The sequence below is a fragment of the Lactuca sativa genome, chromosome 5, assembly GCF_002870075.4.
Source record: "Lactuca sativa cultivar Salinas chromosome 5, Lsat_Salinas_v11, whole genome shotgun sequence".
NCBI classification, from domain to species: Eukaryota; Viridiplantae; Streptophyta; class Magnoliopsida; order Asterales; family Asteraceae; genus Lactuca; species Lactuca sativa.
Window position 1 is genome coordinate 357,225,917 of NC_056627.2, and position 72,089 is coordinate 357,298,005.

The 72,089-nt window shown below is 38.6% G+C and overlaps 3 protein-coding genes across 8 annotated transcripts; 1 reads left to right on the top strand and 2 right to left on the bottom strand.

Annotated features, from left to right (window-relative positions):
- Nucleotides 1-2,031: 2,031 nt before the first annotated feature.
- Nucleotides 2,032-7,126, bottom strand: LOC111912556 (receptor-like serine/threonine-protein kinase ALE2). Of its 2 annotated transcripts, none has more exons than XM_023908293.3 (8): nucleotides 6,697-7,126; nucleotides 4,930-5,025; nucleotides 4,715-4,846; nucleotides 4,265-4,633; nucleotides 3,924-4,163; nucleotides 3,395-3,787; nucleotides 3,059-3,299; nucleotides 2,032-2,939 (listed from the first exon to the last, which is right to left on the bottom strand). In XM_023908293.3, exons 1-8 carry the CDS (start codon nucleotides 6,764-6,766, stop codon nucleotides 2,261-2,263), a joined length of 2,220 nt encoding a protein of 739 aa, XP_023764061.1. In that variant the 5' UTR covers nucleotides 6,767-7,126; the 3' UTR covers nucleotides 2,032-2,260. The 2 variants fall into 2 exon arrangements, with proteins under 2 accessions (XP_023764061.1, XP_023764060.1); XM_023908292.3 differs by having other exon boundaries at nucleotides 4,265-4,645.
- Nucleotides 7,127-23,793: 16,667 nt separating this feature from the next.
- LOC111912555 (uncharacterized) lies at nucleotides 23,794-28,242 on the top strand. Of its 5 annotated transcripts, XM_023908291.3 has the most exons (15): nucleotides 23,797-24,117; nucleotides 24,703-24,867; nucleotides 24,969-25,085; nucleotides 25,172-25,256; nucleotides 25,341-25,449; nucleotides 25,554-25,621; nucleotides 25,702-25,827; nucleotides 25,914-26,734; nucleotides 26,828-27,034; nucleotides 27,133-27,193; nucleotides 27,281-27,394; nucleotides 27,477-27,590; nucleotides 27,672-27,752; nucleotides 27,888-27,957; nucleotides 28,055-28,242. In XM_023908291.3, the coding sequence occupies exons 1-14, from the start codon at nucleotides 24,044-24,046 to the stop codon at nucleotides 27,912-27,914; spliced, it is 2,169 nt and encodes a 722-aa protein (XP_023764059.1). In that variant the 5' UTR covers nucleotides 23,797-24,043; the 3' UTR covers nucleotides 27,915-27,957; nucleotides 28,055-28,242. The 5 variants fall into 5 exon arrangements, 3 of the variants coding, with proteins under 3 accessions (XP_042751481.1, XP_023764058.1, XP_023764059.1); XM_042895547.2 differs by having other exon boundaries at nucleotides 23,794-24,117; nucleotides 24,709-24,867; nucleotides 25,172-25,449; XR_006183847.2 differs by having other exon boundaries at nucleotides 23,795-24,117; nucleotides 25,172-25,449; nucleotides 27,672-27,802.
- A 7,095-nt stretch (nucleotides 28,243-35,337) lies between these two features.
- Nucleotides 35,338-38,214, bottom strand: LOC111912554 (uncharacterized). Its single transcript, XM_023908289.3, has 3 exons — nucleotides 37,606-38,214; nucleotides 36,798-36,884; nucleotides 35,338-36,722 (listed from the first exon to the last, which is right to left on the bottom strand). Exons 1-3 carry the CDS (start codon nucleotides 37,963-37,965, stop codon nucleotides 35,583-35,585), a joined length of 1,587 nt encoding a protein of 528 aa, XP_023764057.1. The 5' UTR covers nucleotides 37,966-38,214; the 3' UTR covers nucleotides 35,338-35,582.
- Between the last annotated feature and the right edge of the window lie 33,875 nt (nucleotides 38,215-72,089).

Sequence of the window (72,089 nt, forward strand, 5' to 3'; positions counted from 1 at the left end):
TATATCCATACGTTTTTATGAATGCATGTATGGACGTTTTTTTATAAAATCGTAAGTAAAAATATGTTACATTTTAACGAGAGTAATCATAACGAAAGTTGTGTTAGACTAAAAAAAACAAACATGTGGATATAAAGATCGTTAAAATCTGATATCGTATGAAGTTACGATGTTCAAAACAGAAGACTTATGCAACCAAACGTCGAGATCGCGATAGACATAAGCATCAATAACTTCAAACACCTCATCAATGATTGCCCATATAAAATGTCAGTATAAGTACTGAATGAATACAAAAACAAAAATGATTTATTTTGAAACAAAAAAATATTAAGGACTAAATGTATACAAAAATATTAAGGACTAGATGTGTACAAAATGAGAAATATATTACTCTATTAAGTCATTTTTTTCGGATAACCTGAAATAACCGGTCATAAGAACTGAATTTGTACAATTTAACAAGTTGAAGGGATAATTGTGAAAAAAAAAATTCAATGACCAAATATAACAGATCAAAAATATAAGGAAAAAATGACTCTTGAGGGTAATTAACTTTTGCGTTTGTACTCATTTGGTCCCCTTTTTTTTTTTGTATTCAATATACCATCGAACTTGTTGTTGGTGTTTACCATAACCCTTTTGAACGGCTTTTGACCTGTGATAGCCGGTCAAAGGGTTATGGTGAACACAAACAACAAGTTCGATGGTATATTGAGTACAAAAAAAAAAAAAGGAAAGGGACCAAATGAGAACAAACGCAACAGTTGGTTACCCTCCTGATTTATTTTCCCTTTACTCATTTACAACAAATCCCACATCATCTCCTACTGATATTAATGACTTTATGAGATTCATTCTTCCTTCTCTTCAAAACATAACCTACGAAAGGACATTATTCATGCTTGTACAACTTTGTAATGCACTTGAATATTTATTAAGGGAATCTTGACTAAGCAGACGCATTTCATGACTACATTTACATTTTCAATCAAATGATTTATCATATCATGGATTCTAGACAAGTCTACAAACGAGTGGAATCACAAGTGTTATGATTTTTGAGTTTACTTAGCTTTAAGATCGAACTCATGGGATAAGATACAACATCAATATGTACAATATTATGGTGATGTGTCTACAAAAGCAGCATGATATTGTACATATTGATGTTGTATCTTATCCCATGAGTTCGATCTAAAAGCTAAGTAAACTCAAAAATCACAACACTTGTGATTCCACTCGTTTGTAGACTTGTTTAGAATTCATGATACGATAAATCATTTGATTGCAAATGTAAATGTAGTTATGAAATGCACCTACTTAGTCAAAATTCCCCTAATAAATATTCAAGTGCATTATAAAGTTGTACATGTATGAATAATGTCCTTTCGTGAGTTATGTTTTGAAAAGAAGGAAGAATGAATTTCATAAAGTCATTAATATCAGTAGGAGATGATGTGGGATTTGTTGTAAATGAGTAAAGGGAAAATGAATCAAGAGGGTAACCAACTGTTGCTTTTGTTCTCATTTGGTCCCTTATCTTTTTTTTTGTACTCAATATACCATCAAACTTGTTGTTTGTGTTCACCATAACCCTTTGACCGACTATCACAGGTCAAAAGCCGGTCAAAAGGGTTATGGTAAACACCAACAACAAGTTCGATGGTATATTGAAAAAAAAAGGACCAAATGAGTACAAACGCAAAAGTTAATTACCCTCCAGAGTCATTTTCCCAAAAATATATTACCTTTTTTAAGTTATCATCCCTTAAATGTAAAGTGAGATAGTGGCTGCTTTACGTAAAATAAACAAAAAATGAATGAAATAATACGTAAAATAGACAAACATTAAAATATGTTATTATTTTGCGGAAAACCAGATTGTTAGAAATAAAATAATAATCATTAAAATGTATGCTAATTATTGTGTGCATCGCATTTCGCGTTTAACCTTTAAAAAAAAATGATGTACACTACACCCATGATTAAAACCCAAAATTTGTTCCCTAAAGATAGTAAAAATTCAAATACCTTAACCCATGCAGTATCCCATATTATATTCTTAGAAACCAAAGATGTGAATAATTATATTGTTCGGGGACCAAAAATGTAGTTCACCCCAAAAAAAATCCAGCTTTTTTCAATTAGGTCCCTCAGCTGTTTTCCTACATAATTAACTAAAACCCGGTCCGACTCCAATCTATCACGAAAACCCGAGTTTCCTTTTGACATATTCCGGTTCTGTACATTTAAAAAACTAAATAGAGCCTTGACTCCAGAAAGGCTTACCCCCAATACCCCCACCATGTTCACTCATACTCCCTTTTAATCTATTATAAAACCCGGGTTTCTTCTTAACCGTCCTTAGCGGGCCGGACCTATTTCCAAGACCGCCATTGAAAACCAACCGGTTTTCAACCTCGTCAAATGGACCGGAGGCGGAGCTATAATCCATCGTTAATATGGGAGAATCGTTACCGTACATGAGATGTGTGGAACCGCCGGCGTTCCACCAGCTGCCATCGGAAACGGTGCGGTCGGCTTTGAATTCGGATTCGACGGCGGAGGCAGAGGAGTCTCGTTGAGTAGTGGTGTCGTCTTTGTCGTTGTATATGAGTTTTAGGGCTTGAACGACTTCGCCCATAAAAGGTCGTTGAGCCACCTGTGGGTGCACACACATGGAAGCGATTGCAGCCACTTTTGCCATGTCGTTGAAGTCGTAGGTCCCGGCTAAGTTCCCGTCGATTAACCGGAGCAGACCTTCTTGGGTTGTGAGAAGTGGGCGGGCCCACGTGACGAGGTTTTCTTCACCCGGAGGTTGTGACATGTCGACCGGTTTTCTTCCCGAAATAAGCTCCAGCAGCACCACCCCGTAACTGTACACGTCGCTTTTCACTAGTAGATGCCCCGTCATCGCGTACTCGGGAGCCACATAACTGTGATGTGAAAGAAAAATCAAATATTTTTATTTTAAATTTAAATTATAAACCAAACCCCCCCTTCAAAAAAAAAAAAAAAAAAAAAAAAGGTTGAAAAGACGAATATAATAATATACCCGAAAGTTCCCATGACACGGGTTGAAATGTGATGACTCCCTTCTGTAGCTTCCCTTGCTAACCCGAAATCCGATACCTTAGGGGTAAAATCGTCTTCTAGCAAAACGTTGCTGGCTTTGAAATCACGGTGGATGACACGTGGGTTAGAATCTTCATGAAGATAAGCCAACCCTCTTGCTGCACCCAGAGCGATCTTTAATCGCGCATCCCAATCAAGAGGTCCCGTTTGCTTATCCACACCTGAAACACCAATACCAATCAAAATACAAATTTTATGATAAAAAGAAACGAGTGAAAGTATGTTGCTATTTCTAGCATTAAGATTTAAAACAAACCATGCAAATGAGATTCAACGCTGCCATTGGGAACAAGCTCATAGACCAAACAGCGAGCGCATCCTTGAATGCATATACCAATGAGTTTAACAAGATTACGGTGATGCAAACGGCTTAACATCTCAACTTCTGCAATGAACTCACGATCTCCATTCTGGTTAATATCTCTGTTCAACAATTTTACAGCAACCTGAGCTCCATCTTCCATGATCCCAAGATAAACACATCCAAAACCACCTTCACCCAAAACTCTTAATGAGCTGAATTTCTCGGTTGCCTTTTCCAGCTCAGCTAATGAAAACGTCTTAACGGAAAGAACACAAGTAGGCATGGCGGAAACAACAGATACTGATATGGAACTTGTTGGATTACTTGCTAACAATGCTCCAAGTCCTACAAGTACAACACAAATCATTCATACATTTATTTCTATATAACTTGAAACACTAAACTAGCACCAAAATACACAATTCAATTGTTTTTTTTTTTTTTAAATTGAATGGAAGGCCATCCCAAGGTTGAAGCTTACCACATGTCTTGTTATTTGAGGATGTAAAAGCACTGGATGAATTACATAGCTTTCTGTACTTGATGATAACACAAATTGCAGCACAGCAAACAATCAAGAGCACTGCTGCAGACAACGCAATTACAAAAATGGTTTTCCGGTTTATTGTCTGACTTTTGCGAACAAAATTTGCGGTTATTGGGAAATCTTGCGTCCCGGGACCTCCACTTGGTTCGATCTGTAATGGCGAAGTAGGAAGCCCTGATTGTGTGACATGACATCTCATATTTTAGAACCCAAATTGGTGATAATAATTGATAACAGAACAAAAATAAATGGAAGTATAATATATTATACCTTACCTGGATAAATAATATATACCACTTGATAATCTCCGAAAAGGGTTTTATTCAATGAGAGTTTTTTCTTCCAAAATCTCTCGTATGTGAAAGCAGCAGTGACGTTATCGAATCGCTGTCCCAATGGCACCAAGTTTACATCAATGACTGATTGTCCTTGGTTTTCACTATCTGCACTGGCACCTGTTATCACCACTTGGCTTTGTGTTAGGTACATGCCTGATGCAATCTCAATCTCTAGCTCGTTCACAACAGGGAAGACAGCATACACAGACACTTGTAAAAGCAGTCTCACTTTCATTGGTAAAACACAACCACAAGGTGAACCAATAGGAGTCGAAGTCAGTGGTTCCAAACATGTTAGGCCACAACCTGCATAATCATCTTTATTTTAAATTTTTAATAATAAGATTGTTATTGAGTCTAGAAGGTAGATAAAAGATACTTATATACCTGGTCCGGAGGATGGAGATGGGGAGACTGCATGAGTTCTTATCCCATGGGGATGATGATGGCCGCCATGGGGGTGGTGGCGGTGGTGGTGATGTGGCGGCAAGCTGCTACCAGTAGGACCAGAAACAAGACCTAAATAGAAAGATGCTTTATGAGAAAATGCTAAAGATTTGAAACTTGCAAGAGCTTACAATGTGGTTATAAGAATTAAGGACCTTGAATTGTTGGAGAAGAAGCAGGAACAATCGAAGGCTCAAAAAAAGGTTTCGGGTGATGTGTATTTGGTGGATCCCTCATTGACATAAGTCTCGCTGCAAATAAAAAGAAAAATATGGCAATTTAATGCAAGGTATATTGATCCAGCAATGTGGCTATCTTTTGGTAAGTATAAGTGTATTTATTGATCGGGTTTCATATTAGATTAGTATTTAGTGGACCCCACAACACATTCTCGACTCCGTTATGGAAAGAAATAAATACCAAAAACATTAGGTTGATCTTAAGCCCTTGCATGCATATCGATGTAGACTTTTTTTTTTTACCTTAGGCTTCTTTGAAATCCATGCAGAACGACATGCAAAGGAAACCCGTTAACGTACAGAATGTTCAATCATGATATAAACCTATCTCATACTTGACTGACAACCCCCTGATTTCTTTAAAACATCACATCACTAATAATCCCTGATCTCTTTTTACAATTATAGTAAGGGTATTCAAAAGAAAAGCCACCAAAATTGCTTCTAACATACAAGGTTAATGTTCATCACAAGGAGCAAGCACTGCGTATATAATCTTCCATTTTACGTCATGATAATAATTAATAATCACAACATCAATAATCTCAATACGGTGTCAATAGAAATTTTGTGACAAAAAGGCAACTTCACATTGTTGTTTTAGTTTGTACTTTGTAGTTTACATCAGCAAAGTAAAAGCATAACTGGCGTAACTTTTCTCAGTTACTTGGAGAGACTGAAACGGAATAACTGCATGAGCAATGTGTCAAATACCAAAGCAGAATTCTTTCTTGTTATAGATTTTTAAAATGCGACTTAAGTTCACCTTTCGGATAGTCTTTGGGAACCTTGATGGTAGTCTTTTGATCTATTAGAGAGCTATTTACTTAAGGTAGAATACCATGCAGTAAGAAATAAGAATCTCCATGTTATTCCTTTTCCTCATTTGTAAACAGGATGCATTGGTATGCTACTGCTTTTATTCCATAAATGATTCGTAGTATACTACTTGATAATATGATGCAACTTAGCTTCACTTTTATACAAAGTTAAGATATAGATTGGATGTTCGACAACCATCTCTAAATGGTAATGACTACAATCAAGCATATACACATAAGCAAGAAAAGGTTTTGCTTAGCGTAATTATTACTTTTTATCACATATTCCCCAAACAATAAAACAGTTTTAAGGCAACTTCATTATTGTCTGAAACCAAAAGTAGTTCTTCCACAGTGAAGCTGCGAACATCACCATGTAGATTTGTCAAGGTTAGGAATCTCCAAGCTTTTGTTGAGTGCTACACAGAAGAGCGCACTTCTATGCAGATGAATTGGGACATTTATCACTACTGATTTTGGCACAATTAGTGCGGTGTAATCTAATTAATAACAAGAACTACGTACAGGGTACATTGCTAACAAATTCATATCAATTTTTGCATCTTAAAAATACTTAGGTTTGACATAAAAATTCGAACCATAACTTTTTCGATTTTCAAGAAAGGAGTATTATATAATTTTATATCAAACAGTTTCCCCAAAGCGTGCAGCACGAACACAAATCATAACGCACTAACAAAACCCTAATTTCACTCCCAGTTCATCAATTAACTGTTGACGCACACAAATTACCGTCAGTGTTTACACATACCTTTATCAATTAACAATTATTGTTCCCTTGTATGTACGACTAAACCCTAAAATGGTTAAAGAAATAAAATTGAACTAGTATGGTCCATACCGTAAGTGGCAGCTGTAGAATCGAACGGGAGAAGATGGAAACTAAACAACAGCACCAGAATAGCGAGCATTTTGGGAGCGAATTCATAAACATCATTGTCGGAACGTCAGTGCTTGAATAAACAATGCTACATTGAACGCCAATCTAGGCTTTCTCCGTTGAATTAATTTCCACCGACAAAACCCTCCGTCAATTCTATTCTTCGATAGTGAATGAACCATTGGTGTGCATCAAACGCAAACACAGCTATCAGGTACGACAATGCAGATCCATAGAATGAGGCGAAGATCAGAAGCGAATGTCAGGACAGGACGTTTAGAGAGATAGATAGAAGATTATGGTTAGATCTTGATAGAGAACGAAGCGAAAGGTTTCAAGAGAGTGAGACAGCGACATGAACTTACGACTAGGGCCGAACCGGAAGTTGAGCATATGAGTATGTTCAGTAAGATTTTTCGTTTGTTTTTTAGTATCCGCATGATAGACGTCATTCATAGTTTTTTTTTTTTCATAAAGGTTTCTACTGTTTTATCAAATAATAATAATAATAATAATAATAATAACTTAAACAATAAATTACATAATGGTCCATAGATAATTTATATCTTTGGTCTTTAATTTAGTTCATATAATCAATGCTTATAAACTCATTACCAATGTTTCATACTTTTTTACTCCTTTTATAAGCCATTACCACAACATAATCATTCTTCTTCTTTCTCTCTCATCTTCTCTCTTTTCACCGAGACCTGTAGCACCTCTCCCTTTCTTGTCACATAGCTCTCACATCGCAACCAAGGGGGTGTTTGGCTTAGCTTTTCACAGCCCAAAAATTCTTTTTGGAAAAGTTACAAAAAGTCAGGATTTCCTGACTTTTCCAAAAAGTTTATTTTACTTATATAAAAACTCCAAAAGTAGCTTTTAAAACTAGTTTTGTCAAACATTTTTTGTTTTTTTTTCTTTTCCAAAAAAGACTTTTGGACTGTAAAAAGCTAAGCCAAACACCCCCCAAAGTTTGTAACATCCTAAATTCAAGGCTAGACATTTCTTTCTAAATTAGCTAAGTAAATAGTTATTTAAATAGTAAATAAATAGATAAATCAATCAACAAATAAAATAAACTAAAATAAATAAATTAAATTAGTTCATTATAATTTTTAGAAGAATAAATGTTGAAATTATAACCTTTGAAAGTTATGGACTAAAAACGCATAAAGGCAAAAGTGTGTTTGACAAAGAATTGACTCACTTAAGTGTTAGTTAGACCAATAAATTCATGAACTATAAAAGAAAGGGATAATGACTTAAAAGGATAATATATTATTTGATTTGTACACATTTAGTCATTAACTTTTCTTTTCGTCCACATTTACCCATTCAACTTGTTAAATTGTACACATTTAGTCCTTATGACCGGCTACTCCAGGTTAGCCGGTAAAAAGGACTTAATAGGATAATATATTTCTCACTATGTACACATTTAGTCCTTAATATTTTTGTACACATTTAGTCCTTAATATTTTTTTTGTTGCAAAATAAGTCATTTTTGTTTTTGTACTCATTAAGTACTTATGAATGATTTCTTTAGGTTTTTCTTGCGACATCTTACGTCGGATAGCCATATGGTGGTGGGATAGGTTAAGGTAGTCCTGCTATATGTTGTAGGACAAGATACCTGATGTGGGTCGGCTGTAAGTCGTAGCCACAGAGGCTTGAGAAGTGGTTGGGTTAAGGCGACATGCCAACAAACCCTGACGATTCCAGTCCGATGACTGATTGGACCTGTTACATGTTGGCATGCCAGTCCAATGACTGATTAGGCCAATGTATTCTAATATGGTGAGTGTGGGTTTGTTATGCATGATAATACGTTTGTTGTATCGGGTATTATGGAGTAAACTCACTAATCTTTGTGCTTACCCAGTTGTTTATGTTTTCAGGTTCTATCGTTGATCGTGGGAAGACGAAGGCATAACTGTACACACTCATCAATAGTGTTGAGGATTCCGTGTTTCTTATATTACTCTGATTTTCAATAAATGTATTTTTGAATAAAAGTTTTTTCTTAATAATAGATTTATAATTAGGGACTTTTGCCATATTTAAAAATGATATTTTTTTGTTGTGAAAATGAGACATTACACATAAATATCAACAACCCCACACACTTCATCAATGATTGTCCCATATTCATAAGTACTGAATGACTACAAAAACAAAAATGACTTATTTTGAAACAAAAAAATATTAAGGACTAAATGTGTACAAAAATATTAAGGACTAAATATGTACAAAATGAGAAATATATTACCTTATTAAGTCATTTTTCCTGGCTAACCTGGAGTAACCGGTCATAAGGACTGAATGTGTATAGTTTAACAGGTTGAAGGGATAAATGTGGACGAAAAAAAAACTCAGTGACCAAATGTGTACAAATCAAAAAATATACTACACTTTTAAGTCATTATCCCTAAAAGAAATGACTAATTGTGTAAACTCTATAAGTTGAGTGGAACAATTATGTAAAATGGTGTTGTGTTGGCAAAAACATATAAACTGATGGTAGGATTTGAAAACTTGGCAAATAAGATGCACCTACACATTCATTCCTTCATCTCTCATATGTCACATATCATAAATAACGTGTCACATATTCATTCCTTCATCTCTCATATGTCACATATTATAAATAATGTCGACAGTAACAACATTTGGTAAGAGAAAAATATTAGCAATATTGGTTAGAGATGAATCATATGGATCTAATTTGTTAATTAGTTGAGTCTTTAATTAAATAAATAAAATTTGTATATCTATAAGGGCTTATGTGTAAGAATCTGATATTTAGATAATTACCAAAGATAAAAATAATTACTTAGTGACCAAGTAATTATCCCATAGGGTTTAAATCTTTTCCTCATAGAGAGAGGCACATATATCATGAATTACGTGCTTATCCCAGTTTTGAAAACTCTCCAAACTTAGTGACATACTTCTATCTACCCTAATGTTTTTCATCCTACGTGTCTTATAATTACGCAAAATATAGCAATCAAATTTGCGTTGTGTCGTGGTGGTTCTGGTGCTCCAAAGTTGTCGATTTGTGTATTAGGTGCGACTACATTAAAAGGATTTTACTTTGGGTCCTACCACGTTAATCAACAAGAATAAAGAAAGAAAACACTATGAATGTATAATTTTTTATTCCCCATATGGTTGCTTTTTTTTGTTTAGATTGGTTGAACGTGGATTCGTTTATTAGGTTTATGAGTTATTGTTTTGTTATATCATTGTTTATATTGTGCGCCTTTGTGGCCAAAGATCTGATGGGTCTTGAGCATAACAACATTCTTATGTGTTCATGCAACCATAATTGCTTTGTATCTAAGTTTTTCTCTAGTTATACATGCACATAGAAGTTCCAAAGCAATAACCCTAATAATAGCATATAATTTCAGAAATTCAATATGAAACAAGGGTTTGATGAATACCTTTCTTGTTATCTTATAATAACAAGTAATCCAATGATGATCTAGACTCTTGAAAGCTTGAGTGCCTCACGTGTCGCACCTCTAATGGAATAACAAACACCAAAAGCAATGGACGAGTGTGCGTGTGAGAGAGAGAGGGAGAGAGAGAAAGAAAGAGAGAGCATAATTTCGGCTGGGGTTACACCTTGTGAAGTAGTGGCCGAAATTGAGAGATCTAGAGGTCTTTAAATACTTGTGGTTGCTAGGGTTTCCAGGTGGGAACCCTAATCCTTGCTTAGGCTCCAAGCAACCCATGAACCTACCTTTTAGAAGGCCATGGACGAATTCTATAGGGCCTTCTATAGATTTTGTCCCAACCCCCTTCAAAGGGAGTCCATCAGCCCAATATTGCAACTATCAATGATTTGCAATATCAGTCCCCACACTTTTAATCAATTCCTTTAATCCCAAAATTAATACTAAATTAATTTCTGATTAAATACTAATTAAATAACATGATTTCTAATTAATATATTATTCTTATAGTATATTAATAAGTCATCAAATAACCTCTCTCTCCAAAGTCATCATGTCAAGTTGCTATGGTGAAGACAACCCAAAATGACCATGTTACTATCAGATCAAGTACATACCAATTATAGTTATGGGTTTAGACACCTAATCCAATAGTTCCCACTTGGATAAGTCTAATAACTAAAATTTCAAATATGACTTTAGAATCAGATTAGCAATCGTAGCTTTCAAAAGTCGTTGTCGAACTCTTACCTAGTCAATGACGCGTCCTTTAGATAAGGGACCATATAATCCTCCATTCTGCAATATATCATGTGGACAAAGACATGGAACATAATCATTCTCAATGTTCAACAGTTTGTTTCCCAATTTTTGATTTGTCTGACAATGAATTTAATTGAACACATCAATTTAGTCCTGACCGGGCCCGACACATAAGTCAACACAAAATCATCGAGGGGCCCAAGATATCGCTTTTCCCGTTAAGGCAAAAGGAACATATAAACTTTGACTTATATGTTTGTAATATTTACTCATCAAATCGTACACAACAACACATTTTAACATCAAGTTACTGATGCGTTTACGCATTATCAATGCACAATCAACTCGTAAACAATAACTTATATATCTCGGTTTAAAGATTATACTATATTATCGTCTCACAATTACTCATGATAAATTTCATGAAGTAATTCAAATGAGAGTGGGTTTGATCCCATACTCAAATCCTATTTCAGGAGTACTCACGAACGTTGTAGCAAACATTTGCTATGTCTAAGCACTTAGACAATCTACAAACCAATTCATGGCAGTCTTGCCTCATTACTTACTTCCAAAGTATGACCGAATGTGGATAATTTGATTAATCCAATTATTTTGGAAGTAAAACATGCAAAAGTGAAACAATAGTAAACAATTGACACAAGATAGTAAACAATACTTATATATAAATCCTATTATATAATCACCAGATGTCAATTACATTTACCTATTACAAGTTTCTAAACATCTATCTAATCACTAAAATTAACATCGTCCTTCAGACCAATGCTCCTTGCATGTTGAACGTGCTTGATCCTACTTATACCCTTTGTGAGGGGATCCACAAGATTTTCTTCTGACGATGCCCTCTTGACCAAATAGATGGTGATCTGATTTTCTTATTCAAGTAGATGGATTTGGTCAAATTTTAAGATAATGGCTAATTATATGATTAATTAATTATTTAAAATTTGATTTGGATAATTTTGGAAAATTTTCAAATTGCACCCTCAAGTTTTAGAATTTAAAATTTAAATTAAAAGTTTAATTTTTGAAATATTAAAATTCTAAAACCCTAGTATTTAAAAAGGTTTAAAATACAACCCTTATACTATTATAATATTAAAAGATTAATACTTATATGCATGTATAATATGAGTTAGTCTTACCATTAGTAAGCCTCATTCACGAAGTCGGTCTATAAGGGGGTATAAGGAAACTGTCTATAAAATGGCAGTTGAATGGGTGTCCACTCTCACCCACCGCTTCCTTGATTGGTGGAGGGTCGTTAGCCGAACGGGTAGGATGGGACATTAATTCTGTCATTAATAAGTATAATGAAAATTATAAAGTAACTAAATGTTTTATAAAATTCTCAATCTTAGTTACTTAAGTAAAATGTGAATTTAATGTTAATCCATGATATTGCACATTACACCTTGTCAAGTCGTTAGTGGAGCGTATGTGGTTAGCCGACACACTAACTTGGACTAACAAGGGTGACAATGGGTAGCTCGTAAATTATCATAGATCAATGGAGCGTGTGTGGCTAACCGGCACATTGATTAGGTGGTAAATGACATCGAGAGTACCAAACTAATTTGTATGGTTATTCACACCTTGTTTGTGATTCTCTGTATCCCAGTCACAAACTTGAAGGGAATAATCGAGATTAAACATGTCATTCAAAAGTTCAATGAATCTCAAAATAATCTATGAATTTCATTTCATTTAAAACCTAATTCTTTATTTTGTTTTTTGTGGTGGAATTGGTAATTCGTCATTTACATACTGTCAAATAATTTACAATTGGATTACGACATCCCTTTCCCGAATTATGAATTATTGTGTTGGGTCCTAGCCTTAATATATCATTTGGGTGTTATATTAAGGATTCCTTATCCAATCAAAACTTTGTCTTTCTTCTTTTTTAGATGTCTGGACCAAACAACTCTTCTGGCTCAACCTCCAACAACAACTCAAACAACTCCTTTTCTCTCCTGAACATTTGTGTGAGGATTACGTTTGATGGTTCCAACTTCAATGATTGGATATGGACATTCGTATGGCCTTGCGCTATGAGGACAAAGAATATGTCCTTGATAAACCGTTGAACGAGATCGATGAATCAAAAGCTACTCCCGAAGAAATAGTTAAGTATGGGGTTCACTACAAGGATGCCACTAAGGTGTCATGTATTATGGTAGCCACCATGACTCCTGAGCTGCAGCGGTTATACGAGGACTACTGGCCCTACGAGATGTGCAAGGACTTGATGGAAAAGTATCATCAAAGAGCACAAGGACTTGCTTGAATCACAAAGACATCAAGCACACTGAACTACTGCATCAGACCGAATTCTGGAACTACTGCTAACTAAACGGGTCGGCATTTTGGTCGTAGACCCATTCCTAATGGAAGGAAGACTCACCTCGTAACGCTGACTGTTGAGATGCTAAATCTGAAACTGGTTGACTGTTGCTCCGGAACTCCCCGACTACAAATCCCATAAACACTAAATCAGATACTGATAACTGTTCTCAGGGTAAAATGACTATTCTACCCCTGGTCAAAGCCAACTTCCTGGTCAAAGTCAACTTTCAGTTGAACGAACTCGTCGAGTTGGGTCGCCAACTCGCCGAGTCCCTAACACCTTTTCTAATCCTCTACTTGCTTCAATTCGTCGAGCTTGGCAACAACTCGACGAATTCTCCTTCCATACTAACGTCCAATCTAACTTCACCCGACTCACCGAGTTGTATGAACAACTCGTCGAGTTCTCCTTCATCATATGAACACGTCCAGTTTGTGACTCGCCGACTTGTATGAACAACTTGTCGAGTCTGTTCTTGAGACAAGAATATTGCCTTGGACTCGCCGAGTCATGGCTTGGACTCGCCAAGTGTAACGCTCACAGATCCGTGCTAGTCAGTTTAGAGATAATTGTAACGCCCGCAAATCCGGGCTAGTCAAATTAGAGGCAATAGGGGTCGAAAACGACTTTTCGACAAAAGATTATTTAGAATAAATAATCTTAACCAAGTTGAAGAATATGTCACAAGGTTTCCGTACATATAAAGAACGTCGAAATCCGAGTTATAACGAAGAAGTTATGACCCGTCGAAGTTTCGCAGCGGAACCGGCACGGCACGGCACCGGGAAGCGTAAATAGTGAATTTACGATAGAGCAATATTTAGCCTTAGCGCTCTAAACGAAAGTCGTAGAATATGTTAAACTAAGAACATCGATAAAAAGAACGCCCAAATCTGACTTCGCATGAAGAAGTTGTGATTTTTCGAAGTTTTGGATGAGCAGTGTACAACCCAAAATTCGAATATTAGATTGAGTGACTTTTAGCTGACACGACCTAAACGAGAATTGAAGATCTCGATAAGAGTAGCGTAACGAGAAAAAGATGGGCGAAAACGGACATCGGATGAAGAAGTTATGAGGATTTAATGGACCAATCCTGTCCCGACCTGTTAATAATATAAAATTTAAAATCAAGTCAAAATTAGCCGACGAAGTCTAAACGAAAGTTGTAGAGTACGTTCCAACCTTCGCGTGGATATAAAGAACGTCGAAAACGGAGCTCGTATGCGAAAGTTATGATTTTTAGAAGTCGAGAAGGAAAATTGTGAAACTGAGATGACGTGGCAACATCCGGACCCTCCATCGCTGATCACACCTCGCTTCGGATCATGCCACGAAGCCTTCGCATTACGCCCCGCGTACCTTCGGTCTTATCCGGGTCCTATCCGAGTGCGAGCCAGTTGGAACACGCCTGGCAACCTTATCCGAACTACGCCCAGCGTAGTTGAGTGGTACGCGCTGCGAAGGGTCTCCGATTTTTCACTCATTTTTCAACTCCTTCTCTCTCTACTTTCTCTCACTGCCCCTCTAACCCCCCCTAAACCCTAGATAAGGCCCCTAGCACCCTAAGGAAGCCTCGAGGCTCCCGGAGTCCCGAGAAAAAGAGCCTTTCGATTTCGAAACGCTGCTCCAAATAAGTTTCGGTTTTCGATAAAATTCGTTGTAAGTGTGCTACGCTTACGCAATTTTTAATATAGCTTTCAAATAATTATAGGAATGTTATTAGGTCCTTAAAATAATTATTTAGACTATTATTATGAGTTATATTGAGTGTTATTAACGCTTATATAATAATAATAATAATAGTCAGACTAATTAATTTGTCGCGGTTATCGTTAGACTAAACCCTAGTGGTATTGGTACTAGGTTTTATCGAAGGAAATTGTTTTGAGAGTATCGAAGCGCTGTCTGAGTGCTGAGTCATCACCTTTCAAGTGAGTGCATGGTCCCTTTCATCTTACACACAAATATGAAATATTTTACATAAATTACGTGCTATGCATGCATATTATCTGAATACTTGTTGTCTATGTTGGATGAATGATTTTATACATGTTTTAAATGATTTAAACTGTATATTTATATCTACTAATATATTGGGATAAAACATGGGTAGACGAAATAGTTGGTGTGTGATGAAATAAAATAATGAGAGATAGGAGATGATAATTAGGTGAGGATAGATAGGTGATGATGAATCGGTGATGTAGGATACTACAACCTTGTCCGACAATTTGGAGATGTAGTCATCTACCAGAGTATAGATGGCGACCACGGATTATTATAGACAACCCTGTGGAAACACCAGCAGGCTCATAACCTGTAGGTGATGAATTACGAGTTCAGGCGATGTTGTAACTACGTATTCATGCGATGATACTCTAACCCCTTACTATAAATTACGAGTTCAGGCGATGTTGTAACTACGTATTCATGCGATGATACTCTAACCCCTTACTATGAATTACGAGTTCAGGCGATGTTGTAACTAAGTATTCATGCGATGATACCCTAACCCTTGTTGGGCACGTATTGAGGGAGTAATCCCTGAATTAATACTGTCTATGCGATGTAGGCGATGATCCTTAGGGAGAGTCCTTAGGAACAAACATATAAGGAAATGCAATGTAAGGAGATGAGAGGTAAATATGATGTAGGAGATGACCCTTAGGATAAATCCTTAGGGAAGGTACTTAGGAATAAAGAAGATAATGGGGATGAGTAATTGGGTTAATTGTTTGATGATTGAACATAATAATTATATTATTGTGGGTTGAAAACCCTATGTACTCACCAGGTTTCCCAACCTGACCCACTCCAGTTTATTTATATCACAGGTGTTGATATGAAGTCACATTACACTGAGAGATTTAAAGAGATGTAGATCACTAGTGTAAATAAATGTAAGTTCTGTTTATGCTTATGTTTCTGTATTAACGATGACATCCCAAACGTTTTAAAATAAATAAAATACGTTTTTTCGAAAATGTTTTAATAACGTATTTATCATGTTTTTCTGGGAACAAATTCCGCAACATTTTTATTAAAAAGAAGTACTCTGATTTTTATAAAGCATAAACAAAATCGGTATTTTCTGGTCGTGAAAATTGGGATGTCACAATAATAGGGGTCGAAAATGATTTTTTGACAAAATATTATTTAGAATAAATAATATTAACCAAGTTGTAGAATATGTCTCAAGGGTTTCGTACATATAAAGAACGCCGAAATCCGAGTTATAACGAAGAAGTTATGACCCGTCAAAGTTTCGCGACGGAACCGACACGACACCGGGAAGCGTAAATAGTGAATTTACGATGGAGAAATATTCAGCCTTAGCGATCTAAACGAAAGTCGTAGAATTCATTAAACCGAGAGTGTCCACAAAAAGAATGTCAAAATCTGACTTCGTATAAGGAAGTTATGATTTTTCGAAGTTTCAGCTTAACAATGTACAACCCGAAATCCGAACATTAGATCGAGCGGTTTTTAGCCGACATAACCTAAACGAGAATAGAAGATCTCATTAAAAGTAGCATAACGATAAAAAGATTGACGAAAACGAACATCGGATGAAGAAATTATGAAATTTTAACGGACAAATCCTATAACGGCTTGTTAATAATATAACTTTTAAAATAAAGTCAAAATTAGCCAACGGAGTCTAAACGAAAGCTGTTGAGTACGTTCCCGCCTTCACGTGGATATAAAGAACGTCGAAATCGTAAGCAAAAGTTATGAATTTTAAAAGTTGGGAAAGAAAAATGTGAAACTGCGAGGGGGGTGATGACGTGGCTCGATCAGGGTCGTTGCTTGCTGGTCACGGTCTGGTCTTCGGATTCGGACACCCGACCTTGCTACGCCTCACGTACGAGAGGAACTCCCCGCGTCCGAGTACATCGCACGTCAGAAGAGGGTTACGCCTAGCGGTCTTCGGTTGAGCGGTTCTGGAGCATGCCACGATGACCCATCCGAGGAGCGTCACCTGCTGTTATTATCCAAGCCTACGCCCCGCGTAGCCAAGGGCTACGTCCAGCGTAGTTCGAGGCCTCGTAGGCTATAAAAAGGCAGCAAAGACAGTCGACTTCTTCACTCATTTCTCACATCTTTCGCTCACTACTTTCTCTCTCTAACCCATTTTACCCCCCCCCCCAAACCCTAGGAAACCTCCCTAGCACCCGAAGGAATCCCCGAGGCTCCCGGAGTCCCGAGAAAAAGGGTCTTTCGGTTTCGAAACGCTGCTCCGAGCAAAGCCCGATTTTCTTTAAAATTCGTTGTAAGTGAGCTACGCCTACGCTATTTTTAATATAGCTTTTATTTAATTATAGTAACGTTATTAGGAACTTATAATAATTATTTGAGCTATTATTATGAGTTATATAGTGTTGTTTTACGCATATATAATAATAATAACAGTCAGACTATTAAATTAGTCTCGGTAAATACTGAACTAAACCCTAGTGGTAATGATACTAGGTTTTGTCGAGGGAAATTGTTTTAAGAGTAACGAAGTGCTATCCGAGTACCGAGTCACCACTGTATCAGGTGAGTGCATAGTTACTTTCATCTTACACATAGATATGAAGTATTTTATATAAATTACGTGCTATGTGTGCATATTATCTGAGTACTTGTTGTCTATGCTAGATGAACGATTTTATACACGTTTTAAATGATTTAAATTGTATATGTATTTTATATCTACCAAAATGTTGGGGTAAAACATGGGTAGATGTAATAGATGAAATATGAGTTGGATGATGAGGTGAGAGGTGAAATAGACCATGAGATGAGGGTGAGGGGTGGACGATGTGAGAAGCCTTATACCCAAATGCTGGCCCCGTTATCTAGCAGAGTATAGATGACAACCACAGACTATTCTAGACAGTCCATTGGAACACTAGCATGCTCGCAACCTATAGGTGTTGTGAACGATGTGTTCACCGGTGTACTCTAAAAACCCATTGACATGTATTGCGAGTGGACTCTCGAAAACGATATTATCAATAAAACCCTGGCAGATGCGCCTAAAGGACTCTACCGGCAGAAGCGCCTAATAGAGAACCTCATAACCCCGACAGATGCACCTAAAGGACTATACCGACAGATGCGCCTTATAAAGAACGTCACAGTTTTGGAAGCTACGCCTAAGTGATAGAACTAGTATATGTGCTTGATAGCGGTGTCATTAAGAGTGTGCAAAAAACCGTAAAACCGAAAAACCGAACCGATCCGGTCAATCCGAAACCGAAAAAAACCGAAACCGTAAAAAACCAAAACCAAAAAAAACTGAAACCGAAAAAACCAAATATATACGAGTCGGTTCCGGTTTTGATATTTAGATATATGTGGATACCCGAACCGAACCGTATTACATTATATATATATATATATATATATATATATATATATATATATATATATATATACACTTTACACATTATTGAAGCATTAGTTCATTAAATTAAATGTTTTTATTTTAGTCCCGCATATATAGTTGATAGGTATGTCATATGTCATGATTTATTAATTGTGATTATTAATGGAACATTGAATAGTAATCTGACTATTTGACCAAATTAGACTCTTAGTACATACCATGTACCAATTAACGGCTTTACACGTCTTATGTATTTTTTTTCTCAATTTTTATATATTTATTTATATTATTATGAATTATATGTTTTGTGTCAAATGTATCAATGTATGGTATCTTATTAATGTCTATGTATCAGATTTATCATTTTTTTTTGGTAATGTATGGTGTTAGAACTCCAACAAAATTTGATTTTTTTAGCGGGTAACCGTGGACCGAACCGTGGTTACCCGTCTTGATACGGTTCAGTTCGGTTCGGTTCTTTACACAATTCGGTTCGGTTACGGATAGTGCATGTAAGGTATCCGCCCCGTGGTCACGATTCATAATCTTATTATTATCCGAACCGAACCGTCCTGTGAACACCCCTAGGTGTCATAGGCAACGATGGACTTCGTACCTATTCCTTAGGAAAATCCTTAGGAATGAATGAACGAGAAATAATTGATTCTTAGGGTAGACCCTTAAGAATAAAGAAGACAATGGATATGGGTAATTGGGTTGATTGCTTGATTCTTTAAACATAATAATTATATTATTGTGGGATGAAAACCCTATGTACTCACCAGGTTTCCCAACCTAACCCACTCGGTTTATTTATATCACAGGTGTTGATATGAAGTCACATTACATTGAGAGATTAAGGAGATATAGATCACTAGTGATAATGATAAGTTCTGTTTATGCTTATGTTTCTGTATTGACGATGACATCCCAAATGTTTTAAAATAAATAAAAATATATTTTCTTCGGAAATGCTTTGATAACGTATTTATCATGTTTTACTGGGAACAAATTCCGCAACATTTTCATTAAAAGAGGTATTATGATTTTTATAAAGCATAAACAAAATTGGTCTTTTCTGGCCGTGAAAATGGGGATGTCACACCGAGTCTCCTGCATGCCATTACTATATAGTCGATTCTAGTTGATTTCAGTGCATCCAATTCATAGATCTGGGCTTCTAGGGCTGGTTTTGCACGTAAAGTTTCCAACTTTACGTGCATGCACACGGGAATGGGCTAGAATACCAAAATCACCCAACACTAAGCACTTAGGGTTTGGAACAAGGCTATATTTGCATAAAGGTAGATATATTGAGTTCCTAGATCTCAATAACATCCAGATCTATGGTCTCCATCCTAAGGAGAGCTCAAATCTCGAGTTTGAATCATATAAAGCTCCAAAAGAGACATAAACAAACATAAAAGAAGGTTTAATGGAAGAATAAGCAAGGTAATAACTTTATTACCAGAATATGAAGCATATAGAAGCAAGGTTTTGGATCTCCTTTCTCTTATATTGATCTTCTTTTCCTTCCTTCTCTTTTACAACTCCCAAGCTATCACAAAACACTAAAGCTCAACAATAGGGACTAGGGTTTTACAGAGAAATGCTCTAAAGGTGCTGGAGGTTGGGGTGGGAGGCCATAATGACGTTTAAATAGGGTACAAACCCTGGGATTTAGGGTTTCATCCAGACAAGCGGACTCGCCGAGTCTGAAATATGGACTCGTCGAGTTGCCAACTAAAAACACGTGCAATTCCCGTCTCTACTCGACGAGTTGGGTTACTGACTCGTTGAGCACCTCTTAAGAAAGGAAAATACTTTATATAAATCACTTACCAGAAATGGGGCGTTACATTGGAAATGAGTTAAGGCCTTTAAATAGGGTCCAAGACCCTAAATTTGGGTTTGAGTCTAAGTCGCGTACGCCCAACGTACATCTGGTACACTTAACGTACGCGAAGGAACCTTCGCGATCACTCCAACCATGTACACCTAACGTACATCGCACACCTTTAACTATTCTGACTTCCGAAGACCATAACTTCCTCGTTCTAACTCCAATTTTGATGATCCTTATATACACGGAAAGGTATTGAGGAGCTCTACAACACTGTCTAATTACTTTTGACTTACCACACCTTGAACTAAAATCCTTAATTCATAAAAGGCCTTAACCATCACTTTTACCATTATACCCTTGGGCTCAAAAATACAACCCGAACTCTTGGATCACATTATCTACATTACCCACATCCAAAATGGCTCTAAACTTTTATTTTCCCAAAGCCCAAAGCCTTAATATAATTGATCTTCGGGTCACAACCCCGAACTATGAAACGACTCGAAATAGGGTGTTACATTCTTCCTCTTCTAACTTCTTATAACCGCTGACATCTTTGATCCTAACAATATCGACATCATGTTCATTGTGCTTAAATAAGCTCTTAATCTCTAGTTTTGGCATACAAATGTCTTTTTATTTATATTTCGTATTTAGATATCTATTTGTTGCTTGGGGATGAAAGATTTACAAATTAATTTGATTCCATCTAGTTTGGTTCTTAGGAGATTTGCTTATGAACTTTGTATGGGGAAAACAATGGAAGCCACTGGAGGTGAAGATAGTAAAAGTCATGGGGCTTTGAAAATGGGATGGACATGGATGAATAAGGTATGAATGAGGGTGAGAGTAAGATAATTGGTTGAACTATTCCACCATAAAGTGCATGGTCTCCAATGGTAAAAAAAAAAGCTTATTTTGAGGTTAATTATAAATATTTGACCTTTCTCGTTGACCCTTCGAGCTTCCAGTGACATCCATATTGATTATTTATTCTCTAAACATAATATCTTCTAACAATTAACAAAAGTTATCGATCCCTATAAATATATAGCCGGTCAATTAGGAACTTCGACATACTTAAATAATGGTTCCTTAAATATGATGCCTTATGTTACTTATGTATATAGACACACTTAGATGTTTTTTTTTTTATTTTATTTATATATTCTTAAGTTTACATGAATACAAATTAACATACGATTATCATGTCTATGATAACATATTCAAAATGAAAACTATGTAGTTATGATCTTCAAATTATGATATAGTAATTTTCCAAAATGTTAGATTTGTACATCCATTTATTATATATTGATATGTCAATCATATGTACTAAAAATATCACGTGCTAACAATTTCAACACTTTCAAGCATTAAGAGTACACGATATGCATGAATGACTATGCGGGAGAAGATCAATTTTCATGAAGTAGCACCAAGAACACCTTTCATAGTATCCCAGTACCGAGCTCAAGTTGTCATTCACAATATTCATGTTTGTGCATTTAAGTACATTTTGTTTCAGTATTTGTATATTTTGTTATGTACTAGTTGCTAATACGAAAGAGAGAGGATGCTAGGGATGAGAGGATAAGAATGATCCATAATTTCCACCATAATAAATAGAATACAAGTTATTAAAGAATTCATTATGCATTTCAATAAATACAAGTTGCTTTGTAAATGAGGTAACACTTTGTTTTTCATATTGAAAGGTGGGCAACATCAAATCAATGATATGTAATTTGAATAACATGTTTTATGCAACACTATGAAACATTTTTTAAAGTTTGGTATATTAATGAAACATTAAATTTTAACAATACTTTATGTTTAACAAAGTGATGTAATGTTATGAATTAATCCGAGTCGAAAAAACCGAAACAAGGCTAAAAAATGTAGAAAACAAAAAAAAACCGAAACTAAAATGCCCCCCTCAAAAAAAAAAAAAAAAAAAATACCGAATACAAAGACAATAAGACCGAAAAAAACTCGATCAAAACCAAATTGATTTCGATAACAAAACCAAAGAATATCAAAATCTATCTGAAATTTCTTTATAAATGTTTATATCACACCATGATACCGTGCAAATGGGTTATACATTATTATTTATTATGATTCCATGATAAAATCGTTCAAAAATTTAAATTAAAAAAAAAAATCATATTTCACAAAAATATTCATCCAATTTATTTGATTAAAATAAACAACTTTTTATTATAATAAAATACAATTCTATATTTTTAAATGCATCATTCATTAATATCAAACATTCTCAAAAAACTCTAATCAAACAAATGCAATAGAACTGATATGTAACTTAAAAATAAAATTTTGAATGTAAAGGGTTGTTTGTTTTCTTTAAGAAAAACCACTCCCGACCATTTTTGGTTGTGTCACGCAGTACAAGCATAACAACTGATATTTCACAAATGTTTGTTTTTTAGAAGACTTTTAACTTAAAAACTGTTGTGTGTGTGATGCGTGACGCAATACTTAATCTTTCTATTCAAACCACTTTTCACCTTATTTTAAGTTATATTATTCAACATAAATTTGTTTTAATTTTTTTTCAATAGTATTTTTATTATTTTAATAATATTACGAAGAATATTATAAACATTTCGAATGTATTTCATATAGTTTCAAAACCATTTGGTAAATTTCATATAAATATTTTTTTTGTGTTACATTATCTATAACCAGATATTAATAAATTATATAGTTAATAATTAAAATTAACAAATTTATTGAAGCTAACCGGAAAAATAACCATTGTCTTCGAAAATTTAACAAAAAAACATGTTAACTAAATTAACAATTTTATTTACTGTTATTTAACAAATATTATGCTTAATTATTTTATATAAACATCTTTTAAAATTACATCATCACATTGATCTTTATATTTTATTTACATATGATTAAACTAACTAATTTTTTATCTAGAATTATTTATTATTATTATATGATTAATTTCAATTTATTACGGTAATAACAAATATAGAATAAAGTTAATGATATCATTTTATAAAAAACAAACAACTCTAAGTGAGTTTTAAAATGAAAAACTTATCCAAATTATTTCATACCGGTAGCTCATCCAAATTGATTAATAGCTATTTAAAAAAAACGAATACAACGGGTTCGGATATTTCTGAATTTTGATTATTTAATACCAGTAACTAATAGGGTTTTAAGAAGAAAAGCTTATCCAAATTATATTCCGGATTTTTCTATTAAAAATACACAGAGGGGAGATTTGTCCCTTTGGCCTTTGTTGTACGTCATCCGGATTTAGCTTTCTGGTTTCGCTCGCTAGGGTTTCTCTTCTCAAATCTCAATCTAATCGAAGAACAGAAAAGAGAGACCAATAGGCGGTTACAACTAGGGTTCCAGTTTGTTAGATTTTTCTGCTCCCTATCTGCAACATATTTATCAATAAGAATCCTTTTGTATCTTGATTTACATGAATGGATACAAGTTCATGCCTTGATGATCTCAACACCCTCTCATCATCTTCTTTACCGTCTCAAATCCATCAAAAGTGAGATTATAGTCTTTGCCTCTTCTCAATTGTTTATAATTTGAATTCGATGGTAAATATGTCAACAGGAACATTACAGGATTGTCGATTGATTTTCCTTGTTTATATACGTGTCTTTTTTATATTACATGAATGTCCAATTTTGGTATTTAAATTGAAAAAAAAACATGATCTGTTAGGAATTTATGCACACCAACGATGCCTATTGACATATATCAGATCATTAGACGATCATAATCAGACAAATTATGCTCTCTAACTCTGTCATAAGCAGTAACGTACTAAATAAAAAATTCTGCTCGTTTGTGCTTCATATTTTGGTTGTTTGCACATTTGATTTCTTCTCAGATCAGCTTCAGATGATAATTTTGTTGTTGAATTGAACTTTGAAGTTGGCGATCTTGTATAATTTTGTTTCTTATAGGTTTCCATGTGGGTATGCTTGTAGGATTAGAATGTTATGTCTTATAATGCTTAAGCAAACGAATGATTTTCTTAATGATTCTTGGCTAGCAGAACTTTCCATATTATATTAGTAATGAATGTACTTTGATACCGGCCATCTCACATACACTTTTTTCTTAGTGATAGAAACGTGCTTCATCTGTTGGCAAGAAGGGAGATAGCTCCTAGAACAGCAAAATGCTTGCCAAAAAGGCAGTGGGGAGAAGTTTCTAATCACAAACATCAGTCATTTGTTAAACCTGAAAGTGAAAGAGTGAGGAACTCAAGACGCGAACTTCTTTCATGGTACATCTATTATTTTCTTATAATATAATTCATAATGCCTCTGAAGAAAATGAGTAGATTAGCCACAGTGTTTGATTAGTTATTTGTTTTTATGTTCCCAGGGTGGAAGCTGAGTCCTTGCGATGTTTATCAGCCAAATACTGTCCTTTGGTCCCTTCTCCTAGGTCAACCATTGCAGCAGCATTTAGTGCAGATGGGAAAATTCTTGCTTCTACTCAGTATGTTGTCAGTAGTCTTTGTTTTGTTCTTTGTGGCATTTCTTTAATTATATGTATATTGAAATCACTTGTTTTGGGATTTACAGTGGTGATCATACTGTTAAAATTATCGATTGCCAAACTGGAAAATGTGAAAAGGTGCTGAGTGGTCATCGAAGAACTCCTTGGGTGGTAAGATGCATGTGCATTACTCACCTTTATCCTTCTCTGATTCAACTGTTGAAATATGTGCTGATATTGATTGTGGTTTTACAGGTTAGATTCCACCCACTGCATCCAGAAATACTTGCAAGTGGAAGTTTGGATCATGAAGTTCGATTATGGAATGCGAATACATCAGAATGCATAGGGTCCCGTGATTTTTGTAATGTCTAATCACTTTCTTTCTCTCTTATTCCAAATAAAATAAAACATTTTCTTTTGTTAAATAGTCATTAAATATATATTCTTATATCTTATTTGTGGCAGATCGGCCTATTGCTTCAATTGCCTTCCATGCTGAAGGAGAACTTCTTGCAGTTGCTGCAGGCCATAAGGTTTTTTTTTTTTTTTTTTTGTCAAATCTAATTATTGTTTATTATTATATTGAGTGTTGACATAATCTTTGTATTTCCAGCTGTATTTGTGGCATTACAATAGCAGAGGAGAAACTTCCTCACCTACTATTGTATTAAGAACAAGACGTTCTCTTCGTGCTGTTCACTTCCATCCACATTCTGCTCCATTTTTGTTAACTGCCGAGGTAAAGTAAAAGTAAAAACACTCTTGACATGTTTTTTTAATTATTTTTTACTGATTATATGGTTGACTTTGACTTTGACTTTCCAGGTCAATGATCTTGACTCTTCGGATTCAACAATGGCACCTGCGACATCTCTTGGATATCTGCATTACCCTCCACCCGCTGTATATATGGGAAACATGCATTCCATTGATCGTCTAAGTTTAGCTGCTGAGCTTCCATTGATGCCTGTGCCTCTCTTCTGTTCTCCTGATTCAAGGCCACAACTACATATTGGAAACAGAGACAACACACAATCAGAATCATCCGATCGACTTCAAGTTCTTGCAAATGCAACAGAACTGTATGAACAAATGATGGCTTCTTCTGTTCCAACTGAAATGCAAATGGATGTCACTGAGGTACAACAACCACAACTTCCAGATGACTACAGGGAAAACGCTCCTTCCAATATGGATACTTCCGTGTCCACGGGTCGACCCACGGACGATCTGTTCAGAGAGCGTGTGTGTTGGGAGTTGCCTTTCATGCAAGGATGGCTGGTGGGTCAAAGTCAAAGTCAAAGTCAAAACCAAGCTGAACATTCTGGTAGTGGTAATAGGGGGGAGGTTGTAGAGGCTTCGTTAGTTGTACCTTATGGTACAAGGGATGTTTCTTCAAATACTGCTTCGACTTCTTCTTCTAATAGGGTGAGTGGTGTGATGAGTAATGATGGAATTGGAGGTGATAGTTTCCCTATCATTAGTAGAATACAATCTCAACTTTCTGCATCATTAAGTGCTACTGCTGCTGCTGAGTTGCCATGTACTGTAAAACTAAGAATATGGCCTCATGATTTTAAAAATCCTTGTGCTTCACTCAAGGCTGAAAAATGTCGTCTCATAATACCACATGCAGTACTTTGTAGGTAAGCTTGCTCGCATAAATCATATTCATGCCTTCAGTTACATTTACATGTAATGCTTTTGTTTGATGATATTATATATTGTTAATGTTATAGTGAAATGGGGGCGCATTTTTCACCATGTGGGAGATATCTAGCTGCTTGTGTGGCATGTGTACTTCCACAGTTTGAAGGTGATCCTGGGATATCAACACAACATAATAATAATCATCAAGAAAGGGCGGGAACATCTCCAACTAGACATCCCATTTCTGCTCGCCAAGTCATGTATGAGCTTCGGATATATTCGCTCGAGGATGCAACGTAAACTTTCAATTCCTTTTTCTATTTAGCATTTTATATTTTTTTATATATATATCTTGATTGAAAATTAATAATGGATTGATATTGATTTGATGTAGTTTTGGTACTGTACTTATTTCGAGGCCGATTAGAGCTGCTCATTGTTTAACATCTATTCAGGTAAGTAGGTTTATTTATTGTATATCTAATCTGAATAAATCTACTTTCTGTTTGAATGTAAATTAATTAATTTAAAAATGTTTGCAGTTTTCGCCAACTTCTGAACACATATTGCTTGCTTATGGTCGACGTCACAGTTCCCTTCTTAAAAGCATTGTTATTAATGGGGAGACCTCGTTATCCATTTACACAGTTTTAGAGGTTATTTTTTTTTTCTAATTTTCTATCCACATTTGTAGATTGATGGTGGTTTATTATTTAAACATATGGTTTTGGGTTTCAGGTATATAGAGTTTCAGATATGGAACTTGTGAGTGTGCTTCCGAGTGCAGAAGATGAGGTCAATGTAGCTTGCTTTCATCCTCTTGCTGGAGGTGGTCTTGTTTATGGAACCAAGGTCTGTACTTTATCTAATAAAATAAAAAATAAAAAAACTATAGTCTATATTTTTATTTTTATTATTTATTTTTGGTTGTAGGAAGGCAAACTAAGAATCCTTCAGCATGATGGTGGTCATGCGCCCAGACCTGATCACTTTTTTGAAGCAAGAGCAGTTGAGGTACAACCATAATGCATGCATACAGGTTGTCTAGACTCTAGATACTACTTGTATGTTATCTTCATTGATGACTTATCAAACAAAATTTGCTACAGAATATATAACTATTTGGTTCTGTATTTGATTATATTGTAGGTTCAGGCATATGCTTTAGAATGTTGAACATCAATATTGGGTGGTTATATTTCAGTATTTCACATCTCAGGTGCATACCATAAATCATAATCAAATATTTATTTCATATTTTCATTACACTTTTGCTTTTGTCAATTGTCAAATTGACTGTTTTTTTTTGTTGGCAGGAAGCTAAAACTGATGCAGCCAGGTGATTTTTTTTTTACCATCTTTCGTTTGTAGCCTTCCACATGTTTGAGCATTTGCTTGTATTTTAACAACTTGTTGTATACACCCATAAACTAGTCATTACAAATGGCTACATTTTGGATCAATGTAAATTATTAATTACTAGTTTGTCAACTTTTGCTATTAAGATATCTTTGTACTGCTCAAAATTGGAACTCAATCATTTACTAGTCAATCATGTTTTTATCAAAGTAGTAAAATTATGTGGTATGAAACGGTAACTTCAAATGATTAAGTCCATATAGATGATGAACTCTCAACCTCAAGGAGGAAGGACAGCACCAAATACCATAGAAAATAAATATAAACATTGAAGATGGACAAATTCATTAGCTCAATTATTGATGTAAAAAAGCATAACAATTTCTAAGCTTCTAAAAAACTAGGGTTGTGTTTGGCGTGTCACAGCTAGCTTATTTTTCGAGCTTTTTTATGTTGTTGTGTTTGGTAGGCCAAAAAATAGCTTTTAAGTTAGCTTTTTGAAAAGCTACTTAGACTAGCTTTTTAGGAGCTTTTTTAAAATTTTCCAAATACACCCCTTAATTAATTATAAAAACACATACTCCTACATGTCCTTTTATGTAATTTTATATATTTCAGCTAGTTTACCAAATGTTATTTTTTTATCAGCTAACTTTTCAGTTATCAGCTAGTTTTTTATTTAACAGCTAACTTTTCAGCTATCAGCTAGTACGCCAAATATAGCCTAGGTTATAAATCGACATCTAATTTTCATGTAAGATGTCATGTCATTTCTTTTAAAGCCACGTAGGCTAGTTAACTGGTACTGAAAAGCTTACCGGTTACAAACTATCATTTTAGTCATTATCATAACATAAAATGGTTTATTAAATAAAAACATAGTGATTTTTTCGTACATTGAAAGATAATAGGTTGTGATTTTTTTAAGACCACCTAGTCTAGGTAACTTTACCTACTATCAAGGGTTTGCCATTTACAAATAATTATTTCAGGCATTATAACAAAATGATTTTATTGTGCGAAATAGTAATATAATAATTTTTCCACGATTTAAATGAATAATAAGTTGAGTTTTTCTATGGTTTTCCCAATTTCGTATTATATAATTATTTCAATTTTTTGTAACCAATCATCTTATATCATACATACTTATAAAGCTAGCATTTTTTCTTGAATCTCATGCATTTGAAACCCCATTTTTTAACTTCCTTTCACCACATTCATTTGAAACTCCCATGACTTTTCAATTTCTTTACAATAATATTATAAATAATTTAAATAATGTTTTATAAACAAGAAAGGGTATTTTATTACAATGTTTTCATCCCACATCAATGGTGAGAGTAAACAAGAGAATGTTTCCTCTTCTATAAATAGAAAAGGTTGTGAAATGTTTCAAAGGGACCAAACCATGAGAACTTCCTCTCATGCCTACCTTTGTAGGATTTTGAAGGTATTATTTGGTGAGATTGTCTATATTGGCAAGTGTCCAGTTAACTTTTAGAATTCCAAAAATGTTTTTGAACCGAATTTGTTCAGGTTTAAACCATGTTTTAGTTAGAAAAAAAATTATGTAGTTGAGTATATTGAGTTGAACCGGAGCTGGATCAATTTGGACCGATAAAAGAATCATTTTTCTTTCACAACAAACATTTGAAACTCCTATGATTTTTCAAATTATTTCTAATAATATTATAAATAAGTTACATAATTTTATATAAATATAAAAAAGCATCTACCTAAACCTAAAATTATAAATGTTTGAAAAATCACTTTGATTCAAAAAAACGAAATATATACAAACCGGGTTTCACTAGAAAAAAATATATATATATGTAGTTTGGTTTATTTAGTTGAATCGGTCCGAGTTTGATCTATTTGAACCATAAAAGAAGCATTTTCCTTTCACTACATACATTTGAAACTCCCATGATTTTTCAAATTGTTTCCAATAATATTTTAAAAAAGTTACATAGTGTTATATAAATATAAAAAACATCTACCTAAAATAAAATTATAATTGTTTGAAAATTCGATTTGATCAAAAGCACGAAATATATACGCATATTATATTTTATAAATGAATTCTTTTTATAATGAACTTTTGAATCTTGAAAATACATATAAACAAACTTTCTATATTAAATACCTAACTGAATTTATGATTTTAGAATTGAACAAAAAGTTATTCAATAAGAACTTACTTTTTTGGATAGCAACTTACGAGATTATAGAAAAATGAAACTATTGAACAATAAAGAAAGGGTAAACAAGAGAAATGGTGTTTTACTAAATAAGTTGAATAATGTTTTATTAACAAGAAAGTGTGTTTATTACAATGTCTTCATCCCACATCGATGGTGAGAGTAAACAAGAGAACGTTTCCTCTTCTATAAATAGGAAATGTTGTGAAATGTTTCAAAGGGACCAAACCATGAGAACTTCCTTATGCCTACCATTTTAGGATGTTGAGGGTATTATTTAGTGAGATTGTCTTTATTGGCAACTGTCTATTTAAGTTTTAGAATCCCGAAAATGGTTTTGAATAAGATTTTTTTAGGTTCAAACAGAGTTTCAGTTGAAAAACCGTTATGTAGTTTGGTATATTGAGTTGAATCGGTTTGAGTTTGATCAATTTGGACCGATAAAGGAAGCATTTTCTTTTCAACACATACATTTGAAACTCCCATGATTTTTCAAATTGTTTATAATAATATTATAAATAAGTTACCTAAACATAAAATTATAATTGTTTGAAAAATAAATTTGATTCAAAAACACAAAATATATACAAACCGGGTTTCAATAGAAAAAATATTATGTAGTTTGGTATATTAAGCTGAATCGGTCCGAGTTTGATCAATTTGGACCGATAAATTAAGCATTTTCCTTTCACCGCATACATTTGAAACTCCCATGATTATTCAAATTGTTTATAATAATATTATAAGTTACATAATGTTATATAAATATAAAAAAATCTACCTAAACATAAAATTATAATTGTTTGAAAAATCACTTTGATTCAAAAACACGAAATATATACTCGATTATATTTTATAAATGAATTCATTTTATAATAACATTTTGAATCATGAAAATACATATAAAAAAACTTTCTATATTAAGTACCTAACTGAATTTATGATTTTAGGATTTAACAAAAGTTATTCAATAAAAACTTGATTTTTTATAGCAACTTACAAGATTACTGAAAAATGGAACTATTGAACAATAAATTTTTTGGACAACGTATTATTTTTATTATTTAATATTTTATTTAACAAAATGAAATTATTGGCAAATAAAGAAATGAGTTTAATTAAAATGTCTTCATCACACATTGATCGTGAGAGTAAACAAGATAATGTATTCTCCTCTATAAATAGGAAAGATTGTGAAATATTTTAAAGGGATTAAGCCATGAGATCTTCCTTGCATATAACTTTGTAGGACGTTGAGTGTATTCTTTGGTGAGATTGTCTTTGTCGACAAGTGACCAATTAAATTTCATAATTTCGAAAATGATTTTGGACCGTATCTTTTAGATTTGGATCGAGTTTAATAAGGATCTGAGTGTCTACTGACTGAGTTAGGCAAACCCGCTTCCATTGGAGGCCGAGTTTAAGTAACATGTCGAATATTTGGTTATGTTAGCCAAGTTTTACATCCCTGCATGTAATACAATTTGAAGTTTTAACCTTATAAAAGACGTCACTATTATAATATGCTCTATATAATTATGGTAATATTTATGATTCAAAACATTTTTTTTACTATTTAAGATAAAAAGTTGTCTCTATTATCATATGTTGTACACAATGATAAAATTTAAGATAGATAAAAAGATGTCTCTATTATCGTATTTTCTACATAATGATAATATTTAATATAAACGTTTTAATTTAATATGAAATTATTATTTAATAGATAACAATAACGATTTATTTATTTTTAATTTTTTTTTCTGTTTTAATCATATAACTTTGTATATGCAAAACAACTTCAAGTTCCAACCTTATCTCTTATAATATAGTTCAACATAATAACAATACTAAAAACCATTTTATATATTTTTTTGAAATTATTATTTAATTGTTAATAACAATGATTTACTTATTTTTAATATAAAATATTTTTTATATCCACGCAACGCGCGGGCATTCGCCTAGTATTTATATATTGTTGGTTTTATGAAATCTACAGACCATGTTTATTGTCATTAAATAACCATCAAACGTATTCTATTATATTAAAAAGGGTATGAACTATTCTTTTTTCATTCTTTCCCTACGTTATAGAAGGCCTAACATGTTAATTTTTATCTTTCCTCCGTTGACAATTTATATTTGTATCTAAATTGTATTTACATGACCGTTAAAATGAATATGATGAATTCACATATCATTTCAAGTAAATACAGACATTCACATTAGAATCTAGTAAATTCAGATGTGAATTTAAATAAACCTATTTATTTATTATGGAGTATTTTTTTTGGAATTGTTGCTTTTATGTTCTATATTTTGATTCCATTACAATTTAATAGGAAAAATGACTTATCAGCTCAATGAAGTTTCCAAACTGTTCAAAAAACTCAAATCATGTTTTATTTGTTCAAGAAAATCCAACGAACTTAATATTTTGTCTAAAAAATCTCAACTAAGTTACTCTTTTGTTCAATTCTATGGAAGTCAAAGAAGAGAAAAAAATGACGTAACTTATTACCATATCGGTAAAATGACATGTAAGACCAACGGAGTTTCCAAATCGTTCAAAAACCCCCAATCATGTTTTGTCTGTGTTGGAACCTAAAAGTGAACCTCTAGCAATCCTAAGATTGTCTTCCGAAGTACTTGTGTTCCGAAACAAAAATGGTCCTGAGTCAAATGAGAAGAGTGGTCCAGAATCTGTCCGGACCGGAAGAGTAGAAGATGAGAAGCTGAAGGCATTCCAGAATGATTCTCATGCCTCATTATGGATGTTGATCCAGAGTGAATGTATTTTGTCTTTATGCATTTATTAAAGTTTATCTTTGTATTGATGAGACATTTCATAGGACTTAGACTTTTGTAATATTAGACAATCAGAATATCAGAAACATTTCTATTGTCCAGTCCTATGTAAGTTTACTAGTTCATTCATTGTAACCTTCACTCCTATTTATAGGAGATTTCAATGCAAAGTCAAAGACGGACCATTCACTCAACTTTTGGCTTTTACTAAGTTATTTCTAATCTCTTTCAAACATTCTTCTTGTTCTTCATTTATTAGCTTTACCTTGATCATTTATTCTCGTTCTTCATTTATGACTTGATCATTCACTCAAGGTTTGAGTTCTCAAACCTTGTCCCTGCGCATCATCTATTTTGTTCTCTCAGTCTGTTCAAAAAACCTCAACGAACTTAACATTTTGAACAAACAAAACATGATTGAGGTTTTTTGAACGGTTTGGAGGTTTTGTTTAACCTTTTTAGACAAAATGTTAAGTTCTTGAACATACAAAACATGATTGAGGTTTTTTGAACGGTTTAGAAATTTCGTTAGACTTGTAACTCATTTTCCCCAATTTAATACATCATAAACACATTTCTTTCATTTTAGAACAACTTCGGTACTTATTGTGCTTTATTCATTTCTTTAAGATATTTCATTCATTGTAGAGCAACTTCGTCATTTATTGTGTTTTATTCATTTCTTTAAGACGATTTTTACGTTTTGGACAAGACTAATACATAGACATGCGTGCATACTCCTTGAGTAAATAATAAAGCAAAGAAAAAAGCAAAATAAAGTGACGAAAGAAATCGTGTGTGCTATTAAAGTTACTTTCAGGGGCGGAGCTATCATGTATCAATGTGTCACCTATTTTTTAAATTTTATTTAACATCTATAATAAACACTTTAGGGCATACTTTGCAAAAAAATTAGGACCTACCTTATAGTATTGGACAAAATAGAAAAAAAATGATGAAAGATTTATATTTAAATTTGAGCAAATGGTTCATGTTTATAAAAAAACTATCTCACATCGGATATAAATATAAAGAGATGTAATTGTTTGATGTTATAAAAAATAAAGATGAATGGTTACACGGACACTTGAAAAAAAATACAACTTCTTTAAGAAATGTTTATTGTAAGTGGGCTGTTTAAAAGGAAAAGAGACTCAATCGCGCAAAGTGATTTTTTTTCTTTTTCCAAAAATCCCGATTTAGATGTCAAGTATGTCGTTTTTTACTGGTTTTAAGGAGTGACAGTTCGGGTGAACTGTATTTTGCAAATAGGCTAGTTTTTACTGGCTCAACTTGTCACTTTTTCGTTTTTATATTCTGGATCGTTAATGCTTATATTCAATGTCGTGTAGCATAGGAAAAAACATGTAATGTAAATCCTGGCGTTGATGTATGAACTTTGATCAAGTGATGTTGTCGGTTGACACTTCTTGATAGCATGTATATCACCACCCACTAGCATGATGCCTTGTTACGTCGTTACACGACTTGTACAAAAAAATCACCGTCCATATTTGGATAAAACAAAATCAATTTAAAATTAAATTACACTTACCTATAAATATAGACCAATTCAATACAATTATATAATAATCTCCCACTACAATCCTTAATTCTATTATCTATTAGCCAATTCTTTTCTCTACTTTCTGATAGCCAAACACCGAGGAACAAAACTCAAACACATCATCTAACCGAAACCCAAACTCCTCAAACCGAGATTAATCGTTCGTGCCAAACACAACACCTCAACAATTCCAACAAAAAGATTCACATAGTGGTAGCTTCATGAGTATCAGCAATTCAACATCAAAAACCTTCTCCAAAATCCTTTCAACAAAACTTGTTCCAACAACCCTATCAACAAAACATTTTCCAACAACCAATCACATTCCCATAATCCAACGACAAGAAATTCCCTTTCAACCGGCTAACCCCCAAGTTGAGCTTGAGTTGGTATTGGATTTGCAACCGGGTAAACACGACAGTCCAAATAACCTAAAGCTTCTAATAAAAAAAAAAGAACAAAAAAACCAAGACGACACATAAAGGCCCTAAAAATTGGTTGAAAGTTGAGGAAACCACATCAGCACATGCTTAGGTATCCATCTCCCAAGATAACATTACCCTCCAACCACCTAACCTAAAATGGTTTTTGGGATCAAATATGAACAAAAGCTAATCGACCGCCTAAAGCAGTGAAATGGAATATGAACAAAAGCTAATAATATAAACAATTTGCACTAAAATTACTAAGATGGATGAGATTACATGCAACATAACTAAATAAATACATGAAAACACAAAAACAAGTTGAACTAAACCCAAAAATGGGCAAAAAAAAAAAACAGAGCAATAAAAGAAGCAACATCCACCAGTCATCAGTCAAATCCTCCTCCAAAGTCCAAACAAAGCATGAATGCTTTCACCACTCTCTGCCAAGCAAAAAAATCACACGGGAATCAAAGGCCTAAAAGTCGAAAATGGGGCCCGTGTCGATAAATGAAGAATCAGAGGAGAAGTCGGTCAACCCGTATGACCCATGAGCACCATCTATGAACCCTGGTTCAACAGGCTGGTTATCAAAAATCCAATCATACCGATAGTCACCTAACCCACCCCCACCAGGGCCCGCCAAAAGCGATGACGGGTCGGGTTCAACCGTAGCAGCAGACTGTTGGGTCGCGGGCCAACTGAGCCCATTATCCATTGCTTGAGTTCCTTGATCGGGCAAACTCTGGGCGGTATAATCGGAAACAGAAATTGACGGGTTATCTACACGGGTTTGAGAAGGAACAGGCTGACCTGCTGGATAACTTGGCTGACCGGATGTCGGGTCGGGTCGGGAAGATGACGGTCGGTAAACCAGGCTAGAATTTACTTGAGATTGAACATTATTAGGGTTTGAGTGACAGCGAGTTGAGAATTGAGGTTGGAGGGGCCATTGTTGATGATTGATTAATGGATTTACAGTTGGCGAAGTGGATGTGGATGTGTGAGGGGGATAAGAAACCGGAGTGTTGTTGACCACGTTTGGTTGTAAAGATCTTGAATACGCGGGGTAGTTTTGGTGTCTATTGGGATTTCCAGAATTACCCCTGTGTGGGTGTGGAGCGTACGGGTGGTGCCGGTTGGGTGTGGGTGTGGGTGTGGCCCCCCCAACCGAACCTGTTCTTTTAAATACCGGCACGTGAAGCTGAGTGCCATGTTGTCCCTTACTAATACTACCCCCATGTCTTGTAAGCAAATATTGAGAAACCAAATCTGGATGTAATTTGTTCCTTGATGGAAAAACGGGTCTTCGAATTTGGTTCATCACATTTGGGTGTCGAAGGTTAGCCGATAGGTGGCGTGCACGGATCGACCCGGACCTTGGTGGCTGAACCATCTGCAGTGTTGGTGTCGGTGGTGGTGGGTGCAGCCCATTAAAGAGTGCCATGTCAGCAACCTTAGGAACGGTTTGTTGGACAGCTTTACTACCATTTTTGGCGTTTTTCCTCTCGTGTTTCCATAACTCATCTTTATCAGTGGCATGACAATGGTCCATAGGTGCACTGCCATTGCCCCAATACACACATGGAGCAAGTGAGTCACAAACATAACAGTAGCACTGAAATTCAAATGAAATGGTAGAGATCAAAAGGGCATAATGGTAATTTTTGGAATTTTTCGGATTAGGAATTACCTGGTCACAGTGGCTTTGATTTGGAGTAGTGGAAAAAGGGAATTTGATGCAAAGGTGTCTTGGATGTGGATAATCTCGACATGCAACCTGCAAATATATAAAGTAACATACTAAGGAACAGATAAATCATTCATTCGTGATCAAAATCATTATCATCATAATATAAATTCGCATACATTCATGCAGTTGGTATTGTTAGAGAAATTTACACAAACTTTTCTACCAAAGATTAAACAATGCCAAAAGAAATTTACACTCTCAAAACTTCCTATAAGCATGCAATTGAGGTTGTAAGCATGTCAAAGTTAACCCATTAATAAAAAAGGATACTTAAGGTCACCATCCATGAATATTGTAAACAATCAAGAACCCTTCTTTCGCCTCAATTCCAACATTTTTCCACCAATGATAAAGCCAAAAAACTTTCAACAAAGAACCAACTAGAGAATACATATAACAAATAATCTTTAATAGAAACCTAATGAATGATACAGAATGTTCTTTGCAATTTAAGAGTCCTTTATAAAATTGTAAACATTCCATGGATTAAACCCGAGAAACTTTCAATCCTGTTTCCTACGGCATTATCATGTCCCATATCATCTTTCTTATTATATACAAACTAAAAGCGAAAAACTTTCTGCAATTCAGGAAAGAACCTTCTAAACAACTTCAAAATCATACGTCGCAACAAGCAAATAATCCCTCGACTAAAGTTACCTTATTTGACATCAATGAAAATGCCAAAGCATATTATCAAAAAACTAAAGAAGTGATTTTAGAACCATGGAAATAGTAAAATTCTAACCTGTCCTTTTTCGCTAACAACAACTATATCATCGGAATCATCTTCGCCGTTGCTGGGATTATCGTTCCGGACTTCCACGGGCTTGTCGGGGTCTTTATCAAGAATCACACAATCATCGTCCAAATCAACTAAAGAATTCTTCAATTTCGATTTCTTAACCGGTTTTTCAGACGGGGAAACCTCACTTACAACCACCACTTCGTCCGAATCATCACCGGAATTACCCTTATTTACCTCGTCTAGAAGTTCTGCTAACCAATCAACGTCGTCACCGCCGTCGGCAATTCCTCTTCCATCATAATCATTCCATCCAACATCCTCATCGGAGCTTATTTCCAGCACCACGGCGTTCGGATCCATCGCAACTTTTCATTAAAAACTCTGAGAAATTCCTCACAGCGACTTGAAAATAGCGAAAAAGTAAAAAAGAAAAAAAAAAAAGAGTGAATATTTGGGAGGGTTTCGGTAGCTTCAATTAATTTTCGATAAGAAAAATGGATCGATCGAATAATTTCAACTGTAAACGATAAAATAAGCCCCAAAATGAAGAAAAAACCCTAGTTGTTTCGAAGAGTTGAACTTTCGTACCACACAGAGACTTTTGGGGGTCATTGAGTCGTGAACTCGTTCGACTGAGTTGAATAACTGTTTGACGCGCCTTGGGCAGAATCGTCATTTACATTTTACACCCCTTGTAATACAAGGGGTGTAAAATGTAAGAGACGACAAAAATTAGGCAAGAATGGCTACATTTTGAAATATTATTTACAATGAAGTCCCTTTCAGCTGTTTAATTGTTATATACACCCCTTGTATTTTTAAACCAATGTCCAAAAGAAGCCATTGTTTTAAGTGATGAGTCCATTTATATATATATATATATATATATATATATATATATATATATATATATATATATATATATATATATATATATATATATATATATATATATATATATATATATATATATATTAGTTGTGCGTGTGTGCAATGTGTTTGTTTCTTGTGTTACCGTCTTTAACATCCCATCAATAGCAACATGTTGTCTATTTCCATTGCTTTCTTTTCATCCTTCTTCTTTATTAGTTAAGAAATTCCATAAAATAACCTGTGAGCATTGTATATGTGAACTAATAAAATATACATACCTGAAAATGACAAGAGTTAAGAAGTTAGAGCTCTATGGTAGAGTCGTGCTAAAAGTGTATTATAAAATAGAAGTTAATATAAAGAATAAAGTAGGAAATGAGATTTGTAAAGTCTCGGTTTTCAGAATAAAATTTTCAATTTTTAATTAAGTAAAATACCCCTTTCGATAAAACCAAAAACCATGAATACATTTGTTTCAACAACCAATCATTGAAAATCAGCGTATAATAACAATGAAGAAACACAAAATACAAAATTTGATGATGAGTGTGTATAGTCATGCTTTCGCCTTCCCTCGAACCCCAAAAGTATTTGAAACATTTAATCCGTTAATGTAAGCGAAAACTTAGTGAGATCCCCAAAATACTACATACAACAATATACAAACAGACACGCAACCAAGGCTCTCAACACCCAAGACCGATCCACAAAACAAGCATATATATTCTAGGGTCACAACACTTTAGTTGATCCATCAAACAAGCATAGAGATTCTAGTGTCTAGACTCACACCACTTAATGTTGATATTGTCATCAACTCATTTGAAACCCAAAAATAATAACATAAAGTTTTCGGTTTTTGATTAATAAATCGTTAATACATATTATTTCCATAAAACCAAGGTAGTCAAGATTTAGCAACACATCATCAAATCAGAGTAAATCACAGAATGAACAAACATGTTGTGTGTGCTCAATAATCATCCCAAGCTCTTCCATTTGAAAATCGAAGTACCTGAAACATAAACTGAAAACCGTAAGCACAAAGCTTAGTGGGTTCCCCAAGATACCCCATACCATACATAACTAAGCACATAAAGGCCCTTACCCCAATGAGTGTAACGGGCTCTGCCCACAATCGCATCTCGGGCCCCGCCCACTAAGATACGGGCCCCACATACACTCATATGACGGGCCCCACCCAACATACAAACACATAATCCTACCATACATGCGATAATCACAAAGATAATATCATACAATACAGTCGTCGGATTCTGGCCGGCATCGAGCCCCGCTCGACATACATACCAATACATACACATGCAAAAGTCACGCAGACATCTAGCTACCTAACATGTAATGCCCAGTTCCCGGTACGTATTTTAATTTAAGTTTTTGTATTTTTACTCTGGGGCTCGACGAGTTGCAGGCCTAACTCGTCGAGTAGATGTGAGTTTTGGGACATGGGTGGAAGAGTCTACTCGCCGAGTCAGAAGCCCCGACTTGGCGAGTAGACCTATCTGGATGAAACCCTAAATTTGAGGGTTTGCACCCTATTTAAACACATTAAGTGGCTTCCACCCCAGCCTCCATCACCCTCAGACCCCATTCTCGAAACCCTAATCAACTGTGAGTGTTCTTGAGCTATTTTGGTGCCATTTTTGTGATTTGAAGCTTGGAGAAGGCAGGAAAGGCTTGGAGGTTCAAGAAGAAGGCAATAGATCCAGAGTCTTGGTTGCATTTCTAGCTTGTTTGAGGTAAAAGCTTCAACCTTGACTTCCCATTTGTTAGATCTTCTTTAGGACTTGAATCTTGTCATTTTTGGGGCATTTCTAAGTCACTTTCGGGTTTAAGAGTGTATAGTAGAGTGATGACTTCAGATCTTGAATCTTGGAGGGTTCTTATGGCATAAATGAAACGACCCAAAAATACGACCCAAAAATTTTTGTTTTTAATATAATCAAAACTGTAATCAGAGCATCATATAATAAAACCATGCGTGATGTATTCCAAAACATAATAAAATACTGTGCGGAAAACTGTATCATACTACATCAAATCAGAACAACTAAATCAATCCCAGGCTAAAGCTGAGGCGGTGGTGTGTGCGATGCCGTCATCCCGAGCTCTTCCCTTTGCTTGCGGAAGTACCTGAAACCAAAACTGAAACTGTAAGCACGAAGCTTAGTGAGCTCCCCCAAAATACCACATACCATACAATAGCATTATCATATAAACACCTATCGGGCCTTGCCCACTGCATCGGGACGAAGCCCGGAAACTGCATCGGACCGAAGTCCGGAACTGACTGGGACCTTGTCCCCTGCATCGGACCAAGGTCCGGAACTAACTGCATCGGACCGAAGTCTGGAACTGACTGGGACCTTGTCCCCTGCATCGGACCAAAGTCCGGAACTGAATGGGACCTTGTCCCCTGCATCGGACCAAAGTCCGGAACTAACTGCATCGGACCGAAGTCCGGAACTGGCTGCATCGGACCGAAGTCCGGGACTGAACATAGCATAGCATATCATAACAACTAGCATGAACACATATACTGCATACTACATCGGGCCGTAGCCCGGAACACATAATACATAACACATAAAACATAGCTCACAAATCCTGTCTGAGCCACGAAGGCATCAAACATACTAACTACTGCATCGGATCAAGTCCGGAAACTACTGCTAACTGGACGGGCCGGCATTGTGGCCTTAGACCCGTCCCTACTGGAAGGAAACTCACCTCGTAAACTGGCGGCTGAGTGTGTGTCTCTGAAAGCTACCGGCTGCTGCTCCTGAATCTCCTCGGCTACAAGCCCATGAACACACTCAATCAAATACTAAACACTGCACTTGGGGTAAAATGACTCTTTTACCCTTGGTCAAAGTCAACTTACTTTTGGGGCTGACTCGCCGAGTTGGGCCACCCAACTCGCCGAGTCCTACTCTCACTTCTCAGTTCTACACGCTGCTACTCGTCGAGTGTGGCATCGACTCGACGAGTACACTCTTGATCCAAGAACTCAGACAATCTTCATCCGATTCGCCGAGCCGTATGAACAAACTCGACGAGTTGTTCATGATCCTAAGAAGATTGCCTTGGACTCGCCGAGTTGTATGAACAACTCGCCGAGTCCCTCCATCACTGAGTCTACCCTCAACTCGCTGAGTCCACTCTCTAACTCACTGGATTCACTCGACACTGATCAAAATGAAGGACTCAGGAACTCGCGACCCAACTCGCCGAGTCGTTCTTCCCGACTCGCCGAGTTGCCGCCATGCAACTGATTTTTACTCGATTTTGTTTGAATCCAACACATACAATTGATAGATCTGAGTCCAATAAGCTGATTTACCACGTAAAGTTTCCAACTTTACGTGCACAACCTCATGAATAAGGGAAATAAGGCTAAAAGATGCATAAAATGGGTAGATCTATGATTAATATGCAAAGTAACTCCAAAAAGACAGTAGATCTGGGCTCTACAACACCCCAACATTCAGATCCAAAGGTATTTCGACTTATTAAGACATTCATGCAAACATAAGGCTTGGAACAAACATCAAATAGCTCTTAGAAGAGCTCTAATGGAAGTTTAAAGCATATAACAAGAAGGGAACTCTGAAAATACCTCAATAAACTCAGATTTGCCCTTGGGTCTTTGCACTACAACTCGTTTCCTTGCTTCTTTCTTCTTCTCCTTCTTCACACCTTCACAAAATGGCACCAAATCACTTATAAGCTCTCAAGGGAGGATTAGGGTTTTCTCACTGTGTTCTCAGGGTGAGGGAGGCGAGAATGGGGCTATAAGGTGGTTTAAATAGTGGGCAACCCGGGGATTTAGGGTTTCACCCAGACGGATGGACTCGCCGAGTCCAGGATATGGACTCGCCGAGTCCCCGGCTCACGCGTGCACGCAGCCGCGACCCTACTCGGTGAGTCAGGCTATGAACTCGCCGAGTTCCTCTTGCAAAACTTACAACAATTACCAAGGAATTAACATACCGGAAACGGGTCGTTACAATTCTCCCCCACTTGACTCAGACTTCGTCCTCGAAGTCTGCTACGGCTGGATCTGCAAATAACTCTGGGTAGTGCTCTCTCATCTCCTCCTCAGCCTCCCACGTCCACTCAGACCCCTTCCGGTGCTGCCATTGCACCTTTACTAACTGAATTTCCTTGTTCCTCAAGGCCTTGGTCTTCCGGTCCAGAATTGCGACCGGTCTCTCAATATAATTCAGGCTGCTATCAACCTGAATATCCTCTAGGGGAACGACTGCTGACTCATCCACCAGACACTTTCTCAGCTGAGACACATGGAACGTGCTGTGGATCTGACTAAGCTCCTCAGGAAGATCTAACCGATAGGCAACCCGACCCACCCGGGCCAAAACCCTGAAAGGACCAATAAATCTGGGGCCCAACTTGCCCCTCTTCCGGAACCTGATGACACCCTTCCAAGGTGAGACTTTCAGAAGGACCATATCTCCCACCTGGAACTCCAAGTCCGAACGCCTCCTATCGGCGTAGCTCTTCTGCCGACTCTGAGCAGTTTGCAGTCTACTACGGACCTGCTGGATCAACTCAGTCGTCTTGAGCACCACCTCTGTGCTCCCAATGACTCGCTGACCGACCTCGCCCCAACAAATCGGGGTCCTACACTTCCTCCCATACAACATTTCAAAGGGAGGTCGATCAATGCTCGCATGATAACTGTTGTTATACGAGAATTCCGCTAACGGAAGATACGTATCCCAACTGCCACCGAAATCTAGGACACATGCCCTAAGCATGTCCTCGAGAGTCTGAATCGTCCTCTCGCTCTGCCCATCTGTCTGAGGGTGGAAAGCGGTGCTGAAATGGAGACGAGTACCCATCTCGTCGTGGAACCGCTTCCAAAATCTGGATGTGAAACGGACATCTCGGTCAGACACCACTGATACCGGCACTCCATGACGTGCCACGATCTCACGCACATAGATATCGGCTAACTTCTCCGCCGATATACTCTCCTGGATCGGGATAAAATGGGCACTCTTCGTCAATCGATCCACTACTACCCATATCGAGTCCACTCCACGTGCGGTCCGGGGAAGCTTGGTGACAAAATCCATGGTAATGTCCTCCCATTTCCACACGGGAATGTCTAACGGCTGCATCCTGCCGTGAGGTCTCTGGTGCTCCACCTTGACCTTCCGGCAGGTCAGGCATCTCTCGACGTACCAGGCGACGTCCCGCTTCATGCAGGGCCACCAATAATCAGGTCGAAGATCTCGGTACATCTTTGTCGCTCCTGGGTGGATAGAAAATCGAGACTTATGAGCCTCGTCCATCAATACCTGCCGTACCCCACCCCAGTACGGTACCCATACCCTACCATGAAGTGTCAACAAACCCCGACTGTCGTAATCAAATGAAGCTACTCGGCCTACTATCCTCTCACACTTCTGCCTCTCCTCCTTGAGGCCCTCCATCTGAGCCTCCTTGATCCGCTCCAACAGTGGAGTGATCACTGTCATCCTCATACACAGATCCCTGATAGGGGCCGCCGACGCCTTGCGGCTTAGGGCGTCGGCCACCACGTTGGCCTTCCCTGGATGATAAAGGATCTCACAGTCATAGTCCTTCAGCACGTCCAACCACCTCCTCTGCCTCATGTTCAAACTCGGCTGATCCATAAGATATCTCAAACTCTTGTGATCCGTGTATATAGCACAACGGACCCCATAAAGGTAATGCCTCCAAATCTTGAGGGCAAACACAACTGCCCCCAGCTCCAAATCATGGGTAGGATAATTAGTCTCGTGAGGCTTCAACTGTCTCGAGGCATAAGCTATCACATGGCCTCGTTGCATCAGGACTGCTCCCAAACCTGTGATCGAGGCATCACAATAGACTACAAGGTCCTCTACTCCCTCTGGCAAGGTAAGGATCGGAGCCTCGCACAATCTCTGCCTGAGGGTCTCGAATGCTGTCTGCTGCTCCGGACCCCAACGAAATACCACCGACTTCTTGGTCAGTCGGGTGAGCGGCACTGCTATCTTGGAGAAATCCTGAATAAATCTCCGATAATACCCTGCCAACCCTAGGAAGCTCCGAATCTCAGATGGAGACTTCGGGACCTCCCACTGCATCACGGCCTCTATCTTGGCCGGATCTACCAGAATACCCTTCTGGTTGACGAGGTGACCAAGGAACTGCACCTCGCGCAACCAAAACTCGCATTTGGAGAACTTTGCGAAAAGTCTCTCCCTCCTCAAAACCTCCAGCACCTCCCGCAGGTGCTCCTCGTGCTGCTCCTGCGTCTTGGAATATACCAAGATGTCATCTATGAACACTATCACTGACCGATCCAGCATCGGTCTACACACGCGGTTCATGAGATCCATGAACGCAGCTGGAGCATTGGTGAGCCCAAATGGCATCACCACAAACTCGTAATGACCATACCTGGTCCTGAAAGCAGTCTTCTGTACATCCTCATCTCTAACCCGCATCTGATGATATCCGGAGCGTAGATCAATCTTGGAGAACCAAGACGCTCCCTGAAGTTGATCAAACAAATCATCTATCCTCGGGAGTGGGTAACGGTTCTTCACCGTTACCTTATTCAACTCCCGATAATCAATACACATACGATGCGACCCATCCTTCTTTCTCACAAACAGGATCGGCGCTCCCCAAGGCGAACTGCTCGGCCGAATGAAACCCTTGTCTAACAGCTCCTGCAGCTGTGTAGACAACTCCTGCATCTCAGGGGGAGCTAGTCGATACGGTGCCTTGGCTATCGGAGCCGCACCAGGGACGAGGTCGATCCTGAACTCAACCTGTCTCTCAGGAGGTATCCCCGGCAAATCCTCAGGAAACACATCCGGGTAGTCTCGAACAATAGGAACATCATCCACTGTCGACTTGCCCTTCTCCCGGGCATCCAAAACGTAGGCTACAAAACCGGCGCAACCCTGCTGAACATAGCGCCTCGCCCTTGCGGCGGAACAAAAGGTCGGTCCTCGCTGTGGCCTCTCGCCCTGAATCACCAACTCTCCCCCACTGGGAGTGCGAACCCTCACTAGCTGAAGCTCGCAATCAATCACCGCCCCATTGGGGCTTAGCCAATCCATACCCACAATAACCTTATTCCCTCGCAGGGGAATAGGTACCAGATCCACTGAAAACTGCTCATCAAATAACTGAAGAGAACACCCTCTGTGCACTCTGCCGACCCTCACGGTCCTATCATCCGCTATCTCAACCTCTAATGGACAATCCAGCTCCCCTGGAGCTCTACTGAACCTCTTGCTAAGCGCAAGAGATACGAATGATCGGGTAGCCCCCGAATCGAATAATACCAAAGCAGAAATGCCGTTCACAGAGAACGACCCTGAATAAAACATACAATCATAAGCAACATTTAATCAATAATAATAAAGAGATAAGAGGGAATATACATACCCGTCACCACATCAGGAGTCGCTCGCGCCTCCTCTGCTGTCATCTGAAACGCCCTACTCTTCGCCACTGGCGCATCAGCTCGGCCCTGCCGGCCATCTGTAATCCTCAAGGTAGCAGGGGCAGGTGCAGCCACCTTCCCTGCTGAAGCTAAACTCGGACACTGGGACTTTTTATGTCCCCTCTGATTGCACTGAAAGCAAATCAGATCTGATGCTGCGACGGCAGTAGCAGGGGCCGTACAATCCCTACTCAAATGCCCAATCCGACCGCACTTGTAGCAGCCGGAACTCCCTGCCTTGCACGCTCCCTCGTGCAATCTCCCACACTTGCCACATCGACCGTGGCTCTGCTGACTCCTAGATCTGTGATCCGAAACCTTGGGCTTTTTGCCCGAACCGCCTGAACCCGAAACCGCCTCCGGTTTCCTCTTCTTCTCCATCTCAAGATCAATCTCCCTCTCCCGAGCTCTAGCAATCATATCTTCCAGCGTTTTACAGCTGGACCGGCTCACAAACTGGCGGATATCGCTCCACAACATCTCATGATAACGGGCCTTCTTCATTTCCTCATCAGCTACATACTGAGGAACGAGAAGAGCCCTCTCCCTGAACTTGGCGGTGATCTCCGCCACTGTCTCTGTAGTCTGGGTGAGGTCCTGAAACTCCCTAGCTAGCTGTTGCACCTCAATGACCGGTGCAAACTCCGCCCTGAACCTGGTAGAGAAATCAGCCCAGGTCATGGCGTCCAATGCTGCATCATCCCCAATGGCATGCCCGACCTCCTCCCACCAATCTCGTGCCCTGTCCTTCAAAAGACAGGACGCCAATCTGACCTTGTCCCCCTCGGGACATCTGCTAGTGCGGAAGGCGTTGGCCACATCCGCCAACCATCTGCTGCTCGCTATGGGGTCTCGCGCCCCATGATAGTCCGGAGCTCCACATGCCCTGAACTCCCTGAAAGTAAGGGTGCGCGACCCCATCATGGCCGCCACCTCGGCACGGAAGGTGCCCAATCTCTCATCCATCAGCTCTAGAATCCCCTCCTTGATCGAACCGAAGATCACAGGAGTCTGCTCTATAATGATGCGCGTAATCTCCGAAGAAAGGAACTCTCGGGTCTGCTCATCCATGCGCTCATCCCCCGAACCTAAACCTGATCCCTCCCCGGCACCTCCGCTGCCGGCTGCTGGTCTCGAACGCAGAACCACCATTCTGAAACACATCGCAACTACATTAAAAAAAAGCAAAAATATCTTGAGGGATCATTGCTACTACAACTAGCTTCCTGGTCTTGTCTCAGCCTTTCTTGATTCGAGTACGGATCCTCTGCTTCCAGTAGTACGGGCCCATACTACCTTCCACATCTATCCGTACTTTCTTCAAGAACTGCCCTGACTCCACCAAGTCACTTCTACTACTACTGATCTCTGCTACTCTCATCCTAGGCTTGCCCCAGAGAAACCTCAGACTTAACTCAACTAGTCCTCAGCTGCTGCAGGTCTCCTTATAATGCTAATTAACCATCACCTGAACACCATCACATGTGACGAAGATCAGATAATCCTTCAAGTAAAAGACCCGTCCCTATAACGGTTGGACTCAAACAAGAGCTGCGCAATAGGGCCAATTCCAGCACTCTGGGATTATTTAACCCTGATCACATATGGTGTAACGTGTTCACTTAATGGTTAACTTCCATCACTCAGAACTCCCACAAAGCACGAAGCAAGCAACATTCGGAATAAGGGAACATACTTAGGCAAAACTATTCTCAAAACGAGAAACTGATCTAGCATAAGATGCTAAGCTCCTGCTATCAGGCATAACCTAATCAGGCTATCCTACTGTTGTCTACTCAGCCCTAGCATGCAATACTCATAAAGCTGTAACACAGAAGCAGGCACATAAGGCATTGTCCTAAATCCTTAGTCCTATACTAGCATGCTGTTCTACTAAAACTGAAACTGAACAAATAACTTGTATGGGTAATTTGGGAGTACTTACTTGAGCTCGGCTGACCGCATGCACACACCTCTATCTTGTTTAAAAAAAATTCTTCCTTTCTAAGTACTTTCAAAATTCTTTTTATAAGACGTTTTTATTTTAATAAAATCTTTCACTTCCCTTAGTTTGAGTTCAGATACACCCGGAAGTGTATCCAAATCCCTCAAACCAAGGCTCTGATACCAACTTGAAACGACCCAAAAATACGACCCAAAAATTTTTGTTTTTAATATAATCAAAACTGTAATCAGAGCATCATATAATAAAACCATGCGTGATGTATTCCAAAACATAATAAAATACTGTGCGGAAAACTGTATCATACTACATCAAATCAGAACAACTAAATCAATCCCAGGCTAAAGCTGAGGCGGTGGTGTGTGCGATGCCGTCATCCCGAGCTCTTCCCTTTGCTTGCGGAAGTACCTGAAACCAAAACTGAAACTGTAAGCACGAAGCTTAGTGAGCTCCCCCAAAATACCACATACCATACAATAGCATTATCATATAAACACCTATCGGGCCTTGCCCACTGCATCGGGACGAAGCCCGGAAACTGCATCGGACCGAAGTCCGGAACTGACTGGGACCTTGTCCCCTGCATCGGACCAAGGTCCGGAACTAACTGCATCGGACCGAAGTCCGGAACTGATTGGGACCTTGTCCCCTGCATTAGACCAAAGTCCGGAACTGACTGGGACCTTGTCCCCTGCATCGGACCAAAGTCCGGAACTAACTGCATCGGACCGAAGTCCGGAACTGGCTGCATCGGACCGAAGTCCGGGACTGAACATAGCATAGCATATCATAACAACTAGCATGAACACATATACTGCATACTACATCGGGCCGTAGCCCGGAACACATAATACATAACACATAAAACATAGCTCACAAATCCTGTCTGAGCCACGAAGGCATCAAACATACTAACTACTGCATCGGATCAAGTCCGGAAACTACTGCTAACTGGACGGGCCGGCATTGTGGCCTTAGACCCGTCCCTACTGGAAGGAAACTCACCTCGTAAACTGGCGGCTGAGTGTGTGTCTCTGAAAGCTACCGGCTGCTGCTCCTGAATCTCCTCGGCTACAAGCCCATGAACACACTCAATCAAATACTAAACACTGCACTTGGGGTAAAATGACTCTTTTACCCTTGGTCAAAGTCAACTTACTTTTGGGGCTGACTCGCCGAGTTGGGCCACCCAACTCGCCGAGTCCTACTCTCACTTCTCAGTTCTACACGCTGCTACTCGTCGAGTGTGGCATCGACTCGACGAGTACACTCTTGATCCAAGAACTCAGACAATCTTCATCCGACTCGCCGAGCCGTATGAACAAACTCGACGAGTTGTTCATGATCCTAAGAAGATTGCCTTGGACTCGCCGAGTTGTATGAACAACTCGCCGAGTCCCTCCATCACTGAGTCTACCCTCAACTCGCTGAGTCCACTCTCTAACTCACTGGATTCACTCGACACTGATCAAAATGAAGGACTCAGGAACTCGCGACCCAACTCGCCGAGTCGTTCTTCCCGACTCGCCGAGTTGCCGCCATGCAACTGATTTTTACTCGATTTTGTTTGAATCCAACACATACAATTGATAGATCTGAGTCCAATAAGCTGATTTACCACGTAAAGTTTCCAACTTTACGTGCACAACCTCATGAATAAGGGAAATAAGGCTAAAAGATGCATAAAATGGGTAGATCTATGATTAATATGCAAAGTAACTCCAAAAAGACAGTAGATCTGGGCTCTACAACACCGCAACATTCAGATCCAAAGGTATTTCGACTTATTAAGACATTCATGCAAACATAAGGCTTGGAACAAACATCAAATAGCTCTTAGAAGAGCTCTAATGGAAGTTTAAAGCATATAACAAGAAGGGAACTCCGAAAATACCTCAATAAACTCAGATTTGCCCTTGGGTCTTTGCACTACAACTCGTTTCCTTGCTTCTTTCTTCTTCTCCTTCTTCACACCTTCACAAAATGGCACCAAATCACTTATAAGCTCTCAAGGGAGGATTAGGGTTTTCTCACTGTGTTCTCAGGGTGAGGGAGGCGAGAATGGGGCTATAAGGTGGTTTAAATAGTGGGCAACCCGGGGATTTAGGGTTTCACCCAGACGGATGGACTCGCCGAGTCCAGGATATGGACTCGCCGAGTCCCCGGCTCACGCGTGCACGCAGCCGCGACCCTACTCGGCGAGTCAGGCTATGAACTCGCCGAGTTCCTCTTGCAAAACTTACAACAATTACCAAGGAATTAACATACCGGAAACGGGTCGTTACAATAAAGGTGCCAACTTTATGGCCATGAGAGCCCCATGCATCTTGTAGACTTCATTTTTAGGCCTTTTGAGTTTGAAGACTCATGCATGGATGTAAAGTTCGTGACTTCATGTGTTATATCGAATCAGATCTACAATTTGGATGTAATGAGCTCAACTAAAATCGATTGCATGGAAATGGACTTTGGGGGACTCGCCGAGTTGTTCATGGAACTTGACGAGTCGGGTAATGGTTCCCCAACCTTTTCTATTTCTGAGGAATCTGGTTGAGTCTAGAAGAGGACTCAAAAAGATGATCGTGAATACGGACTTGAAGATCAAAGGACTCGACGAGTTCAAGGATGAACTCAGCGAGTTCAAGGCAATGTCCCGATTGACATGAAGATGAACGAAGAGTCCAAGGAAAGACTCGACGAGTTCAAATGGAAAGTCTCGATTCTGTCACAAGGAGAAACTCGGCGAGTTGGAGGGCAACTCGATGAGTCAGTTCGTGAAGTTGAGATTCTCTGAGTTATGGAACTCGACGAGTTGGTGGACCAACTCAGCGAGTTGAGTCAACCAGAAGTTCATTTTGACCATGATGTTGACCTTGACCTTGACCATTGACCTGAGTTGACCCTTGATTAGGGTTAGGAGTATGTAACGCTAATTAAGGAAGGTTGTTATGTGTAGGAGTTGAGGAGTTGAGGGGATTTTATCCCGACATCGAGGGCAGTTCAGACACTTCACGACATTGATGTGAGTTACCTTTCAGTAGCGGTGGGTCTACGACCACAATGTCGGCCCACTACTAGGAGTTGTATGTTAGATGATTGTCTTTATGATACTACCTGATATGTTTTATGTGCTAGCATGATATGATGATATGTGATAGTAGTAGTAGGGGGAATAGTCACCGTGACACGGTCACAAGGACCTGAGGGTAGGTCGGGCACCCCAGAATTGCCTGGTAGGGTAGGTCGGGCACCCCAAAAATTCCCGACAGTATGTATGTTGAATGGTATGTGGTATGATGGGGGAACTCACTAAACTTCGTGCTTATAGTTTTCAGTTTTGTTTTAGTTCATCGAAGGGGAAGGAGCCGACCCAGTAGCAACGCATCACTCACACACACATGATTTCCGCCTTATGAGATTCTTGGGATTGTACTATGAAATTATTACTATTTTATGATATGGTTTGAGACACGTGGCTAGGTCTTATGAAATGATATTAATCTAAGATGTTTTTCAGTAAACTGTTTTATAAGTTACTTAATTAAAAACAAAATTTTTGGTCTTAAAAATTGGGATGTTACAAGTTGGTATCAGAACCTTAGTTTGAGGGATTCGGGCACACTCTTGGGTGTGTCTGGACACAAACTGAGGACTTGGTATGAAATTTTCAAAGGAAAAATCATTTTTAGAATTTTGAAAAGAATTTGGAAAGAGAAAAACAGAACTTTGAAAAAGAACAAGGTGTATGATGCATGCAACCGGCCGAGCTTAAGTAAGTTTTTCCCCAAGATACCCATACATATTATGTTATGATATGATATGATTATGAGAACTGCATGCTAGAGTAGGGCTAAGGATCTAGGAAGGATGCCGTGTATGCCTGTTGTATGTGTATGAGAACTGGATGCTAGAATAAAGTTAAGGATCTTAGAAGATGCCTTATGTGCATGTTGTATGTGCTTATGCTAGAATTGATTAGTCAGTCATATGATAATGTGGATAGGATATGCTTGATTTGGGTTACTCAATGCCCAAATGTTGCTTGCTTTGTGCTTTTAGGAGTCCTAGTTATCTTTCGTTAACTAGTAAATGAATATGTTAAGTTACATATTAGGAAGACTAAATAATTTTAGAAGGTTAGGTCTAGCCCTACTTCGCAGCTCTTGTTTGAGTTCAACCGTTGTAGGATGGGGCCCCTCGTTCGAAGAATTATCTAGTCTGAGTGATATGTAATGGTATTCGCGAGCTAGTTAAGTAAAGGTAGTAGGGATTTCTTATGCAGCTGATGGCAGAGAGTGGGTTGGAGGAGTTACCCTAGGGTAAGCCTATGGTGAGATTGGTACAGAGTGTAGCAGTAGTAGAAGGGACTTGGTGAAGTCAAAGCAATCCTTGAAGAAAGTACGGATAGATGTGGAAGGTAGTATCGGCCCATACCACTGAAAGCAGAGGATTCGTACTCGAATAAGGAGGTCCGAGATAGAACCAGGGAACTGGTAGAGTGTGTTAGACATCTCGAGATTATGTATGACCCTGTCATTTATGTATTTTGTTTCAAAATGGTTTACGCATCACAGAGCAGGAGGATCGGGATCAGGGTCAGGATCAGGTTCGGGTTCGGGATCTGAACCAGTGGATGAGGGACTACGCGAGTTCATCGCTCATGAGATCACGAGAGGCATCCTTGAATCGACCCTGATGATTTTTGGTTCGATCAAGGAAGGGGTTATCGAGCTGATGGAGAATCGCCTCAGGGCGTTTAGGAGTGACTGGGCGTCTAGCCAGTCAGGGACGCGCACATTGTCCTTTAAGGGATTTAGGGGATGTAGTGCGCCAGACTTCTACGGGGTGAAGGACCCCATTGTTGCCAGGAGATGGATTGCAAACATGGAGTCTGCCCAGTTGACGATCTTCTGACCTGAGGGGTCGAAGGTCCGATACGCTGCATGATGTCTGAGGGACAGGGCTAGAGATTGGTGGGAGTCAGTTGGTGATTCTTTTGGAGCCTCAGCCATTGAGGCTATGACCTGGTCTGATTTTGCGACCAGGTTTAGGGCTGAGTTTGCACCAGTTGTGGAGCTTCAGCAGCTGCCCATGGAGTTTCTTGATATGAGACAGATTACTGAGGCGGTGGCAGAGATTACCGCCAAGTTTCGAGAGAGGGACTTATTGGTGCCTAAGTATGCAAGAGATAAGGAGATGCAAAAGACCCGTTATCATGACATCTTGAGAGCTGATATTCGAGAGCATGTCAGCTACTCAGCATGCCCGACCTTGGACTCCATGATTGCCAGGGAGAGGGAGATTGATTTAGAGCATCTTAGGAAGAGGAAGGCAAAGACGGAGCAGGTTACTGGGGTTTCGGGGAAGAAACCCAAGGGATCCGACACTAGGTCGAAGGGCCAGCTGGGGCAGAGCCGCTGCAGGAGCTTGTAGATTGGATCATCGGGCTGCTACAAGTGTGGAAAGATGGGGCACTTCAGCAGGGATTGTACTGACCCTACCCCCACATTCCAGACATCAGACCTGATTTGCTTCCATTGCAATTAGAAGGGCCAAAAAAGGCCGATTGCCCGAGATTGATAGCAACAGCATCAACGCCAGTGGTGGCGCCAGCTCCAGCGACCCTGCGGATTACTGATGGCCGTCAGGGCAAGTCAGTGGCTCCAGTGGTGAGGAGCTGAGCCTTCCAGTTGACTACCGAGGAGGCACGCACCGCACCCGATGTGGTGACGGGTATGATTTCTTCTCCCTAACTCTTATTATTTGTTATTTATGATATTTATGTGCCATGTTATGTGTTTTGTTTAGGATCGTTCCATGTAAATGGTATTCCAGTTCAGGTGTTGTTCGATTCGGGTGCTACCCGATCATTTGTCTCTCTTGCACTTAACAAGAGGCTCCCTGAGTATTCGACAATGTTGGATTGCCCTCTAGAGGTCGAGATTGTTGATGACCGATTAGTTCAAGCATCAGAGGTTTTCAGAGATTGTGTTTTGAGGCTGTTCGAGGAGCGCTACCTAGTATACTTGGTTCCCATACCATTGCGTAAGAACAAGGTTATCATCAGTATGGATTGGTTGAACCCTAATGGGGCAGTGATAGATTGCATGCATCACTTGGTACGAATCCCAAGTGGGGGAGAGCCGGTGATTCGGGGCAAGAGGCCACAGCGTGGACCAACTTTATGGTCATAAGCGAGGGCTAGGCATTACCTTCAGCAAGGGTGTGCCGGATATGTCGCCTACGTCATGGATACCCGGGAGGAGGGTAAGACGACTGTCAGTGATATGTCAGTGGTGCGAGAGTACCTGGATGTGTTCCCAGAGGAGTTACTTGGGATACCTCCAGAGAGACAGGTGGAGTTTAGGATCGACCTGATCCCTGGTGCGGCTCCGATAGCCAAGGCACCGTATCGGTTGGCTCCTCCCAAGATGCATGAGTTATCTACACAGCTGCAGGAACTGTTAGACAAGGGGTTCATCAGACCAAGTAGTTCACCCCTGGGGAGCCCCGATTCTGTTCGTGAAGAAGAATGAAGGGTCACATCGGATGTGTATAGATTACTGGGAGCTGAACAAGGTAACAGTGAAGAACCGTTACCCACTCCCGAGGATTGATGATCTATTTGACTAGCTACAGGGAGCATCTTAGTTTTCCAGGATAGATTTGCATTCGAGCTACCATCAGATGAGGGTCAAGGATGAAGATGTACAGAAGACTGGTTTTCAGACTCGCTATGACCACTACGAGTTTGTGGTGATTCCCTTCAGGCTCACCAATGCTCCTGTCGCGTTCATGGACCTCATGAACCACGTATGCAGACCGATGTTGGATCGGTCTGTGATAGTTTTCATTGATGACATCTTGGTTTACTCCAAGATGTAGGAGCAACATGAGGAGCACTTGCGGGAGGTGTTGGATGCCCTGAGGATGGAGAGCTTGTATGCCAAGTTCTCCAAGTGTGAGTTCTGGTTGTGCGATGTGCAGTTTCTGGGGCACGTTGTCAACCAGAACAGGATTTTGGTCGATTCGGCCGAAGTAGAGGCCATGATGAGATGGGAGGTTCTGAGGTCTCCATTTGAGATTCGGAGTTTCATTGGATTGGCAGGCTATTACCGAAGATTCATTTAGAACTTCTCCAAGATAGTCGTACCCTTGACCCGGTTGACGAAAAAGGTCGTGGTCTTTCCCTGGGGGCCTAAGAAGCAAACAGCGTTCGAGACACTGAGATAGAGGTTGTGCGAGGCGCCGATTCTAGCCCTTCCAGAGGGCGTAGAGGATTTTGTGGTATACTGCGACGCGTCCATTTCAGGATTAGGCGCGGTATTGATACAGAGAGGGCATGTCATCGCCTACGCTTCGAGGCAGTTGAAGCCTCACGAGGCTAACTATCCGAAGCATGATTTATAGCCGGGGGATGTGGTTTTCGCCCTCAATATTTGGCGGCATTACCTCTATGGGGTTCGTTGTATCATTTACTCGGACCACAAGAGTTTGAGATATCTCATGGATCAGCCAAATCTGAACATGAGACAACGTCGGTGGTTGGATGTGGTAAAGGATTATGATTGTGAGATCCTTTACCACCCGATCAAGGCCAATGTGGTGGCCGATACCCTTATCCGCACGACGGTAGTGGCTCCGATATGGGATATTTGTCTGAGGATGACAGTGATTACCCCATTTTTGTAGAAGATCCGAGAGTCACAGAAGGAGGGCATGAAGGAAGTGTTGGATTAGGTGTCTAAGTTCATAACTATTTTGGGATGTACTTGACCCGATCAACATGGTCCAAATGGGTTGCATGTCATCACGCATTTGGATAAACTAAAATGAGAGAAATAACACTTATGGTGTATTAATATATTATAAGTTCTAATATATTAATAATATTATTTAATTAGTTTTGATCAAGAATTAATCTAGTATTAATTAAGTGATCAAAAGATGACTAATTAAATATATGGGTTGATTATGTAAATCATCCATAACTTGTATAGTGGGCTAAAGGCTCCATGGATTATCTGTTGGGTGAGCATTCTAACACTTCCTAAGTGTACATGCAACCCCAATTACCTTGGATCTAAGTTTTCTCTAATATACATGCAAATAAGAACATCCAAGGTATTATCCTAATCTAGCATACAAAAACTATGAATGTAACAAGATAGAATACATACCTCTTGATGTAGCTTGATGTCTTCAAGCTTTAAGAGCTTAGCCCCAATAGTGTGGAAGCCTCAAGTGGAATCACAAATCACCAAGACACCTTGGAATACTTTAGAGAATATGATTACTTGGTTCTCTCTAGTGAAATTGGCTAGCCCTTCTTTAGTGTATCCACACTAGTGCCAATTTCACCAACCAAAGACATCTTTATATAGTATGGAGGATTAGGGTTAAACCCTAATACCCATGGTCTTTCATTTCCTAGGATCCATGGGTTAAACACTCCATGGACTATCCATCAAAGCTTAGCCCAGCCTAAATGAACTTGGCCCATTCCATATATATAAGAGTCCATATTTAATTAGTTCCTTTTGATCACTTAATTAATTATAAATTAATTCTTGATCAATACTAATTAAACAATATGATTCCATATTAATATATTAGAACTTATAATATATTAATATTAATCATAAACATACTATTCTCAAAAGATTATCCATATAAATTATGTCGGTGAAGTGCAACCCAAATGGACCATGCCGGGTCGGGTCAAGTACATACCAAATATAGTTATGGACTTAGACATTAATCCAACAGTCTCCCACTTGGATAAGTCTAAAACTATTATTGCGTATGACTTCAAACCTAACTGGCAATCGTAGCTCTTAAAGCCGCTGTCGAACTCTGATCTTGTCAACGAACTTGTCCATTAGATAAGGGATCATATATTCCTCCATTCTAGATATCATATGGACTGAGACATGGATTATAATCATTCTCTCTGTCCATTTGTTGTTTCCCGATTTCCGATTTATGACGACTGACTAATTGAACAAATCAAATCAGTCCTGGCCCGGCCGAGCACTTCCATTTGTCATCATCAAATCATCGAGGGGCCCACAGATATCGCTTTTATCCCGAAGGTAAAAGGAACGGATAAACTTCGACTCATATGGCTTGTTCTACTACTTGTTGAATCATACACAAAGGCACGTTTTATAGCACCGAGTTACCAAATGCGTTTTCGTGCAATCAATGTACTATCAACTCATAGTAACAACTCATATCTCTAGGTTTGAAGAATATAAGATATTATCGTCTCATGATCACTCGTGATAAAATCCATGAAGTGATTCCAATGAGCGCGGGTTGAATCCAATACTCAGAACTTATGAGCACTCATGAGTGTTGTAGCCCTTTGTCCAACACCTTAGACCTCTACAAGCCAACCCATGACAGTCTTAATTCATATCTACTTCCAACATATGACCGACTGTGGATGTTTGAATAACTTAGTCATTCAGGAAGAATAACCCAGTTTATTCGGGAAGTCAAAACATGCAAAATAAAACACAATAATAATTGAATCCAATATGGTATCAACCCTTTGAACATAAATAAAACACCTTTTATTTATCACCATATGATTACACATTATTCATTGTATACTGTTTCAGCTATCAACTTTATTCTTGAATTTAAAACAATAGTTGTCCCATGCTCCAAGCATGTACACTATGTTTTCTTAAACACTAGTCATGCCACACACCAAGTATGCATACTATGTTTGTCTATGATCTTTACTTTGTGAACTAGATCAATTGAACATAACTTCAATGATTCTCTTTTCACACTCCCAAATCCTTACTGCAAATGCAAGAATTCCAAATTCATGCCATTTACAAAAATCTGTTAGATTCTAAACTTATATGCATTGATCCTCTTGTAACGATTATGCACAAAGTCACAAAGACTTGGCAACAATCATTACAGAGTATTCCAAAGGAGATCAACTCCTTGGAAATATCCTTCTTGCATTAAGTTTCCTTAATCTTACACAGATTGAAAATTCTAACTTTGAAACATTTTCAAATTCCATTTTGACTATCACTTCTGAACAAGAGTTGCCTCCTTACAGATTATGTTAATATGGTCCTTCCAGAATTATCACTATACTTCCAATTGTCCTTGAGTAACCAATCTTTGGTAAACCTTAGATTGTCCTCGACAATTGTTTAATCCTTTTAGTCATATCCAGTTCTAAACCTTTTCCCTTCTTAATGCCCCAGGCATTTGGAAAATTTTAGAACGGATGAATATAGCACATGTAATCGATCCTATATCTGAAGCATATGGGACACGATTCATGATGTCTTACATAAAGACTAAACCAGTTTTTTGCTATAATATTTCCATTTCAATTTGCCAAGTTCTCATAATTCAGATTATGAAAAGGGATGCCGTAATCATAATCGAATTTTAGAACGCAAATAATGGACCCATATACAGAATTTCCTTATGTTGAGCCATTCCAACATGAAATTCATATATATCCTTGACTAAATGATTAAAACCTCACGATCTAAGCTTATAGATTTGAGATGAAGCATAATTTCCTCTCCCTTAATTATAGCAAAACAACTTTTTCCCAATTGAAACTTTTGTTTTCTATAATTAACATTGCTAACTTGCAATACTTATCATAATTATCATGCTCCCACTAACATGATGATTATTAGCATAACACTTATGCTCCCACTAGCTTTGACATGTACTCAGAAATCAGCTGGACAGTCTGAAATTTAGATTCATACACCCTTTCCGTAGATAGCTCACCTGTGTGTCTAAGCAATTTCAAGAACCATGAAAAGGGATACCGTAATCATGGTCTCAATTGCTTAGGCATTTTCCATTTCTCACAAGTCCATGTTAGTGTGCCGGTTAACCACACGCGCTCCACTAACGACTTTTGAAAATGCAAATAACACAATTGATATCTTCGTAAAATCTACTCAGTGAAAGCGTTTCCTCACCATCATTTTCATGAATCGGAGAGAAACCTTATGACACTTAGATTTATATGGTGTATGAGTTCCTACCCATATGAATTTGTCAAACCATAATCACAAGACAAAGATAATGACAAATCCAAAACCATATGGATTGAAATCAATCTTAACTTCTTGCCACCTGGCAGCTCAAGGGCCTGCCATTGCTTCCAAGTTGTTATGCAACAAACTGAGAACTCTAAGAACTCATATGCAAAGCCAACTTTAACTGGAATGGGCACAGATATGTCAACACGATAGGTTATAAACCTCAAGTCGTGTGCTAGTGAAGAACTTCAGGTTTTATTCTTGATTATTTCTTGAGACTTTCAAGACCTTTAAGACTCCCACTGTCCTCTTGACATATAAGACTCCCTTGTCAAACATCCAAGAGATAGTGCGGATTCTAATCAAGAAAAACACTTTACCCAATTGGCCTAAGTTGGTCTTTGTTTTATCCAAAACATCACAACTTACCAATTTCAAATGTACAAGAGTAGAAAACTTTTACTCTTACATTTGACAAGTGTTTTAAACCTTCTTTAAGACATATCACTCAAATGACAATCTTGGAGTATGACTCTAAGACTTGTATTGGAACGAAGTATGAATCATCTTCTTGATTTAACCATTTCAACAATTCAAGTTCCTCTTCTTAGTCATAAGAATGCACTAAGATTTCCTTAGAGAACTAATTTTGATATGGTTTCTTAATCATTAAGATGATCACAAAACTGATACTAAAGTACTCTCCCATCTTTTCAGATATGAGAAACTTTTATCCTTCTGCCTAATTTGATTCTTCTTATTCGCCCTGCCATACATTGGAACCTTTTCCAATGTCTCAGAGTTACACTTAAGCTTGTAAGTATAATCATATTTACTGAGCTTTAGTAAACTATGACGAATAGTCTTATCAATCTTTTGTGGTGGACTTAATCAGTGCACAAGAATGTGTACTCGATCCCTTAGTCCTTTACTTGACTCACACATCCATGTGGCCGAGTAATTAGTCTTAATTTTCCAAAACTTGAAAGTTCTCATTCATCATGCTATACAACTTGCATGATTCCAAGTTCCGGTCCAATTGAAACTTGGGTGATGAGAATCTTTCCTTATTTGGTAAATCTAGACATTACCACAAATGAAAGAATCAATTTCATATTTCCACTCTTGCTCTTAATGGAATCATATAAGCAACAATTTTTCCTCAAAAGCCATTGTAAGGATATTTTAAAATAAATCAAATCAAAAAAATTTTCTTTTATTTTAAAACTTTGCGGAAAAACTTATCCTTACAATCCATATGAAAACTTGTTGTTATCTATTCCTAAGCAATATCTCATAACTCCTAAGAAGTTGCTCAAGAATCCGATCTTCAAACTATGCGATAGAAATCCATCTACGCCATCAGATTCAACATATTCTTTCTTTTAGTTTCTTCACTTTTCTTTGATTCTTAACACATCACCATGTGACCCAGTCACATCATGTATCAGGAATCTTAGAATAGAAACTTAACAGAGTTAGATAGTGGTCTTTACCTGAAGTAGAGTCAAACTTATTGACTTTAACATCCTTAGGTAAATTTGGCAGCTTCGCAACCAATGCCCCTTCCCTTGGCAATATAAACGTATGGACCCTTTGATAATGGTACACGAGACTATCACAGACTTAGCTTTTCTCTTTACCATTTGGTCAACCGAGTTGACTATGGCCGATCCCTTTCCATTGGGAAGAGAATGCTTTACTGGATATCCAATGTCATCATTGTCAATGTCCATAAAGTTTTAGGAAGTTGATCTTAGCAAATAGATAAGATCATTAAGGGTCTTGTCATAGTCTGTTTCATAGGTGTCCCAAAGGAACTCACTATGTGACTTAGAAAGTGATTGAACCACAAACTTTCTCAAGACTTTGACACCCAACTCTCTCGGCTTGTCAATATGTGACTACATCTCCAAGATGTGTTCACACCTAGACCTTGCCTTGCCAATAGGGCTTGAGTGACCTTAAACTTTTCAAGAACTTGTGGGTTGGGGAGAATAATTGGAGGAGGTGAAAGAAGTATGATTTCCAAAGGACATCATCTTCATTTAGGAAACCTTGTTTCACTAGATTTGGGAAGATCATAGGTGTCTATTACAGACATCTTTTGGGAGATATTCAAGATAGTTGATTTAAAGTCCTTAATATGACACCCAATATGAAATATTAAGGCTAGGACCCAACAAACTATTTTATAACTTAGAAGAGGTATGCCGTAATCCAAGCTATAAAATATTTGAAGGTAGGTGAATGACGATTCACCAATTTCCACCAAGATAAATGAAATGAATTATTAGGTTTTAATTGGTTTTGAAACTCCTAGATCTTTGAGATTCATTGAACTTTTCAAAGGCATGTTTCAATCTCGAGTGTGCCCTTCAGGTTTTGTGACTGGGATGCCGAGGATCACAAAACAAGGTGTGAAGTAACCATGCAAATCACTTGGTACCCTTAATAAATTACCCCTCAATCGATGTGCCGGTTAACCACACACGCTCCATCGATACTATGATAAATATTAAGTCACCCTTTACCTACCTTGTTAAGTCCAAGTTAGTGTGCCGGTTAACCACACACGCTCCACTAACGACTTAGACAAAGTGTAAAGTGTAATTTCATGGGTTAGCACCTTATTCACATTTTTCCTAAGTAACTAAGATTGGGTATTATTAAGAGTTTAGTTACTTAGTATTATCATTAATACTTTTAATGAAGGGAGAATTCTAGTCCTGTCAAACCCGTTCGGCTAACGACCCTCCACCAGTCAAGCAAGCGGTGGGTGAGAGTGGACACCCATTAAGTTGCCATTTTATAGGCAACAACCTTATACCCACCTTATAGACCGGCTTCGTGAATGAGGCGTACTAGCGGTAAGACTGACCTTACTCTTATACATATATATATTATTAACTTATAATATTATAAAGTATAAGGGTTGAATTTTAACTTTTAAAATTCTAAGGGCTAACTTGGAATTAAAGTATTCATAAGAGAAAACTTTACAAATTCCAAAACTTGAGGGCAAGTTTTGAAACTATTCAAAACTAATTAATTCCATAACTTATGTGTTTAAAGTAGTTTTAATCCAAAAACTCTTCAAGTTCCATAACTTGAGGACAAGTTATGGAAGACTTTAAACTAATAAAAGAATTAACTTTTCTTTATTTTATAACTTATGGAATTAATTAAGGTTACACCTCTTTTTTATTTTATTTTATTTTATTAAACGAAGAGACTCTTGGTCCTCCATAACTTGAGGACAAGTTATGGAGTCATAAAACCATTTAATTAGAACTAGACTCTTCATTTTTGTAACCTTTGCCAATTTTTATGAGTTTTATGATTCTTAAATGTGACTTTTCATATAACTTGAGGACAAGTTACAAAAACACATTTTAGAATCAATTCTTAGATTAATTTGGATTAAAACCAACTATCACATAATTTTATTCATTAATCTAAATTCACTCATAAAACAAGGTAACACAAAAAACTTTTGGTGATCCATAACTTATTCTTAAGTTATGGAATCCTTTAAAACATTAACACCAAATTTTGTAACTCCATAAAAACTTTGAATCAATTTTTTTTTTTAAACCTTTTCATATCCATAACTTATGGAGGTTTCAAAAAATAAAACTCTTTAGATCAAACTTTTAAAACTAATAAAATAATCATATTATTTTATCTTTTATTAAATTTGACCTAATTCAACTCATAAAGCAAATTATTCAAATTTTACAAATAATTAGTTTTTCACAAGAACAAGTAATTATCTTAAAATTTGACAAACTTCATGTTTTTTTTTTCCTTTTTTTTCAACTTTGAAAATAAAATATTTGCTTCAATATAACAGAAAACAACCTGGCTCTGATACCACTGTTGGGTGAGCATTCTAACACTTCCTAAGTGTACATGAAACCCTAATTACCTTGGATCTAAGTTTTCTCTAATATACATGCAAATAAGAACATCCAAGGTATTATCCTAATCTAGCATACAAAAACTATGAATGTAACAAGATAGAATACATACCTCTTGATGTAGCTTGATGTCTTCAAGCTTTAAGAGCTTAGCCCCAATAGTGTGGAAGCCTCAAGTGGAATCACAAATCACCAAGACACCTTGGAATACTTTAGAGAATATGATTACTTGGTTCTCTCTAGTGAAATTGGCTAGCCCTTCTTTAGTGTATCCACACTAGTGCCAATTTCACCAACCAAAGACATCTTTATATAGTATGGAGGATTAGGGTTAAACCCTAATACCCATGGCCTTTCATTTCCTAGGATCCATGGGTTAAACACTCCATGGACTATCCATCAAAGCTTAGCCCAACCTAAATGAACTTGGCCCATTCCATATATATAAGAGTCCATATTTAATTAGTTCCTTTTGATCACTTAATTAATTATAAATTAATTCTTGATCAATACTAATTAAACAATATGATTCCATATTAATATATTAGAACTTATAATATATTAATATTAATCATAAACATACTATTCTCAAAAGATTATCCATATAAATTGTGTCGGTGAAGTGCAACCCAAATGGACCATGCCGGGTCGGGTCAAGTACATACCAAATATAGTTATGGACTTAGACATTAATCCAACATTATCAAGTTGGGCTAAGGTCCATAGGATGCTCCATGGGAGTTACAAACCCATGGGTCATGGAAATGAAGATCCATGTTACATTAGGGTTTACATGGTGTAACCCTAATTGTAACACACTATATAAACGATATGAAGCCACCAAAATCGGCCACCACTACAACTATTGAGATAAGAGAGGGCTAGCCGATTTTTCTAAGTGTGTATCATTTCTCTCAAAGTTTAATCCAAGTGCATTTGGTGTTGTGTGAAACATTTGAGGCATCACACTAGGGGTGCTAGGCTCACAAGGTTTTCAAGGAATCCAATAACTACAAGGTATGCATTTCTATCTATCTTTTATGATTAAAAGTTCCCCATGTATACTAGATAGGATTAAGAACCTTGGAAATCAAAATTTTCATGTATTTTAGACAAACATAGATCCAAGGTTTATAGGGTTGCATGTACACCTTAGGAGTGTTAGAATGCTCAAAACCCAATAGGAAGAGCGCTGGAAGTGTGAGCGAATCATAGGCCAGGTGGCCTATTTTGACTATGACAGTCGTGGGTTGTTGACCTTACATGGGAGGGTCTGGGTTCCGTACTGGGGTAGAGTACGACAAATTCTGATGGATGAGGCCCATAAGTCGAGGTTTTGTATCCATCCCGAGGCGACGAAGATGTATCAGGATCTTCACCCTGATTACTGGTGGCCCTGCATGAAGCGGGACATATCATGGTATGTAGAGCGGTGCTTGATGTGCAGGAAGGTCAAGGTCGAGCACCAGAGGCCACAGGGAAAGATGCAACCGCTAGATGTTCCCATGTGGAAATGGGAAGATATCACCATGGATTTCATTATGAACCTTCCCAGGACCGCACATGGAGTTGATTCGATATGGGTCATGGTGGATCGGTTGACCAAGAGTGCTCATTTTATCCCGATCCAGGAGGGTATATCGGCCGAGAAGCTAGCCGAGATTTACGTGCGTGAGGTAGTGGCACGGCATGGGGTGTCTGTCTCGGTGGTGTCAGACCGAGATGCCCGTTTTACTTCCAGATTTTGGAAGCGGTTTCACGACGAGATGGGTACTCTTCTCCATTTCAGCACCGCTTTCCACCCCCAAACAGATGGGAAGAATGAGAGGACGATATAGACTCTCGAGGACATGCTTCGTGCATGTGTTTTGGATTCAGTGGCAGTTGGGATACATATCTTTCGTTAGCGGAATTTTGGTATAACAACAGTTACCACGCAAACATATACCGGCCTCCTTTTGAGATGCTTTACGGGAGGAAGTGTAGGACCCCAATATGTTGGGGCGAGGTCGGTCAGAGAGTCATGGGGAGTACCGAGGTGGTACTCAAGACTATTGAGAGGATTCAGCAGGTCCAGAGCATGCTCAAGACTGCTCAGAGTCGGCAGAAGATCTACGCAGACAAGAGGCGTTCATATTTGGAGTTCTAGGTGGGCGACATGGTCCTCCTGAAGGTGTCACCCTGGAAAGGTGTCATCCAGTTCAGGAAGCGGGGCAATATGGGTCCTCGATACATTGGTCTGTTTAGGGTTTTGGCCTGGGTGGGTCGAGTTGCTTACCGATTGGACCTTCCAGTAGAGCTCAGCCAGATCCACAACACTTTCCATGTTTGTTAGTTGTGGAAGTGCTTAGTGTACGATTCAACAGTAGTACCCCTTGAGGATATTCAGGTTGATGACAGCCTGAATTACCTTGAGCGACCAGTAGCTATCCTTGACAGGAAGTCGAAGGATCTGAGGAACACGAGGGTGGAGTTGGTAAAGGTGTGGTGGCAGCACCACAATGGGTCAGAATGGACTTTAGAGTCGGAGGACGAGATGAGGGAGCACTACCCCGAGCTTTTCACGGATGCAACAGTAGAATTTGAGGACAAAGTCTAGAATAAGTGGGGGAGATTTGTAATGCCCAGTTCCCGGTACGTATTTTAATTTAAGTTTTTGTATTTTTACTCTGGGACTCGACGAGTTGGAGGCCCAAATTGTCGAGTAGATGTGAGTTTTGGGACGCAGATGGAAGAGTCTACTCGCTGAGTTGGAAGCCCCGACTCGACGAGTAGTTTTCTGGATGAAACCCTAAATTTGAGGGTTTGCACCCAGTTTAAACACATTAAGTGGCCTCCACTCCATCCTCCATCACCCTCAGACCCCATTCTCGAAACCCTAATCAGTTGTGAGTGTTCTTGAGCTGTTTTTGTGCCATTTTAGTGATTTGAAGCTTGGAGAGGGAAGGAAAGGCTTGGAGGTTCAAGAAGAAGGTAGTAGATCCAGAGTCTTGGTTGCATTTCTAGCTTGTTTGCGGAAAAAGCTTCAACCTTGACTTCCCATCCGTTAGATATTCTTTAGGGCTTGCATCTTGTCATTTTTGGGGCATTTCTAAGTCAATTTTCGGTTTAAGAGTGTATAGTAGAGTGATGTTTCTCAATTCCTTTCCTTTCTTCCATATTTCGTCGATTTACATGCAAGTTATACCCGCGAAACCCCGATATCAATCTCGAGACCCGAAGCGAGTCCCGAAGCACCGAAGATCCCGAGAAGAAAAGAGTTTCCGAGCCGAAGCTCTGCCCGTGAGAAGCCCGGTGTGTGAAGAGATCACAGTTTCACCGAAGAATACTACTCTTAGAGCCGTAATGTGGTCCGATCATCTTCTGATCAAGTGAGTGCATAGTCCCTTTCATATACACGATTTTAATACAAGTATTGATGAACGTATTAGATACGAGTAAGTGTGTAGTTGCTTTCTATAATATACACATATAAATTATACTCTATGAAATACATGCTATGTGATTATATACTATTTTTTATGTGGTATGAGTATCGAATGAATATGTTATACAGGTTTTAAGCTGTATATAAACGAGTATATTTTATCTACAAATATGTTGGGTAGAACATGGGTAGATAGTGATGTGTGATGAAATAAAAATGATGAGAGGCCTCGATGTGATTGTGATCTAGTCGTCCAACAGAATATGGATGACGACCACAGACTTTTCTAGACAGTTCAGTGGAACGCTGGCAGGCTCATAACCTGTAGGTGTAGTGAACTTGGGTGTTCATTTTCTGTATTATATCCCCCTCATGGTTGCCTTAGGACATTCATTGCTGAGGAAACCCCTTTGTAGTAGTGTCTGCCCCAATGAAAAATCCTAGACTAGGTCCCTTGTGATAGTTGTTGTTTTATGGACGTAAAGTGAGGATAACGGGAATGGGTAATCGGGTTATTGTTGGTTGGTGAAATTAAATATAATTATTTATTTTGAAAACCCTATATGCTTACCAGGCTCCCAAGCCCGACCCACTCGGTTTCTTTGTATTACAGGTAGTGGCGCGAGAGCATAAGTTGGAGAACTTGTGAAGATGTTTTTGTTTATAGACCAAGAGTTGTATATAACTGTGTAAGGTCTATGTTATATTGTTTATGCTTTTGTGTCTGTATCGGAACATGAAATCCCAAGTTTGATATATAATGAAGATACATTTCTTTAAGAAATGCTTTGAGTCTGGTATGCCCTCTCCAACCCTCAGCTCATGACTGGAATGCTCCCAATAACCCATCGACACCATTGTCGTCACTTCAGATGTCCAGCACTCCATCCTGCAGGTATTCACCTCCTTCATTGTGTAACATCCGGTATATTAAATAAATAAATAGATAGGGCTTAATATGAGTAGAAACCCTAAAATCAATAATAACATCGCAAGGTGTTGGCTTCGAGGAGTTAATTGTCACGATTTTAGAAGTTGGGGGTTAAAAGTTTAAGTTCCGGAGTGGTTTGTAAATATTTATGAAGGCAAGGGCTTCTTGGTAAATTATTGGGACTTAATTTGGATAGATTTTAGGATGCAAGGACTAAATGGTTAATTTCGGATTTAATTTGTAAAGATTTATGAGGGCAGGAGCTATTAGGTAAGTTGTGGACTTAGTTAGACGAAGATATGGTAAGGAGGGGATAAATGTGACAAAAACGAAAGGAAGTTTGGAAGGGGGCGGGATCTATCTGTGTTCTATTTCCCTCCTGTTTATGCGACACAACCCTAACCCTAGGGCACGAATCTACAGCCGCCGCCATGGGAGTGCCATCTGCCGCCGTTGCAACGCCAATAGCTGTCGTCGCTGCTTCAATGCCGATGAATGACGCCATCACGACGCCTGTTGCTGGAAGGGCTATGTGCAATCGAAGAACTGCCGAGACCGGCTGAGCAAATCATGTGTGTCGCTGTGCAATTAGTGCGCGAAGAGAAAGCTTCGGTAAGACTGCTAGCCACCCATTTTTCTTCTTCTTCTTCTTCGTTTCTTCTGTTTGGACGTCGTGGGATGTCACATCCTGCCGCTGGTGACCTTATGGCCACCATTCCTGCCCATTCCGGCTATGGCAGCCGCTTGTGAGGTGGATGAGTAAGGGTGTGATTGAGTATTTTGGCTACTCTCGGCATTTGAGGTGTTCTATACGAATTAATGGACCAAAAAATCCACCACCACCACCTCAAGGTGGTGGCTGCCACCCATTGTTGCTTTCTGTCGCCACCAGCCACCATGGTTGGTAGTTTTATGCGTGTGTATTTTATGTGTGAGGATGTTTAAGCACTTTTTGGGTAGGAACCACCACCACCATCACTAGAAATGGTGGCCGCCGTCGCCTGCCGCCATGAGCCATTGCTGACCACCACTGCTCGAGGTGGCAGTGGGTGGTGCTCGACCTAGTGGAACCCTAATGGGCCTAAACACTTAATCTTGGACTGGGATGCTTTGTGATTGGGCTTGAAACCCTAATTAGGGTTTAGAAATCCTTAATTTTGGGTTTATTAGTTTGGATTTTACCAGGACCCGCAGTTAGACTGTTAAATTGATATTGTGAATTATGTCTGACTTCATTGTGTGAGTGGCCTAGTGGGTGATGGACTTAATGGGTTAAGTGAGAAACACTTAACCCTAATTGTCATTTTATGTGAAAACCCTAATTTTGCTTGGGCCTTTAATTGGGCTTTGGTGACTGGGCTACTGATGGGCCATCCAAGAACAATCATGTAGACTAGAATATTTAGATGGGCTTCAGGGTAAGGCCCATATGAGGTTTGGGCCCAATTTGAAAAATTGGGCCATTAGTGGACTCTTATGGACCCATTTGGTATTTGGCCTTGGTAGGCCCATTGGGCTTGGGTTATTTCTGGACCGGATTGGTGGACCATATTAATGTGTGAAGGTTTGGTCTTAGATTCTAATGGGGTTAATTGTGGGTTTGGCTCAATGTTAGAAGTCGGAGTTCAACAAAAGCATTTATAGGATCTGTCCGCCATCTAAGGTGAGTCTTCTCACTATACTTACCCGTGTGGTAATTTATGTGTGACCAGAGGGTCTTATTCGTGTTATTGACTGGAGGATCTTAATTACATTATTGACCGGAGGGTCTTAGTACATTGTAGACTGGAGGGTCTTAGTACATTATCGACCGGAGGGTCTTATTTGTTTATAATGTATTATGTGTTATCGTGCATACTGTCTTTGTGAGTGATGCTGTTATAGTAATCTGCGTATATGTTGATCTCATGTGCTTACTTGAGTTGTGCATTTGTCTGTGTGATATATGTATGGTATATTATGTGATATTGAGACCGGACTGGAGGGTCCAACGAGCTGTGAGACCGGAGGGTCCTCACTGAGACCGGACCGGAGGGTCTAACGAGCTGTGAGACCGGACCAGAGGGTCCAATGAGCTATGGGACTGGAGGGTCCCACTGAGACACATAGACCGGATAACCGAGTTATAGCCTCGAGTGGCTAATGTGATGTATGTGGTATTTTTGGGAACTCACTAAGCTTCGTGCTGACCGTGTTATGTGTTATGTGTTTCAGGTACTTCTCAGGATCACGGGAAGGCGCCGACTTGATTATACACATGAGATGGAGTTGTGTTCGAGGATCCTGGCTTTTATTTAAATAATTATGAACACGTGTTTTTGATAATTGATATATTGAGATTTTGTGATATGTGTTGATGATATTTATGTGATTTTAAAAATGAAAATTTTGTATGAAAATTTGCAGTGTTACACATTGCCCAATAAGGCCTACTAAATGTTCTTTACAACACCAACAAGTGTCACAGTATTGAAACCTCACTATCCACTTGCAGAACAAGTTGCTACCCCATAACACATATACACTCAGAACCCGATCATATAACTAACCATACCCATACCAAGTCTTCAGTATACTCCATCAGCATGCTCAATACTTGGGGACAGACCTATTGATTGCTATAGCATAGCAGCATACTCAATACCTGCACATAAATTTACTAACACATACAGAGTCTTCATCATGACTGGACCGCCTCACCAGGCCTTCAGTCTATCTGGACCACTCTCAGAACCTTCAGCATGCCTGGACCGCCACTCTGGGCATACTGTCTTTGTGAGTGATGCTGTTATAGTAATCTGCGTATATAGTAATCTGCGTATATGTTGATCTCATGTGCTTACTTGAGTTGTGCATTTGTCTGTGTGATATATGTATGGTATATTATGTGATATTGAGACCGGACTGGAGGGTCCAACGAGCTGTGAGACCGGAGGGTCCTCACTGAGACCGGACCGGAGGGTCTAACGAGCTGTGAGACCGGACCAGAGGGTCCAATGAGCTATGGGACTGGAGGGTCCCACTGAGACACATAGACCGGATAACCGAGTTATAGCCTCGAGTGGCTAATGTGATGTATGTGGTATTTTTGGGAACTCACTAAGCTTCGTGCTGACCGTGTTATGTGTTATGTGTTTCAGGTACTTCTCAGGATCACGGGAAGGCGCCGACTTGATTATACACATGAGATGGAGTTGTGTTCGAGGATCCTGGCTTTTATTTAAATAATTATGAACACGTGTTTTTGATAATTGATATATTGAGATTTTGTGATATGTGTTGATGATATTTATGTGATTTTAAAAATGAAAATTTTGTATGAAAATTTGCAGTGTTACACATTGCCCAATAAGGCCTACTAAATGTTCTTTACAACACCAACAAGTGTCACAGTATTGAAACCTCACTATCCACTTGCAGAACAAGTTGCTACCCCATAACACATATACACTCAGAACCCGATCATATAACTAACCATACCCATACCAAGTCTTCAGTATACTCCATCAGCATGCTCAATACTTGGGGACAGACCTATTGATTGCTATAGCATAGCAGCATACTCAATACCTGCACATAAATTTACTAACACATACAGAGTCTTCATCATGACTGGACCGCCTCACCAGGCCTTCAGTCTATCTGGACCACTCTCAGAACCTTCAGCATGCCTGGACCGCCACTCTGGGCCTTCAACCTGTCTGGACCGTTCTCCGAGCCTTCGGCTTGACTGGTACGCCCCACCGGCCTTTAGTCTATCCGGATCGCTCTAAACTGTTGATCACCTCCCTGGACCACCCCTCCTGGTGATCTTTCCCATGCAGACTATTTTCACCCACTTGGGGTTTCGAACTCCTGATCCATTCCGTGGACTCCAACCCCCACCTAACCCTAGGCCTCATGTCGATCATCCACCTTCTCGGAAATACATGGTCTGTTCCCTGACCCGCATGTCTACCACATACGCTAAATAACCCGCACACCCGTGCCGAAGCACTGCCGAGCCCTAGCAGCTAACAAAACCCTCCTTCTATCAATCCAAAAAAACCCCTTAAAGTCGATCACACCCTCGACCAAAAACTCGAAATGAACTCAATACACAACTAGAAATCCAACCTGGTTCCCCATCTTCTTCTATCAAGCACCAAGAAGACATGTTTCTTATGCTGGGGAGTTTTACCGAACCCCCAACCAACACAACCCTCAAACCAAGCAGCCAATGGGGCCTCCATTCTCCCTATCGGGTTGTGAAACTCATCCCTGTTTCAAAACCTTCCCTGCTTCTGTATCCCGAGGTAATTCTCCCCCACTTAGGCTCGGCTAAGCCTCCAAAATACATGAAAATTGGAGGATTCCCAATCCTTCTCACTTCCAAACGATCGATCCGATGACAACCAACTCTTTCTAACTAGCGCTCCATACTAGCCAATCCTAATTGATCACACACTTCTAAAAACCAAAATAACACTTCCTGAATCCCAGAGAACCCAACAGTCACTAATTCCTGAATGGCCCCACACTCACATCCTAAAGACCAGAAGATAGATGTTCCAACTAATACCTTGGCGACTGGCTACTTCCCTTGGTGCTTTTCGTCCGTCAATCACGAACGGTTGCCAAAATCACTAAATCTTGATAATGTCGAATAACCATCCTGTGGAACCCTATCCGCAACCTCCCACATAATACCCTTTTTCCAAATGTGCTCCAAACAAGTTTCCCGCTCTCAGGCTCAAGAAATCATTTCATTCAGGGTTTGCACCCTGACTCACCCACCTGCTCAAACGTCCATAGCTGAAC

Excerpts from the sequence above, each read along its gene's own strand:
- LOC111912556 (XM_023908292.3), bottom strand. The coding sequence starts at position 6,766 with ATGCTCGCTATTCTGGTGCTGTTGTTTAGTTTCCATCTTCTCCCGTTC. Across the intron at positions 4,847-4,929 it reads TTCTTCTCCAACAATTCAAG|GTCTTGTTTCTGGTCCTACT; the intron begins GTCCTTAATTCT and ends CTTTCTATTTAG. Across the intron at positions 2,940-3,058 it reads CGTGTCATGGGAACTTTCGG|TTATGTGGCTCCCGAGTACG; the intron begins GTATATTATTAT and ends TTCACATCACAG.
- LOC111912555 (XM_023908290.3), top strand. The coding sequence starts at position 24,044 with ATGGATACAAGTTCATGCCTTGATGATCTCAACACCCTCTCATCATCT. Across the intron at positions 27,395-27,476 it reads CCATTTACACAGTTTTAGAG|GTATATAGAGTTTCAGATAT; the intron begins GTTATTTTTTTT and ends TTTGGGTTTCAG. Across the intron at positions 27,753-27,887 it reads TTGAAGCAAGAGCAGTTGAG|GTTCAGGCATATGCTTTAGA; the intron begins GTACAACCATAA and ends ATTATATTGTAG.
- LOC111912554 (XM_023908289.3), bottom strand. The coding sequence starts at position 37,965 with ATGGATCCGAACGCCGTGGTGCTGGAAATAAGCTCCGATGAGGATGTT. Across the intron at positions 36,885-37,605 it reads TTGTTAGCGAAAAAGGACAG|GTTGCATGTCGAGATTATCC; the intron begins GTTAGAATTTTA and ends ATATATTTGCAG. Across the intron at positions 36,723-36,797 it reads ATCAAAGCCACTGTGACCAG|TGCTACTGTTATGTTTGTGA; the intron begins GTAATTCCTAAT and ends TTTGAATTTCAG.